General features: G+C 37.8%; 1 protein-coding gene across 1 annotated transcript; it reads right to left on the reverse strand.

Annotated features, from left to right (window-relative positions):
• Nucleotides 1-12,487: 12,487 nt before the first annotated feature.
• LOC113750570 (sucrose transport protein-like) lies at nt 12,488-15,693 on the reverse strand. Its single transcript, XM_027294531.1, has 4 exons — nt 14,446-15,693; nt 14,068-14,131; nt 13,893-13,936; nt 12,488-12,634 (listed from the first exon to the last, which is right to left on the reverse strand). The coding sequence occupies exons 1-4, from the start codon at nt 15,691-15,693 to the stop codon at nt 12,488-12,490; spliced, it is 1,503 nt and encodes a 500-aa protein (XP_027150332.1).
• Nucleotides 15,694-72,089: the final 56,396 nt, after the last annotated feature.

Here is a 72,089-nt window from a genome sequence, read left to right on the forward strand (position 1 = left end):
CTTATAACTTCCGGATCCCCACGGTTGACTGGCCATCACCTTATCCCTCCAGTGGTAATACTCGAGTATACCGACGGTTGTCCAGGGTTCCAACCTACCCGACCGAGCCCAGTCCTGGCTCGAGTAGGTCAGTAACCGAGGCGGGGCCCAAGTTCAGCTTAGAGCTTACAACATGCACAAGTAACCAAGTAATTCGGCAAAGGGTAAAATTCATCAATTGAATAGGTCGAGTGAGGTAAAGTACACACTTGCCTAACAATGATGGACAACTTCATATAGCATGTGATTCATGATAATTAAGTAATCAAGTGGACACTTAGCACGTAAGCAATACAGTTGATTTCATGGAGCATGTAATTCACGGATATCACGTAATCACATAAATTGGAAATCGAGTAAACAGATAGTCAAGTAATCAGGTAGTCACAGAAAACAACGGGTATATAGAACACTCACCTATTCACGCACAATAACGTGCAAAATATTCTTCCGGATATTATCTTTAGTCACTGAGAAAACCTAAAATTAAATGAAAAGAATATTACCACTCATTTATCACAAACAATTAGGTGCAATCAAAGAAGCTCGACAAATGATGAGTAGAACGTATAAAAAGACTTTAAAGTGGAACGAGGACATTTGGGCCCGTGGACAAAATAACTAGGGTTTCCTAGACCACACGTAAAACCAAACTCAAAAGGGTTATAAATTTTTCTAATGGAAACACTTGAACTAGAGACAAGTCAAAATCCAACTAGATATACTAAAAAATACCGTTTTTGGAATCGTTTATATGGTTGAAACTTATCTCATATTCAAGTAGATATTATAGACTAATTGTCTTAATGAAATTCATGAAAAAGAGAGGACAAAATACTCAAGAAAATCCGAAACCACTCCTCTTTATTTGGTAAGAGTAAGTAAACATTTGAAGTTTCCAATTGAAGAAGGATCATGTTTTTAAGATGGAAAAACGGTCATAGTATTATACAAGTTCAAATAGAACTTAGCTTTCGGGCGAAAATTTGGGCAGCATGCCCTTTGTATTTACCTAATTTCCAGCCATTTATGGCTTCATGATTTTTCTCAGCCAATCCCAAAGTCATGTACAGCACAAACTCATCATAATAGCCATTTCATAGGCTCAAGACAATATAAGAACAAAAATCAAAGTAATAACAAGTGCGGAAATGCAATTTGACAAAAGACAGTTTTGACGGGTTCATGGATAACGGTCACAACCGGAGTTACACTTATCAGATTGGGATTAAACTTAAACCGTTTCGAAGCTAAGACACAGGGTTACAATGTTGAAGAAGGCCACTCAGTCCAGTTTGCCCTGTATCTAGGTCAAATTTATCAAAATGGTCCCAGATTTTCTAGTTCGAGGTTTACTATGGTAGTCTTGATTCATCCACTCTGATCTCAGCACACATAACTCCAAATCCAGTAATTCCAAAGCCATATGAAAGCTAAGACAAATGTATACAATTCTCATGAAGATGACTTAGTCAGATTTATAGCGCAATCTAGTCAAATGCCCACTTTACAGATCCAAAATCCAACTAGTCGGTTAATTAACTGCACTGCATTCAAATGACCATATCCCAGTCTACTGAGGTCCGTTTAAGACGTTCTTGGCGGCGTTGAAAATCTAATACAGGGTACTAAAACTTTCATGTTTTGACAATTGGCTAAATCTGAACGGATTATAGTGAACAAACACAACCAAAGAGACTAAACTGTCCACGCGGAATTCTGGAAAGTAACCTAGATCAGCGAGGGTATTTTCGTCTTTTCACAAGCTACGTTGCTATGATTGAGCTGAAATTTTGTGGGCAACTATAAAATACTATTATCTACAACTTTTATTTTTTATTCCAAGCCAAATTCGGCCTCTAACTAGGTGATACAGAAACGGGCAGAACTGAATTTTCAAGTTCCTGAAATCTGGAAATTCTTGAAATCAAATGCTAATTTCTTTATTTTTTGCTTGCTTCACCATCTTAACTTCCCATATTAAACTTTAAACATCAAAGCCCCAAATTTTAAGCACTAGAAGAATCATAGGAAAACTGTAAAAATTCCAATAAAATGGAAAATCATGATCCAAGCCTCTATTTCACCACATACATCAATAATTCAACCATATGTGACATATTTAGCAACTAATCACGCATTTAATCGGAGAATCAAGGTTCTAGCATGTATACCTTTCCCAGGAACTAGAAACAAGTGTTCAAGGCCTTTGTTCCTCAAGAAAATTACACCGGTAGGTAGCCTTTGTGCTAGATAACAACTTAATCGGAGTAGATTTGCGCGAATAGAAGAAACTTTTCAAGATTTGGAGAAGAAATGAAGGAGAATGAGATGAACTCTCTTTGTCTCTCTCTCTCTCTCTCTTATTTCGGCCAAGGAGAAGAAAAAATGAAGAAGAATGAGCTAAGTTTGTAAGATAAGAAAGCAAGAAGATTAGGATTAATTTGGACCACAAGTTTAGGCAACACTTGGCTTGATTTCCACCACAAAATTTTCTCTTTCTTTCCTTGCATTTTAGCCACAAATTTCGGTCAAGAGGTCATCATGAGAGAGGAGATATTTTGCTCCATTAGTAATAAACTTGTATGGCAAGAAAGTGGTGGTCAAGTGGTGGTTCAAACGGTAGTGCACGGTACACGTCGGTGTGACGCGTTTTCTCTTAAATCGCACGTACTAGGGTTTTTTTTACTTCCAATTCACTAAATTTTTATCATTGCTTCTAATCACATATTATTTCTCACTTAAAAGTCACTCTTAAGCACCAAATTTGATCCTTACTCGGTACCGGATAATTATACTGCGGTTACACGAAAAATCCGATTTCACCTTGAATTGAAAACGAATAGGAAAACCCTAATTTCCTATGGTCATTGGCACTTTTCTAGGGTGATTGAACCATGGATAACACGAAATAATAATTACCAAATAATTTTCAAATAAAAGGAATTTTTTTGAGAAATATGTAAGGAATTTGCGAGTTCTCACAGAAAATAAGAAACAGTTGGTGCCAAAGGTTTAGACAACCCCCAAAGTCACTCATTTCCACTCAAAGCAAGCCAAAACCAAGAAATCACATAGACTTAAAATTTGGACAGCATTTCCCCTAAAATTTCAGATTTTCCATCCTACAAACAACCATTTAAATTCATCCAACACAACTACAAGTACAACTACAATTCATAAGCTATTCAACACACCTTATTAGGGTTACAATACCCTTCAATTTTAGCCAATCAAGAGTTCCACAACAACCCTACAAAAGCCCCAAATTTTGAAACCCAAAAACTGAAATTTTCCGCAACAACCACAATTAACACACAAAGGCTCCATTTTACACCATATCAAGCTATCATTCCATGGCCAACCAACAATTATTATATAAAATCAAAAAAATCACTAATAAATCAGAAATTTATCGAACTTTACTTAAAATCATGAAATCTTCCACAAAATAACATATTTAGCCAATAAAACCACTAATCTACCCTTATTAAGAACAAAGAGGAAATTTCTTAGCAACTCACCTTATAAACTCAAGAAAGATAGCAACTTAGAACCTCCTCTTCTAAAACCACTCCACCACCTTCTTTAATCCTACCTAGCAAAGGATTTTTTATGTAGTAATTTGAAGTTCTAGTGGTTGGATCACAAGATATGAGCAAGAATGGAAGAAACAAGTTGAAGGTTTTCTCTCTTTTTCTCTCTATGAAGCTCAGCCAAGAAGGAGCAAGAATGAAGATGATTTTGGGTCAAAATTAATGTTTTAGTAAAGTTGGGGAATAGTGGTCAAAGTCCGACATCCAACCATATCGCGACACCTAGCACCTTTTAATTTCAAACCTATCTTTTTGTCTCTCCAAGGTTAATCCATCTAGGTAACCTCTAATTATCTCCTAACACCTAGTAATTTAATCCCTTTATGTAAAACTTAACCTAATTGGCCGAATTTATCTCACTTAACGCATTAGCGGGTCCCACGTCAAATATATACTACTATTGTCTCATGAACTATCTTATACTAAGAAAATAATTTAAAAACTATTTTTACTCATGAAAATTATCTAGAAAATTTTCATAATAAAGAAAATTTAGAAAATGTGTGTAAATAAATAAAATAATGCCTAGAAACTAAGAAAATTTTTCGGTTCTCACAAGGGGGAGGTGGGGCCGTCACAAAGTGGCCGGCCAAAGAAGGGAAAAATGAAGGATTTTTGGGTCAATTTTTGTTTTTATTAAAGGCTAAGAAAGGTCTTAGTCAAAGTCAAAGCTCCATGGCTTTGATGACAAGTGTCTTCCAATGGTTAATCCTCATCTAATGGTTGTCCAAATGCTAAAATATCTAGCCAACCTACAATTATCCCATAACACTTTATAAAATAATATCCCTTTGCACAAAACTCCTCTTAATCTTCAAAAATTTATTGCACACACCTCAGTAGTGGGTCCTACTTCCGTAATGCACTACGAACTTAACATGTACTAACTTAAAAAGAAAAATACTTTAAAAACTTGAATCACTTGTAAAAATATCTAAGAAATTAAGGCAATAACGTAAAGTAAAGAAAATGTATTCAAAGAAATAAAATAAAATAAAGTAAAATAATTTTCGAGTCCTCACAAAAAGAATATGAATACTTTTCTGAAGACAAAGCACATATCGGAGAGCCTTTGGGATGAGGATTGTACTACAAAACCATGAAAATACTCCCAAGCAAGGGTTCCAAACCTATGGCAGAGATGGGGCCTTTTCGTTGATAATGACCACTTATGCTGGAAAGACTCCAGAAGCTGCATTAAATTATCTAAATTGGAAAATTACATTACTTAAGAGTTGCCGAATTAAATCAAGCCAAAAGGCAATAACGACTCTTTGCTGAATGAGATAGCACAAAGCCAACCCTAGTTGCAGCAAAAAAGAAAAGGACGCCTCATCCAGCAGTCAGAGCATGGAATAGATGTAAGCAGTTACGTCATGAAGCATCTCCGAAATCCAAAATAAAAATTCAAGTTCACCGAATTGAAAGAAGTCCATGAGTAAAACCACTTAAAGTCAAAGTTGAAGTCCAAAAGCTCTATAAATAGAAGGACCAAAAGTAGAAGGGGGCAATCGATACTTAGCTGACCTCATGTAATCCTTCACTCCACCTAGAATAGCCATAGTAATTTTTCTTAATGATTTTTGAATATCTCTCATGAATACTGAAAAGAAGAGAGAGTGTACCATCTATTTACCTTGTACCTATAGCCTTTATATTAATAAAACAAGTGCTTTCCTTCATAAACTCCCATTATTTTACTTCTGAGTACATCTAGAGGTAGGAAATGAAATTAAACTGCGCTGCAAGGCTTTGAAGCGGCCCCTAAAGGAAGTCACTCAGGTGGTTTGAGGCTGAAACACCCAATAAGAAGTCCTTGGGGAGGTAGCCGAAACTTTATTGGTCAAAAAATCAGGAGTAAGGTATGGAAGTATGATGGACCCTTCTTTTTAATGTAAAGCTTTGAGTATAGGATAGAAGATGGTCACTCTATTGCTCATTCATGGAAAATTCGTATAATAATATTTTATCATTAGTTATAATACATCCTGAATGTAGATTAGAAATATTGATGGAAATAGAAATTATAGCTTCAAATATAAATATTCAATTATATTTTTGGTTTAACCCAGAACCTTCTTCAAATTTACATCTGAATTTAAATTTTCTAGGCCACTATCCTGAAGACAATTCCTCATAATACAACAAAATTTAATGGAGAAAACTTTGTTTCTTTAACCAAGAAAATATAGCAAGTAATTAAGCTTTGGGGAGCCAATTTTTCTATTCTTTTCTCTTTTGATTTTTCTCAAAAATCTCACACTACTATGTGAAGAATTAATTTTCTTGCAAGCTAGAGTAATTAGGATATATATAGACAAATAAGTTTCTTAATTCTATTAGGAAAGTCTAATTCAATTGCATTATGATTTAGGAATCCAGTTTCCAATACAACTTTTGCTTTGGAAATGCTTTTTCTTATTTGCAATATAAGTCCCTCAATTTTAACTTATGTTACGAATTAAACTATAAGTTTCTTAAACTTATCAATTGAGTTCTTATTACTCGAATATCTTTAACTTTGTACAATTGACTCTTTTTTTGTGTGATCCATTAGACTCTCTAATACGTCGATAATAAGTACAAGTTAAAATTCTTAATAATAAGAACTAGATAAATGAAACTCCTTTAATTTATCATTAATTAAACTTAATCAACCAACTTATACTAATTTAATTTATCATTGATTAAACTTAATCAACCAACTTATAGATCAAGATTAGTTTCAAGAAAAGTATCATGACCAATAATGCTAATATGCAATATACTCCATCAACAAAGAGTTCAAAATCAATCAACTTCTATCTGTGTAGCAATACCATCATCAATAATTGTAAATTAAAAATATAAACTGTGACGCCCCCACCCCTCCCTAGGGCAAACCCTTAGGTATCAGCGGAACGTCTGCCCAACTCTCGTCAGGACTCACACACTCATTCAAGCTTAACAAAGGATTACAAATCAACCGTCGACTTAATTAAGAAGTACTTCAAAATACAAGCTCGAAACTCCCAAGTATACCATTTATAATTACAAACAACAAAACCCAAGTATACAAAATTTACACTTTAATGGTCTCCCATAACATACCAAAGTATACTAGCTTCAACTAAGTCGCTAGTCTAGGAACTCCAATTTTCACCTCCAAACCCTGTTAAGGAAGAACAAACTTAAAGGGATGAGCTAACACTCAGTGAGGCCAAGAAAACAAGCAAGCAAGCAAGCACGTAGAACCAATTAATCAAATAGCATGCTTAAAAGCAACTTAAAACATGACATTTCATTTAAGTGCACAAGTAGGAATTTAACACACAAGGAGGATACAGGAGCTCTCAGGAGCTATTCCCACGTCTCGATCAATTTGAGCCATCTGGGGTTGACTCTCTGTCAACCCAAGTAGTAACACGACCGTAGTGCTCCACTTACTTCCTCCATCCAACATAACAGCCACTCAGATCCGGAACCAAACACGCATGAGATGGCAATACTATTCGAGTATGCCAAGCGAGATCTCAAAAGATCAAGCTATAATATTTCCCAAGGTTCACCAAGCTTCTTGACCAAGCCCTTGCCGGTTCGATTTACAATGTTAGCCAATGGGTTGGGGCGTCCCAACAAGTATAAGGGTCGATGAGACAACGCTCCAATCGATTTAGAGTCGATCATAGTACTGAGTCGGGGTGAGCGGTACCTTCCACCCGATAGGGCGTGATACTTCTAGCCGCTCAGTGCTCACGACTTAAAACATGTTCATGTACAAGTGCAAGTCATATATATTCATGTAACAAGTATCATGTAATCAAGAGAGAGAGAGACAGAGGACGAGGGAGGTAAAGTACACTCTCGCCTCGGCAAATTCACGTATCATATAGCACTTATACAAATCTCAATTTAATCATATTAATATCGAACATGCACTTGACACTCACCAAAAGTCAAGGCAAAACAAGAGCAAAGCGAGAATCAGATGAGCTCTTCGGCGTCCTCGTGTCCACCTGAGACATGCACAATCATGATTACCTAGGTACTCGACCAAGATTATAAAGAAAAAATATTTTCTTGCTACCTACTCTCAAGGTCACAAGTGGAGTTGAGTTAAAAGAGTTTTTCTCGCTAGATCATTGAAATAATGCTTAAAGAGAGCTCAAAGGTTGTTTTCGATTCAAGTCGTGGTAAGTAATATCAATTCCCAAAAGAAAGTATCATATATACTTTTGACACGAAAATCGAGAAAAGGAAAAGTGGTTTTCATTTCTCAAAACTTCTAGTCCTACGCCCAAGTTTAAAGAATATAAGGAACGTTCAAATTTTCTAAACTAATGGAGTTAGAATTCCTCAAAACCCCACTCATTTCATAGTAAATATCAAAGCTAAAGATTCCAAGTTCGAGTATAAACTATTGAAATTCACCAAGAATTACTCTAGTTAAAATGCTCTCCTTTTGAAATTCAAACTCATGGGAATCGAGGGCATAAGAATAGAGGTGCCATTAACCAAGGAAGTTAACAACCAAGAAACACATTAAGGGAAGTTTAATCATTTGGAAACCAAGATTCGAAATGAAGGCCTAATGTTCAAAGAGACCTTGTATCCAACCATGAAATTAAACTTAAAATGGACTACAATCTCAAAGGGAGGTTGAAAGTGTTTAAAAGAGTACTTTGGTTGAAACCAGAAAATTTCCAGCTTGGTGCAACACTACTTGGAAAAATCGTATCTCGAGTTCTGTAAGTCCAAAATTTGGAAACTTTATACCGTTGGAAACTAGACTTAATGTACTAAACTTCTCTAGAAGACACTTTTCTCAGACTCCAATTTGAAATCATTCAAATTTTAGCTCAAAGTCACTGTTCCAGACAGGACAGAGCAAAACAGGCTTCCAATTTCAGCAAAGTTTGGAAATTCGAAAAAATTCGTAGAAATTGAATCAACCCTTGAAATTTATACCACAATTAGAATTCCTAATCTATTTTCAAATGCAATAAACAAAACTCAATTTGGACCTTTATACACCAAGATACAATAGTTTTAAGAAAATGGATCTTTGTGACCTGTTTCACGAAATTCGTGTTCTGACGTACTTGACAGAGTTTCAAAATCTGATCAAAACTAGAGCTACACGACTCAAAAATTTGGCATGGTTTATGGCATTGAAAACTATGTTCAAAATGCTAAAAATCATTAGAAGGAACTGTCTTAAAATTTGTTTTGCAAGATAGGTGAAATTGAGCTACAAACTGCAGCTAAGACTGTTCCTCGGATGAAAGCAGTGAGGGAAAGTCAGTCATCTTTGCCGGTTCACTACGGCTTATAGGAAATGAATTAGGAGGTACATTTTATACCGACGGAAATCCCTCGGAGTCTAGTTTCGGATGCCACAAACAGCACTCAATTTCAACTCCCAGACAGAAAGTTATGATCCAAAATGTGAGTACTGGTCAGGGCTCCTGATCATAAAAGTTTCCAGATGTCTTCCTCTCTTAAACCGTACTTTAACTCAACCAATTGTAACGCTTTTTGGGAGATATTAAACACACATAAACACCATCATATATCAAGCATTATTGAACCAAAATAACATCAAAAATTCAAAATTAACAATAGAGGAACAACCAGCAAATTTCGGCCAGCAAGCATCTCTCATTCCTCTAGCTTTCTTTTCAACTTTCCAACTAGAACTAAACCAAATCATCTCATAATAAGCATCAAACAAGCACATAAACACAAAATAATTCTCAAGGCCTCTACCTATAAAGCCACCTCAAGTCCACTACCTAATGTTAAGGTTCTTGTGAACCCATCAACAACCCAACAACTAAACTAACTAGACTAACTTACTACTAAGATTTGAGAAGAAAAAGTTGAGGTTTCTTTGGATGCTTACCTTGCTGCCAAGATGAAGACTAAACACTAGGGTTTGAGCTCTTAAATCACCAAAGTTTCTTCCTTGATTAAGCCACCTTCTGAGCTTGTATGAAGAACCAAGAAAAGAGCAAATTTGGAGAGCTTTCTTGGAGGAAAATGGAGGACAAGAGAGCTGAAATTTTGAGGGGAAATGGGGAAGGGGGAGTCGGCCAAGAGGAGTGGAGAGGAAGAAAGGTTTTGGTGGTAGTTGGGTGATTTGATGGTGTGACAAGAGGAATGACATAAAGGTGTTCTTGATACCCCAAAAGTCAACAACCGATTAGTGAGCAATTAGTGCTCCTAATTGAGCTTAATTTAACTCACTCACCTCTAGTCCCTCCATTAAATTTTTTTAGTCTACTATTAATCATCCTTAATTCTCCAAGATTAATGTACTTTGGGATCGAATTTGCCTCGAAAAATGTGCATTCGTTATTTCTCGCTAAACGAGCCACAGAAAAATTAAATTCGCTAACGAAACGTTTTAAAAATATAAATGACACATTGTTCCGTGCAAATGGATTTAAAATCGATGAAATAAATTATTCGGAGTAAACGGATAAATAAATAATTAAATAAGCCAGAAAAATAAAATAAAAGTAAGAAAAATAAAAATTCGGGTCCTCACATAAACACAATGTAGTTATAAATATACCAGGAACATTTTTTTTCTATAATAACCATAGTAGTATAATCTTTATTTAGTCCTTCTTCCATTTCCCACCTTAAGTAATTTGTTTTATCATCGCCACTATCTTTGTTTCTTTTTCTCCATCTTGTTTGACAACGAAATCATCACTCAACTTGCTAATACCTACCAAAATTGAAAATAAAAATGGGCACAAAGAAGCTCTTTATTAGTATTGAAAGAAAGAGAATTGGAAATAGGCACCATGATGAATAAGCATTGGTGGTTGGTATGTGTGGTGGTTTTTTTCATGGCGGCGGTACACATTTGGTAAATGAGAATAGATAAATGAGTTTGGAAGAAAAAAGGTGTCAGCGGGAGAGGATAGAGAGTTAAATATGCAAGGTTGTAGTTCAAGTCATTGGTTGACAATAGATGAGAAAAAATTAATTTTTGGCAGAGTTTTTCAATGAAAGGCTTTGTTGTTGTTTTTATTGCATCAAAGGAGGTCCCCGTAATTATGTAAATCTCAAGAGAGTTGAGTGAAATTGTCACAAGCCTCCCTTGAGGTTTCTGAAATTTTCCCTATGCCTACTAGTCAAAAGTTAGGTTGAATATTAAGTTCCTTAACTACAAGTATGCATTTGATAAAATTGAAATCTAAATTCTAAAATCTAAAATTTGAATCTATTAAGTAATTGACTTGATGAATACTGAATTTGATACAAGTCAATTTCTGAATCTAAACACTCCATTTTATATGCCTGTTGGATAATTATAAACACATGGATGCTAATTTTCATTTTTATTGTAATTTATACTTGTGCTGATTTATTCATTAATGATGCTATTAAAATTTTATATTTAATTAGTAATATATGACTTAATTTCATTGAAAATAAGATATTAAAAAAAATGAACCACAAATTAAGAGTAAAAATATATTAGAACAAATTTGTTTGAGAAAGTACAAATTTTAGCACAAAGTTCAATAGTTTCTTTTGCTCCTTTGTTAAAATCTAAGATACTGTAAAAAAAAATTATTTTGACACAATAAAAGTTATAAATCTTACATTTGCATTAAGTGATAAGTGAGCAACTTATTATTATTTTTTAAAGTATGTTTCTCCTAAACAATTTAGAACCACTTAATTGATTAAAATATTTTTTTTTTGGTTAACAAACACATATGAATATATTAAGGTTTGATTCAATTAAATTTAGCTAGAATGGGTCATCAAACAGATGTTTTCTTTTCGGTTTTTCTTTCCTTTGTATTATCTACTATGTGCGATAGGATATCACTTCTTCACCTATTATCATCATTTGGATACATAATATAATTGTTTCTCAACATATTCTCTTTCAATTATTTGCTTTAACTCACCCTACAGTATTTGTTACAATTTATTTTATTATTTTTACTTTTGGTAATCTTTTTATCATAAGCTCTAGTTTCTTCATATGTTACAGAGATGTGTGAGACTAGAAAAAATTGGAGTTCACTTTACAAGGGGACCTTTGTACAGTTACGCAGTAAAAGCATGTGAAAAGCCAAATGCGAGGCATCATATATTTTCTTCTAGTCTTGAGCATAAGAGCAACAATTACAGCAAAAGATAACAGATTGAAGAACCATATCAATACCCAAAAAAAAAAAAAAGGAAAATGAGCTAAAGGGGTGGCATGTGAAAGAAGAAAAGGGCAAAGTTAAAAAAAAAACAAAAAGAAATAGGAAAAAGGTAAGCGAATCAATTTATGAACTTTATCAAAGTGCATAGAAGTCATCACAGTATATTTTGAAATGGAAAATTTAACTGTAAATTTTGATCGTTAATCATAAGTACAAACTGCAGATAACTAATTTTCGTTGGACATATTGCAATTTAAGATTTATACACAGGGTTTTATTTTAACTAACTAAAAGCTTTTACAAATAGAGTATATGCTAGTATATACAACAGACAGATTAGAGTGTACATTATTTATTTACAAGAAACGTTTCAGAACAACCTCGACAATCCTTACACAACATCCCAGTCCTGCGGCCGACACTCAGTACATCAGTACATGCAGCTAGCTTGTTTACCCATTGCCCTAACATTCTAATAGCATGAGCTTTGGAGGCTACCAAGTCAAAAAATATGCTCTGACACCATCCTGTATTATGATCAAGAATTGCATGGATAGGTTGGTTATCATGTTCAAGTGAAGAGATTTGAAACGGAAGTATTTTGTTTGTATTGAATCCTCTATCTTCACTTGACGCATATGGGATTAGCGAAGTGACAACTGGCTAATAACAAGTGCATAATTGCTCTCAATTTGTTGATTGCTGATTAACACTTAGCAACGTAAAAGCCAAAGTGCCACTTAATCCGGCTGCAACGGCTCCCATTAAAAAGGCCGGCAAGTTGCTATCGTAATACATATCGTCCAATTGTCCACTTGAAACTGCCACAAACATCTGCACAGGTTGAAAAGGTTTATCAATTTTGGTGAATATAAGTTCGCTTAAACACTTCAAAAATGTAGTCTTCAAATATACCCAAAAGAAAAGGGTAAATTACTCATAACCATAGTAATTAAAACCAACCCGGGCATCAACTTGGTAGGAGGACCGGGTTGGCGAGTTAGTAGTTCAACCGGCGAGTCACTGATTAAACCATCGGATCACAATATATAATAAAAAATATATAATATAATTAAATAAACATATAAATTATAATATAAGTATAGAAATTCTTAAATGTTAACAAGCCATAATCTATTCATATTTCATAGTTCATACACACAAGTGATACTTATACGTGTTCCTTAGTTTATGAATTCATATTGATATTATACACCAACGTAAATGATAAATTTAAGTGTCAAAGAAAGAAAGAAACCCTAATTCCCAAATCCCTTTTCAATTTTTCTCATCTAATCGTAAAAAAGACGACAATGCCCATATTAGTGTGGTTGGTCAAATTAAAAAATTGGGCAAAAAGGTAATTTCAGAAAAATTTCCAAAACCCGCCAAGTTCATCAAAAACCGTCAGGTTTAGCGGGTAATTGGTTCGACTGTGCGGGTCAAACGGTTTAAAGCGAGTCATCTGCAATTTGCTAAACCGGCCCAATTCCATGGCCTGCCCATTGGTTTGACCGGTTCAATTGTTGGGTCGGGTTGGGTTTAATTACTATACTCATAACCCTCTGTGCTTTTGCATGATACCTTATGATCCCTAAGATTTCAAAATATCCACATAACATCTTCTGTTATTTTATATAAAGTGAAAATTTGATGAAAACTAGTCTCTATAATGTTGTTAGCTGAAATGTGAGTGTTTCCCTTACTTAAATATAAATATAACAATAGTCTAACCACTTTTCATAAAATCATAAAGAGATTGCATGGAAGATGCAATACTACAAGGGAAATAAGTGGATATTTGTGCAAAATCATAGGCAGGTTAACATAATATTAAAATTTTTTGACATGCACCTTTGGAGTACATTTCGGTTAATCAACATGAGCAAAGATGCTTTTCATCTATTTTATACTTTACATAAAATACATGGAAGTAATGTGGATATTTTGAAACATTAGGGGATCATGTAATATTAAGCACAAGCAAAGGGGTGTTATGAGTAATTTACCCAAAAAATTACTATTCAATTACAAGGAAATATTTTGAAAAAGGAAAATAAAAGATTGTCTACAATGAGTGAGATATAAATACCTGTGGGATAACAATGGCAAGATTTAGAACCCCAAGTCCGAGCCCTACAATATCCAATAGTCAAAGAAGACCAGAAGGGAATAGGATTTAGGAGTTTGTTTTGTTATGTTTGGCATAAATGAGGAATACTACAAAACAAATAATACATTTTTTTTTCAAAAGAAATATTCGCTACCTTGTCCTGTTCCACTTTCATTGGAATATATAGACGCAAGAGCAAATGGAATGCTGTAAGTCACCTACAAGCACATATATTATAGACACACAAGGTTTTAGTAATCGATTTGGTCATCTGGAATATATATATATTGGAAAATTAGGTGGGGAAGCTAGAGTTTTTAAACGAAAAATATGCATTAGTGTTACCTTGTGTTAAATTATGAATTCAAAAAGAAGAAGTATTACTTGAAATAGATATTCTAGAATCATTCAGTCTTTCGGTTGTTGAAAGAATGTTTTTAGATTCTATGATTGCTAAAATAAATTTCGAGTCATCAAAGCTAAGTAATTGATCAGTCTCTTATCAATATAAGATCTCTAGATGGAAACTAACCGCTTGTGGGATACCCAGGATGGCAAACAAAGACAGAGAAGATATCTTCACAGAAGGAGGAGGCGTTATGAGTCCTTTACTAGCAGTGCTGTCCACTAATTGTCTAGCATCGATTGCCATCTTTGTGATATAAGTTGTCATCACCATGCAAATTGCCAAAACAAAATTGCTGATGCCCCAAACCTTTGCTACATTGCCAATCATACGTACAAGTGGCTCCATGAAAAGTGACACAGTGCCAAGAACCACAACATATAACATTAGTCCCATTGTTCCAGTCCAGACCCCTAGTTGATATAGTTGAATATCTTGGGCGTTTCCATTAGCTTGACCACCGTAGACCTCTTTGCCCATCCAATCTGTACTAAACATAGTAAAGGGGAACCATCCAATCCAATTTAAGGCAGTTACAATGAGTAAATTTTTCATTGGCTTAGGCAAGTTTCCAAGTACTAATAGTAACTGCCCAAAAAATGACAGTTGTGCCTCTTCATCATGAAAAACACCCTTTTTCGGGAAAATGGATGGATCCAATGCTTCCTCCCTGACAAAGGTAACAACTAATGTTGTAGTAATTATGACAAAGAAAACGCCACATATAAAACAAGTTTTCAGGTTTGCACAATAAATATCACAAGCCTGAGTCTTTGTGAACGGAAAAAGATGATAAAAGCTCACATAAGATCCCAAAGCATAACCAATCATATTTCCAACGGCCATAAAAAATGCAAAGAGGGAATTTCCAATCGTCAATTTAGCTTCGTTCTGTCTGCAAAGGTCAGCCAAAAGAGCTCTACAAGGTCCTTGAATCAAATTGTTTGAAATGTCTAGTATCCAAAATCCAAGCACGAACAAAGCAACCGCTCTTGGTTTGGTCCTTGTTCCTAGGGAATCACCAAACATGTGGCCAATATCTGCAGCAAAGCCTATAAGGAATACTGCAATGCATAGGAGAATAGCACCCACAACAATAAATGGGCGTCTACGGCCAAACCTGGACGTGCAACAATCACTATAATGACCGATTGTTGGTTGAATGAGCAAACCTGAAATAGGGCCACAAAGCCAAACAAATGCTGCCCATTTATGGGGAACACCAAGAAGTTGAATATAGGGTGTCAAGAGTGAAAGTTGCAATGCCCATCCATAATGAACAGCTGCAGCTATTGATGCTACGAGGGCTAATTTCTTTATTGAGCTTGATGTATCATACTGCGGGTTTAGATCTCCAAATTCTTGAAACACCATAGCTATAGCTGGAGACTGTACTCTTGGTTCTTGCACTGCACTTCTATTTGCAATAATGTTGAGACAACTCGACCTCAATTAATCCTGTATTTTTGTGTTTTTGGTTGGGATTAATGAATGAAGCATAGGAAATGAAGGAGAAAATGAGGAGGAGAGAAATACTTGGGTATCCACTACTGTTGTTGTTAAAAAGCAACAATGCATGATATGCGTACGCGCAAGAATACTATTGACATACACTTTCAATAATTTAAACAAAGAGTTCTAAAGTTTGAACGGAAAACAATAAAATTTGATAGGCCTAGTTTTTTTTCACACAGATTAAGAAAATTATTTAATTTTAAGGTAATGTTATTTACACTCCCCTTATATTATTTGTACTCCCACTATCCCATTTTCATCTTTATGAGACCATGTTACCTCTACCCTAATTTCTTTTCATATTCTATCTTGTGTTCACATGTAAGGAAATTGGAGACATTGTCGTATGTGTTCAAAAGGTTAAAAAAAATTTAACTTTTGCTTCACCATTTCTAAATCTACATAACTGTTTTTTCAAATATTTTTCATATTTTTATTTCAATTTCAATTTTGTAGATTTTTTATGAGCACAATTGAGGTTCCATTGCATCATCTGAATACTAGATGCTGTTATGCTTTAGTTGAAATATACTAGAAAGTTTCACTCCCTCTATGGTGGCTATTTGAGATATTCTTAATAGACTTTTTGAAGTATTAGTGTCCTATTTATGAGATATTGTAGTTACACTCAATTTTTGGTCATCTTTGATGCTTGGATTTATTTATTTATTTATTTTTTGGGTTTGAAGTTTGGAATCTGTTCATATTATATTGCCAGATTGATTTTTGGCATCATATAGTGTGAGGACTTGCAAATTCCTTATATTTTCTCAAATTCCCTTTTATTTGAAAATTATTTGGTAATTATTATTCATACCATCCTATGGCTAAATCACCCTAGAAAAGTGCCAAAAGTCATAGGAAATTAGGGTTTTCCTATTCGTTTTCAATTCAAGGTGAAATAAGAATTTTCGTGTATCCGCAGTGTAATTATCCGGTACAGAGTACGGATCAAATTTGGTGCTTAAGAGTGACTTTTAAGTGAGAAATAATATGTGATTAGAAGCAATGATAAAAAGTTAGTGAAAAGAAAAAAAAAACCCTAGTACGTGTGATTTAAGGAAAAACGGCTCGAACCGACGCGTACCGTGTACTACCAATTTAACCACCACTTGATCACCACTTTCTTGCCATACAAGCTTATCACTAATTGAGCAAAATATCTTCCCTCTCATGGTTATCTCTTGACCAAAATATGTGGCCAAAATGCAAGGAGAAGAAAGAGAAATTTTTGTGGTTGTAATTAAGCCAAGTGTTGGCCAAACTTGTGGCTTAGATTAATCCTAATCTCTTATCTTCTTAACTCCCTAAGAACAGCCTTTCTTCTTCATTTTTTCTGCTCCATAGCCGAGACAAGAGAGAGAGAGAAAGACAAAGAGAGTTCATCTTGTTCTTCTCCAAATCTTGAAAAGTTTCTTCTATTCGCGCAAATCTACTCCGATTAAGTTGTTATCTAGCACAAGGGCTACCTACCGGTGTAATTTTCTTGAGGAACAAAGGCCTTAAACACTTGTTTCTAGTCTCCTTGGAAAGGTATACATGCTAGAACCTTGACTCTCCGATTAAATTCGCGATTAGTTGCTAAATATGTCACATACGGTTGAATTATTGATGTATGTGGTGAAATAGAGGCTTGGATCCTGATTTTCCATTTTTATTGGAATTTTTACAGCTTTCCTATAATTTTTCTAGTGCTTAAAAATTGGGGCTTTGATGTTTATTGTTGATCTTGATCCCTATCTTTTGATGTTTACAAAACAAATGGATGTTACTAATGTCTCTGAAAAGATCTATTCAGTTATGAAGCAAATTAGTTCCAAAGATCAAGTACAATTGAAAGATGACAAAGTATGCTGAAGCTGTCGGACGCTCAAGAAGTCAGGATCGGACGTCCGATAATCATTGCACAACTTCGGACGCATGCTTCGGACGTCCGATAGGATCCTTCGAAGTCGACGAAACTATCGGACGTTGAATATGTCTCTACCGGACGTCCGATACAAACAAGATAATTTCTCAAATCTGTTTGTTTGCTGTCGGACGCACAAAGAGCTTGCACCGGACGTTCGAAAGAATTGAAGAAAATCTCTGAAACTCACTGCCTGCTGTCGGACGCATAAAACAGGGCTATCGGACGTCCGACACTCCAACGGCTAGTTGACTCTTCAGCTACTTTCTATCCGTTGGAAGCTTTAATGAGGCTCTTTCTTGGTCCTATATAAATAGTGTTTGGTCAGATACTTCAAACAACTTTGGCACACTGAAGATACAAAAGATCTAGAGAGATTTTAGTGAGAAAATCCTCTTCAAAGAAGATTTGTAGTCTTAGTGGTGTGAGGTTCATTGTAAGCTTTTCATTTGTGAGTGAATCTTTCATGAGTGTAGCTCTGTGTGGGTTGTCCTGAGGGATAGTAAAACGTCCTGGCTTGACCGAGGGAGTTCGGGGCAAGGAGGAGGTGAACCTTCCTTTGTACACAAGAGTGATTGTAATTCATCAATTTGAAGTAGTTTGTTTGAAGCTCAAGAGGAGCTGGGTAGTTAATTGGTTTGCAATTCTTTCTTTTTACTTATTGTTATATTGCGATCTTTTAATTGCTTATTGATTGGCTTTTCGATTGGTTGTCTTCGATCCTTACAATTGGTATCAGAGCTTGGTCTCCTTGAGATTAAGCTCAATCGGCTTGGGAGTAAAAATGACAACCAATAATGCTATGTTTTTTGAAGGACATTCTGTCATTAGACCACCTATGTTTAATGGGTCAAATTATGTGAGTTGGAAAGAAAGAATGATTATCTTTTTGCAGTCTATTGATATTGAATTGTGGTTTATTATTAGTGAAGGTCCTTATGATACCTCTCTTATAGATGAAAATACTCACAGATCTAGACAAAAAATGAGAAGTGAACTGACTGCTACGGATAGAATTCATCTCACCTTAAATGTAAAAGCCATGAATGTGTTATATTGTGCCTTAGATTCAAATGAATCTGCTAGAGTCAAAGGCTGCAAATCAGCCAAGGATATTTGGGATAAATTGAGAGAATTTCATGAAGGTAGTGAGAATGTTAGAGAACAAAAGAAGTCCATTCTGGTTACCAAGTATGAATCGTTCAAGATGGAACCTCATGAAAACATAGATGAGATGTATTGTAGATTCAACGACCTCATTAAGGACTTAGAGGTGCTGGAAAAAGAATATTCTCTAGGTGAGAAAAATAGAAAAATCCTGAATGCCTTGTCCAATGATTGGGAAAATAAAGTGACTGCTATTGAGGAGGCTAAAGATTTGAATACTATGCCTATTGAATCTCTTATTAATTCTCTAACCTCTTATGAGCTGAAATTTAAATCCAAAGTGCAAGAGGAGGAGGATGCGAAAGTAAGAAGGAGCATTGCTCTAAAGGTATCACAAAATGAAGATGATTCTGCCTCCCTAGATGAAAAAGATATGGAAGTTGATGACAGTGATCTTGCTCTCATCACAAGAAGTTTCAAGAGGATTCTCAACAAAAAAAAATTTAGAAGAGGAGAACCTAGCAATTCAGATTCTAATCAATTCAACAATGCAAGAAACAAAGGAAGATATGAAACCAACAAAAAGCAAGGTGACAAGTGCTTTGAATGCGGCCAACCTGGACACTATGCAAGTGAGTGTCCAGTGAAGAAGAGAAAAGGTGAAAGAAAACCCAGATTCAATAACTTCCAGTTCACATGGAATGAATGCAACTCCGATGGTGAAATTGAAGAGGAAGAAGAATCTGCTCAATTGGCTTTCATGGCCATTGGAGATGATGAGGTAACATCTTCTAACTCTCAATCTGATTGTGATGATGAAACTGAAGATGATCTTGAACATTTCATTATAAAATTGCATGATAGTTTGAAAGAATCTTATGCTAGAAACAAGGAGTTAACACAGAAAATTGGTTTTTTGCTTCGAGATAATGCAAATCTTTTTCAACAAAACAAAAAGTTGATTGCTGAAAATGATTACTTCAAAAAGAGTGAGACTGCTTTACATTTTGAGCTTGATAGAAAAGCAAAACTTTGTGATTTGTTCAAAAAGGAACAAGGTGATTTGAAAAGAAGAATGGATGGTTTAAATGAGTTGCTTAAGCACAAGAAACAAGTCTATTTTCAAAAGAATAGGTTGAATTCTAATTCAAATGAGTTTGCTATCCATAGGAGAAGACAAGTAAGATTTATTAAACCTGTTCATGTAAATAACTCTTTGGTTATGTGTAATTTTTGTTGTCAAAAAGGTCACATGAATAGTGATTGTTATGTGAGAAAGAATATGAGAAGAGGCATGAAATTCATGTGGATAGTTAGACATGATGCTAATTTTAACAAGTAGGAGGTTTTGTCTAATCATTGCAGTGATTCTTGTTCATAATATTTTTTCTTTTGATACTTTGATCTGAGTTTTCGCTGATGTCTTTGAATACTACTGAATCTATATGATGTCAAAAAGAGAGATAAAAGAATAATGCTGATCTCATGATGATTTGCTGTGATTGCTGTCATTTCTCTATTTTTTCTTGGAATATTGAATTCTCTGTTATTGTTGCTGGATTATAGTAGTTGATTTTTACTCTAATGATGACAAAAAGGGGGAGAAATGGATGCAATGTGTAAGGGGGAGTTATTCTGCGATTATGAGTTTGGCTCTTAAAAGTTTTGGTTGCAATGATTGAGGGGGAGCTTATATTTATTTTTGTTTCTTTTCATCCATTGTTTTGTCATCATCAAAAAGGGGGAGATTGTTGATCTTGATCCCTATCTTTTGATGTTTACAAAACAAATGGATGTTACTAATGTCTCTTAAAAGATCTATTCAGTTATGAAGCAAATTAGTTCCAAAGATCAAGTACAATTGAAAGATGACAAAGTATGCTGAAGCTGTCGGACGCTCAAGAAGTCAGGATCGGACGTCTGATAATCATTGCACAACTTCGGACGCATGCTTCGGACGTCCGATAGGATCCTTCGAAGTCGACGAAACTATCGAACGTTGAATATGTCTCTACCGGACGTCCGATACAAACAAGATAATTTCTCAAATCTGTTTGTTTGCTGTCGGACGCACAAAGAGCTTGCACCGGACGTCCGAAAGAATTGAAGAAAATCTCTGAAACTCGCTGCCTGCTGTCGGACGCATAAAACAGGGCTATCGGACGTCCGACACTCCAACGGCTAGTTGACTCTTCAGCTACTTTCTATCCGTTGGAAGCTTTAATGAGGCTCTTTCTTGGTCCTATATAAATAGTGTTTGGTCAGATACTTCAAACAACTTTGGCACACTGAAGATACAAAAGATCTAGAGAGATTTTAGTGAGAAAATACTCTTCAAAGAAGATTTGTAGTCTTAGTGGTGTGAGGTTCATTGTAAGCTTTTCATTTGTGAGTGAATCTTTCATGAGTGTAGCTCTGTGTGGGTTGTCCTGAGGGATAGTAAAACGTCCTGGCTTGACCGAGGGAGTTCGGGGCAAGGAGGAGGTGAACCTTCCTTTGTACACAAGAGTGATTGTAATTCATCAATTTGAAGTAGCTTGTTTGAAGCTCAAGAGGAGCTGGGTAGTTAATTGGTTTGCAATTCTTTCCTTTTACTTATTGTTATATTGCGATCTTTTAATTGCTTATTGATTGACTTTTCGATTGGTTGTCTTCGATCCTTACATTTATAATCTGATATGGGAAGTTAAGGTAGTGAAGCAAGCCAAAAATAAGGAAATTAGCAATTGATTGCAAGAATCCCAGATTTCTGGAAATTTTCAGTTCAGTTCTGCCCGGTTTTAGTACTCATAGTTAGAGGCCGAATTAGGCTTGGCCTAAAACATGAAAGTTGTATAGAATGGTATTTTATAGGTGCCTACAAAATTTCAGCCTAATTGGAGTAACGTAGACTGAGAAAAGGGCAAAAGACTCTCGCTGCCCTAGGATGCATTCCAGTGACCCGTGTTCGACAATTCATCCAGTTAATCATGTTTGTTCACTATGATACGTACTGATTTAGCCAATGTCCAAAACATGAAAGTTTTAGTGTTCTGTCTTAGTTTTTAAACGCCTCCAAGAACACCTTAATCGGACCTTGGTAACCTGAGATATAGCCATTTAAAGGTAGTGCGGTTAATTAGCCGACTAGTTGGATTTTGGTTCTGTAAATTGGGAATTTGACTAGGTTGCATTGGAAACTGGACTAAGTGGTCTTCATGAAAATTGTAGCCTGTGTCTTAACTTCGAAACGACATAAGATTCATCCCAATCCGATAAGCGTAGCCTCAGATGTGTTCTTTCCGCAACCACACGTCAAATCTATCTTTTGCTAGATTGCATTTCGGCACTTGTTATCACTTTGATTTTTGTTCTTATGTTGTTATGAGCCTATGGAACGGCTATTTTGTGAGAACCCGTATTTTTCCCATTTTCTAGGTTTTATTATTTTCCATGGCTTGTTTTCTGCATTTTCGTGATTAGGAAAAATTTCTAGATACTTTTAAGGAGCAGATATAATTTTTAGATGATTTTTCTAGTATCGAATAGGTTTTGAGAAATTAAGAGCGTATACCGGACGTGGGACCCACTAGTGCAAAAAGTTCGGAAAAATTCGGTCAACTAGGTTAAGTTTTGGATACTGAAATTAATTTACCGGGTGTTAAGAGATAATTAGAGGAGGCTAAGTGGATTGGTATAAGAGAGACAAGATAGGTAAGCATTTAATAAAAGGTGACAAGTGTCATCATTTGAGTGGGTTTACCTTTAAGACCACTATTCATGGTCTTACCAATTGACTAACTAAATAAAAAAAACAACCAAAATTTCTCCATTTCTCTTCCCTTGTTGGCCGGCCCTCTCTCTCCAAAAGAAAGAAAGAAACTCTTCAAGGTTTGCTTCCATTTAGCTCAAATCCATCCAACCAACCATTGAAACTTGCAATTTCTCCATAAAACCTCTTCAATTAGTGTTAGTGAGTTGATTTGTGGAGTTATTTGGAAAGCTAAGAGGACCTATTGCTCTCTCTCTCTTGTTTCTAAGGTGAGTTGAGAAGAACCACTCTCCTTCCTTAATTGATGCTTAAATCATGATTAGTGGTAGTATGAGATGCAAGTTTATGGATTATTTCTTGATTTGTGGTTGAAGTGATGAAGTTTTATTATTTTTGGGGTTTTTTCTGTTTTAATATGAGCATGATTGTGTGGCTATCTATGATGATTGGAAATGGTATATAATGACTCTAAGAGGTGGAAAAAGTGGTTAATTGCAAACAATTGCTGAATTGGAAGAAATTTTGGAAAGTTAGGTTTTGGTTAGGGAACATTCTGCCCGAATTTATCGTTCCTAGTTAGAGGATGAATTGGCCTTGTCTTAAAACATGAAAGTTTTAGGGAATGACATTTTAGAGGTACCTACAAAATTTCAGGTCAATCGGAGTAGCGTAGAATGAGAAAAGTCGAAATTACCCTTGCTGTTCTGGTTTTACCCGAATGTAAGAATTGCGCCTGTAATTGGTTGTTTTGGCTGGAATTGCTTCCGAATTGGTTGTTGAGGTCTTCTGATGAAATGTATCCCTGTTTCTTAGTTTTCATCTGGTTTTGGAATTTCTGGATTTGGACTTGGATAGCCTGATTTATGATGTTTCCGCTAGAATGCGTTTTGTGAATCCGTTTTTACGGTTTTGATGTAGTATCTTGCATTTTTGACCTGTTTGCACTCAAAACTGGGTTGAGTGACCTTCTGTAATGTTGTAGCCCTGTCTTGTAGCTTCGAAACGGTGTATCATACACTTTCATCCGGTAATCGTAGTGCCTTTGGTGCCATTACCGCAAAAAGAGGTCAAAAACTGTTTTTTTCAGGGCCAAAGCTAATTGCATTTCCGCATTTTCTGGTTTCCTCTAATGTTTGTATATGCTTATGGAACCCTATTGGGGTTGTATTTGGCATTGGTTTATGACTCGTTATCGAGTCTCATTGTACTTGTTTGCATGTTTTAGGGCGTGACGTTGGTGCACAACGTTCTTTTGACGGAAGTGCATGAAACCATATTTGCGAGCTTGGTGAGTGTACTACTCACTTGTGTGTTACTATATGGCTTTGAATGTAAATTGCTTGAAGTGAATTGAATGTGACTTGATTGAAGTGAAAGTGTACTTTATCACTCTCACTTATATGCCTTATATCATTGTTGTCATGTTATTGGAATGTTACATGAAATGTTACATGAAATGAAAGTACTTGACTTGGTGTCGATTGGACGAGTATCCAACGACTACAAATGTTATCATTGAGCTCAACCCCATTGGTAGTTGATTGAATCGAGCCGACGAGGGCTTGGTCGTGCCAATTAATGAACCTTGGGTAAAGTTATATGGAATCTTGTAGTATACGAGACTCTCGATTCCGGTATACTCGAGTAATACCAAAGTGCAAGTGTTTGGATTTCGGGCCCGGTAGGGGGATGTTAGGTGGAAGGAACGGAAGTAAAGTGGAGTCTACGGTTGGTTACTTTTAAACATTGACGGAGAGTCAATGCGATCCGATCAAGAATGCCAACGAGGAAAAGGGCTCTTGAGAGCCGCCCGTATCCTTTTATCCTCATTATTGATGTGTGTTTTTATTAACTCTTGATGAATTGGACTGAGAAGCTTGATGCATCTATGAACTTGGTTGCTTGAGTAGTAATCTCACTGGGCAATTAGCTCACACCGTTCCTTTTGTTTTCCTTACAGGAATATGACTCTTTTGGAATGAATCTTGATAGATGGTTGCCGAATGAACTTGATGAATATCTCTTTTGTATTGTATTTGAAGTGAAACCCTAAATGTATCTTTAGGGCCGTTTTCACTTTTAATTTTGGCAACCCGTGTATATATGAACTTTTGAAAACTTTTGTATGCCACTTTGGGTTGTAATTGCTAAAGTTCAAGATGTGAATGTTTGCTTGCTATTTGGTTGGATTCTGACGGGTCGGTTACTATTCATGACCGACTCCGGATTTATTTTTTTATTTTGGGTTATTTTGCCATTTTGACTCGTTTACGCGCGTTATAAGTTCCGGAACGCAATAGATCGCTCTAAACTGCACCGTTAGTCCTGGCGAGAGCTGGGCAGGCAGTCCGCTAACCCCTCTGGTTCGCCTTAGGGGAAGGTGGGGCTGTCACAGGTGGTATCAGAGCGCCTAGGTTAAGAGGACTTGGGGCAAGTGGGACATACGTGATAGGCACTAGGCATACTTGATTCTTTTAAGATGACTGATATATTTTAAGCTGAAATGCCGGAGAACTGACGAATTAATGTTTTGAAGGTATGTACCCGGGCAGTTCGAGTGGTGCGGGACCCAGTGGCGTGGGACCGAGACCTCTGAGTGCGAGGGGCCCAGAGGATCGAGTGTTGCGTAAGCGGGCGATCCGCTATCGGCAGAGGCCTGGAGAGCCTTACACTTTGTACTCCCCTTTTGGTCAGGTGTCTCACCGACCTTGTAGGTGTTGGGATACGTACAGTTACCCTGACGAGGTCGTCCTGGCAGTGGACGATGAGCGACGCAGCCTGATTAGTCAGCTAGAGGAGGCCAGAGAGGTTGGCCACGGGCAGGCGATGCACATTAGGGACTTGGAGCGGGGTCTCCGAGATGAGATGCATAGGGCGGACGCTTTACGCCGTCAGCTTCAGGACACACACCAGCACCTCTTCGCTATGAAGAGGCAGCTGAAGGAGAGGGTTCGGAGTATTTCGATGGACTGCGAGGTCATACTAGATATGGCCGCGGAGGCACCTCCACGAGCCGCCGGTCCAGAGGTGATGGACGAGGTGGACACGTTAGGTTCCGTTGGGAACCTGGGCCCTAGGGGAGGCGTGTAGGGTCGCTTTTGTACTTTTGTTTAGCTGGTGGTACTTTTGTGGATTACTTTTGTTAGAACTGGCATGACTACTCCCTTTTGTTATTTGGTTGACTGGCTAGATTTTTGGAGCCAGTGCTTATGTGTATATTGGGTTTTGTACCGACTGGAGGTCGGGTAAATTGTAAATCTTTTGGGTGTGACTTTGTAAATACATGTATATATTTGAGTATAATTTTAGAACTTCTCTTTTGTGTGTCTTTTATGCATAAGTTTTGTGTCCCCTCTTTTGCCTATAGTTTGGACAATAAGTACATGTTATGTTCCGATCTATAGACTTGTATCCCTAGATGGATTCCGGTGGTCCAAGTAGGGATGGGGAGCCAGGACGAGGCTCTGAAGGAAATAATGAAAATGGGCCAGATCAAGTCGCCACAGCCATTCAACGGATATCCGAATGGGTATGAAGGATTAAGTGCTCGTTCGAGCATAAGCTATGAACCTTGAAGTGTTATAGGTCTTTAATCTTTCTCATGGTATCTAAGGACCATAGATAAGTATGTCGGGCAGGAATTTCGATTTGTAGATGGTTTACTCTTGGGACTGGCCAGCTCGAGATGTGAACTATCTTATTTCGGATTCTCGTGCCCGAGTACTCCAGAATTGAGGCGATGCAAGCTACTAGGTATTTGAGCCTTGTATTTTGGAAACGAGCCTTGTATTTTGGAAACATGAACAGGCTTTGTCTGACTAGAATGAGCACAAGAGATCAATGGACATCTAGTTTGGATAGTAAGTGACGTGAGAGACCAGACGGGCTGATACTGGGACGACTTCACCTTTTCCTTTTGGTTCGTCCGTATATTACTACTACCTGACGTTAGTATATGTGCTTGTATATGTGCTTGTATACATGGTTATCTGTCCAACTTGATATGTATTTGTGTACTTGCTTATCCGTCTTTTAATATGGCGTGTTATGTGCGATATGTTATTTGTGTAATTGGTATGATAGATTTTGTTATTTTAGTCAATTTATTGCATTCATGCATTAAAGTACCCTTTTGGAAAGAAAAGAGAGAGGGGAAAAAAAAAATGAAGAAAGACGTAGTCGCGGACATGGTCATAGCAGTGAAACAAAACGAGACCAAGAGTCAAGAGAAGAAAGGGAGGAAACAACAGCTGAACCAAACATGGACCAAGAGTGCCACTTGTATTCAAGACTTTATTATGACCCATTGTTTTGCCGACAGGCTACCATCTGAGGTCCAGCAATTCTGTGAGATGGCACGTTGGGTTGAGATGTATAAGGAAATCGCGGTTCTTCGAGACGAAATAGAAGTCCAAAAGAAACTAGTCGCATACTGGGAAGGGCGATGGAAGCACGAGTATTCAGAGAAAATTGAGCTCTTGCACAAGAACTTAGAGCTAAAAAGGAAATACGAAGGGATTTCCGAGGAGGCCTTAGCAATGGCACAAAGCACTACTTCCATGGGGGTTCTAGAGAAAACTCAAAGGACCGAAGTTGCAAGGCCACAAGTGAAGACCTTCCATGCAAAGAAAAGGAGCGCATCTCTTGAGAGTCAAAGGCCAGAACAGGGTAAGCGAGGTAGGTCATTTGCTAAGAAGGGTCGTGGAAAGGGTGGTGTGACAAGTTGTGGTTATTGTGGAAAATCCAATCATATTGAAGTGGATTGTTGGAGAAAGGGGAGGAGATGTCTGCGCTGTGGGAGCGCCGAGCATCGAATTGCTCATTGCCCGATTAAAGCGCGTGAAAAGAAAGGAACCCAACAACCAACCAAGACCGACCCTGGACCGTCAAGTGGAGAAGGGACTGGAATGAAGAACCTCGTTTCTTCTGACTCTGAAGACGGAGAAGGTACAAGCCATTGGTTACTTTAAATTTTGAAGGTAAAATTTCGAGGGCGAAATTCTTTTAAGGGGGAGAGAGTGTGAGAACCCGTATTTTTCCCATTTTCTAGGTTTTATTATTTTCCATGGCTTGTTTTCTGCATTTTCGTGATTAGGAAAAATTTCTAGATACTTTTAAGGAGCAGATATAATTTTTAGATGATTTTTCTAGTATCGAATAGGTTTTGAGAAATTAAGAGCGTATACCGGACGTGGGACCCACTAGTGCAAAAAGTTCGGAAAAATTCGGTCAACTAGGTTAAGTTTTGGATACTGGAATTAATTTACCGGGTGTTAAGAGATAATTAGAGGAGGCTAAGTGGATTGGTATAAGAGAGACAAGATAGGTAAGCATTTAATAAAAGGTGACAAGTGTCACCATTTGAGTGGGTTTACCTTTAAGACCACTATTCATGGTCTTACCAATTGACTAACTAAATCAAAAAACAACCAAAATTTCTCCATTTCTCTTCCCTTGTTGGCCGGCCCTCTCTCTCCAAAAGAAAGAAAGAAACTCTTCAAGGTTTGCTTCCATTTAGCTCAAATCCATCCAACCAACCATTGAAACTTGCAATTTCTCCATAAAACCTCTTCAATTAGTGTTAGTGAGTTGATTTGTGGAGTTATTTGGAAAGCTAAGAGGACCTATTGCTCTCTCTCTCTTGTTTCTAAGGTGAGTTGAGAAGAACCACTCTCCTTCCTTAATTGATGCTTAAATCATGATTAGTGGTAGTATGAGATGCAAGTTTATGGATTATTTCTTGATTTGTGGTTGAAGTGATGAAGTTTTATTATTTTTGGGGTTTTTTCTGTTTTAATATGAGCATGATTGTGTGGCTATCTATGATGATTGGAAATGGTATATAATGACTCTAAGAGATGGAAAAAGTGGTTAATTGCAAACAATTGCTGAATTGGAAGAAATTTTGGAAAGTTAGGTTTTGGTTAGGGAACATTCTGCCCGAATTTATCGTTCCTAGTTAGAGGCCGAATTGGCCTTGAATTAAAACATGAAAGTTTTAGGGAATGACATTTTAGAGGTACCTACAAAATTTCAGGTCAATCGGAGTAGCGTAGAATGAGAAAAGTCGAAATTACCCTTGCTGTTCTGGTTTTACCCGAATGTAAGAATTGCGCCTGTAATTGGTTGTTTTGGCTGGAATTGCTTCCGAATTGGTTGTTGAGGTCTTCTGATGAAATGTATCCCTGTTTCTTATTTTTCATCTGGTTTTGGAATTTCTGGATTTGGACTTGGATATCCTGATTTATGATGTTTGCGCTAGAATGCGTTTTGTGAATCCGTTTTTACGGTTTTGATGTAGTATCTTGCATTTTTGACCCGTTTGCACTCAAAAATGGGTTGAGTGACCTTCTGTAATGTTGTAGACCTGTCTTGTAGCTTCGAAACAGTGTATCATACACTTTCATCCGGTAATCGTAGTGCCTTTGGTGCCATTACCGCAAAAGAGGTCAAAAACTGTTTTTTTCAGGGCCAAAGCTAATTGCATTTCCGCATTTTCTGGTTTCCTCTAATGTTTGTATATGCTTATGGAACCCTATTGGGGTTGTATTTGGCATTGGTTTATGACTCGTTATCGAGTCTCATTGTACTTGTTTGCATGTTTTAGGGTGTGACGTTGGTGCACAACGTTCTTTTGACGGAAGTGCATGAAACCACATTTGCGAGCTTCGTGAGTGTACTACTCACTTGTGTGTTACTATATGGCTTTGAATGTAAATTTCTTGCGAGACTCTCGATTCCGGTATACTCGAGTAATACCAAAGTGCAAGTGTTTGGATTTCGGGCCCGGTAGGGGGATGTTAGGTGGAAGGAACGGAAGTAAAGTGGAGTCTACGGTTGGTTACTTTTAAACATTGACGGAGAGTCAATGCGATCCGATCAAGAATGCCAACGAGGAAAAGGGCTCTTGAGAGCCGCCCGTATCCTTTTATCCTCATTATTGATGTGTGTTTTTATTAACTCTTGATGAATTGGACTGAGAAGCTTGATGCATCTATGAACTTGGTTGCTTGAGTAGTAATCTCACTGGGCAATTAGCTCACACCGTTCCTTTTGTTTTCCTTACAGGAATATGACTCTTTTGGAATGAATCTTGATAGATGGTTGCCGAATGAACTTGATGAATATCTCTTTTGTATTGTATTTGAAGTGAAACCCTAAATGTATCTTTAGGGCCGTTTTCAATTTTAATTTGGCAACCCGTGTATATATGAACTTTTGGAAACTTTGGTATGCCACTTTGGGTTGTAATTGCTAAAGTTCAAGATGTGAATGTTTGCTTGCTATTTGGTTGGATTCTGACGGGTCGGTTACTATTCGTGACCGACTCCAGATTTATTTTTTTTATTTTGGGTTATTTTGCCATTTTGACTCGTTTACGCGCGTTATAAGTTCCGGAACGCAATAGATCGCTCTAAACTGCACCGTTAGTCCTGGCGAGAGTTGGCCAGGCAATCCGCTAACCCCTCTGGTTCGCCTTAGGGGAAGGTAGGGCTGTCACATATTTACTTGAATCTATGATATGTATGACTTTGGGATTGGCTGAGGAAAAATAATGAAGCCATAAATGGCTGGAAAATAGGTAAACACAAAGGGCGTGCTGCCCAAATTTTCGCTTAAGAGCTAAGTTTCTATTTGAACTTATATATTTTCGATTAGCAAATCCTATGACTATTTTTCCATCTTAAAACATGATCCTTCTTTAATTGGAAACTCCAAATATTTACTTACTCTTACCCAAATAAAGAGGAGTGGTTTAGGGTTTTTTTTGGGTATTTTGTCCTCCCTTTTTCATGAATTTCATTAAGGCATTTAGTCTATAATATCTACTTGAATATGAGATGATTTTGAACCATATAAACGATTCCGAAAACAGTATTTCTTAGCCTATGTAGTTGGATTCCGACTTGTCGTTAGTTCAAGGATTTCCATTGGAAAATTTTATAGCTCTTTTGAATTTGGTTTCTCGCTTGGATTACGAAACCCTAATTATTTCCGACCACAGATTCAAATACCCTCTTTCTCAGACTTCCTTTACTTTTACCTAGTTGATTTACTAGATAACTTGTAATATGTTCTCTTGCTTAATTTTACGTTTCATTGGTGATTGAGGAATTGGACGTTATTTTGCTTGTATAGGTGAGTGTTCCTTGTTTTTTATGTTTCTTGATTATATGGCTTGTATATATGACTGATAACATGTTAAACGCTTTCAATGATTAGCCAAAACGAGTTTTCTAGGCGAGTGTGTACTTTATCGCACTCAGCCTAAATGATTGTGAACTTTACAATGATTGAACGATTGAAATGCTACTTGTGCATGAATGTAAGCCTTTTGGCTGAACTGGCCACTGCCCCTTATTACCGATCGACTCGAGCCAGAAGCGGACTCGGTCGGGCGATATGGTGACCTGGGTGAACGTTTGGTGTACTCGAGTATTACCTTGGAGGTTGGTGGAGCCTGGCCAATGTCCGGGAAGGGGGTGAATGAAATGAATGAACGAATGAATGAACGAGGGGTTTTATTGACAAAAATGCATTTTTAAATGATTGAAGGTATAAGGGAATGAAAGGAGAATGAATGAATGAACGAATGAATGAATGGCTCCTTGAGAGCACGTATCCTTTTAATGAATGTGTTTATCGCTTTATAGTGTAAATGTTTTCTTGAATTATGGGTTAATGTATTGGGTTTATTACTTGTATATGTGTTCGGAACCTCACTGAGCTTTCAAGCTCATCCCTTTAGTTTTGTTTTCCTTAACAGGGGACGGCGAGCAGGATGAGAGCATAGACTAGCCAGTTTAGTTCTGTTGTAATGGTTCTCGCCCTAGTGCTTGGCACGGGCTGGACGTATGAAGGATTGAGAACCTTTGTATATTCGATGTTTATACTCTCTTTTGGGATGACAATGTATATAAGTTCCGCTTTAAGTTTTGGATAGTTGCCTATTTATTCTTGTGGTTTTATTCCGATTTTAATTGAGAACTGAAGTGATCGACTGAGTCCTGGCGAGAGCTGGGCAGGCGACCCGCCGAACCTTGGGGTACGCCCTAGGGGGAGATGGGGCCGTCACATATAGTTTCGTTAAGTTTTGTAGAAAAATACATAATACATATTAGTGACAATTTTAAATTAGTCATTTTAATGTGTAATGAAATAATTAATTCGTTTTAGAATGTAAGAGAAAATCTAGTAAAGTTAACTCATAGACAAGGAGATGAAATTACAGAGGGTACAATATGGTCTTATCAAAATAAAGATGAGATAGTGGGAGTGCAAATAACATTACCCTAATTTTATTGGAAGAATAAATTTGGAATACTACTTTCCTAACATACCCTTACATTAATTGGAAGTTAGTCAGAGCCTTACATTAATAATTCATAGAAAGTTGATTACATTAAATTCATAGAAAGTTGAAATGAACACTACAAGAAAAAAGTCCTATTATGACATACCTATAAGGACACTTTTTTGTAAGTGTCATTTTACATCTTTTATGAAGACATAAAAAAGTACGTGTCATAATAAAATAATATGAATAGCTATTAGGGCATTTCCTGTGAATGTCAGTAGAAGTAATAGGAAATTGAGATAGAAACGACGTAGTTTTGTCACTGGTATAAAAGAAATGGTGAAAAAGAGTGGGGAAAAGAAAAAATGAATGCAACAAGGAAAATTTTGCCGCTTCACTAAAATTTTGCCCAATACACTTCTCTTTGAAAGCTCTACCTCTCACAATTCACACCAAAAAAGTTCAACCAGTTTCTTCTCCAAAACTAAACCCTTGGACCCTATTCACAAAATCCATCATCATCAAAATCAATCTTCCAGACCTACATTATTTTTTCATTCTTTAATCCCTACCCTATCTCTTTCTATCTTGAGTTTTTAGATGCACTCCAATTTGACCAGAGGAAGAGAAGGATAGTGTAGCGATTAAAAGGTAAGTGTATTATGGGTTTTTGAAAATCATATGCTTTGCCTGCCCTATGTGAATAATTGCAATTTGTTTGTCGATATTGTCTTGCAAAATTGAGATTATTCATGCCCTTGATAGATCCTATACAACAAAAATTGCAATTCTTCCTTACTAATGGTAGGGATGTTTTCTTAATTTGATGGTTTAGGTTTAGGGAAGAAAGTTAACTGTTAATAGTTGTTTGAGTTCTAGTTGAGTTTCCAAACTTGATTCATAATATGGTAATATGGCAATTAAGTTTACCTGAAAAATAATTGGCACCAATACAGGGGTTTCTGAATTTTAACTTTGGAAGCTAAGTTAATCCCTCAAACATGAACATACAATCTTTTTATTTCTTGAGTTTAGATAAAATTCCTGCTATCTCGATGCTTTTAATGAAAGTATTATTCAATGAGAATAATTTGCATTTGTGGTTTTCTGTTCAAATGGGGAAAATGTGCATGCCTTGGATCATTTTCATGCATATGTTGGTGCTTTTATATATGTACACAAAGAAAGTATATTCCTTGGATAGCCACTGATATAGTTGGAAAATTAAAATCGATGCTCAATTAGGCAAAAAAAAATTTAAGACAACTAATCATAGATATAAACAATTAATCAACATCTCAAAAATATAAGTTTAAAACTCTTATATATTTGTTTGTTTTGTTTGCTTGAGAATAATTAGGAAAAGTCATTCAGCACTTTTGGTTCTTTCTCATTTTTAAAAATATTTTTCAAGAAATTTGCAAGCTGATGTTATTTTTCTTCTTGAATAATTAGAGAAAGACGAATACCACCTATTCAAAATATACAATTATTAAAATTTTACTTAAGTTCATTAATGTTTCACAACATGTTTGAATTGACGATAGTTATCTGTGAAAAGAAATCATGTTGAAGACGCTGCACATTGATTTCACCAAATGTACAAGCCAACTTATATTCTTGTGTTCTTTGTTTAGTAGAAATCAGATTAAGTTACATATATGATATTAAATTTGTTCATTTGTTTGAACCTGTAATGTACATTCCTTTTCATCTTTTGGTCATTGGGATTCTTAATTTCTTTTTTAAACTGGAGTGTCATTGCAGTGGATATATCATATGATATGCAAATTTTATTCTTAACGTTGATTCGTGTAAAAAACTGTTTACTTCGTGACACGTGATAAATGGCTAGTGGTGGAAAATCTTTGGGGTTCAATCTATTTGCTCATGTCTTGTGCTTTTATCTCAAACAGTGACCTTCTTGTTGACTTCCAAATAGCTTCTTGGTATCCTAATAATCTTTTTGTTGTATGAGTGATGCTCTTTGTTAATATTATTCTTAATTGCTTTCTTTTGCTTATATATATATGTATATGTATGTATGTGTATACTTTAAGGTTAAATTTGTCATGGTTATAGAATATGGATAAAACTTGGATGCAAAAGAATGGACTAAGCAAAGAATATTGGGATGGTTTGCAAAAATTCTTAAATTATGCATTCCAGAATTCAAGTATAAATGGGATGATATTACGTCCATGTAAAGAATGTAAGTGTGGTGCATGTATTACCAGGGAGAATGCAGAACTTCATTTGAAAGTTTATGATTTTGTTAAAGGATACACCCATTGGGCAGCTCATGGAGAATTTGTTTACTCTGGTGCACCAAAACCTACTTCCCATAATATCTCACATGGGGTACGGGATGAACTTGATGACATGCATGGTTTGGTTCATGATGCATTGGGAATTCCTGAACAAGATCATACAAAGATAGATGGAACTGGAACAAAAACCAATTGCCCAATGTATAAGCTAAAATATTTTACAATCTAATTGATAATTCTAACAAAGAGCTTTACTCTGGATGTAAAAGATTCTCAAAACTTCCCTTATGATTCGGTTGCTTCACCTCAAATGCCTTGGTAAACTTAGCAACAAAATTTTTGATATGTTACTTGATTTGTTGAAAGAAGACTTTCCAGATGCAATGGATGGTTTGCCTAAATCTTATTATGAAGCTGAAAAGTTAATGAAGGAATTAGGACTTGGGTATGATAAATATGATGCATGTCCGAATGAATGCACTTTGCATTGGGGGGTAGATGAAAGAAGAAAGCATTGTGAAACATGTAAAGAATCCAGATGGGTTAAATCTAAAAATGATCCGATTGGTGAGGGAAGAAAAATACAGTATAAGGTTTTATGGCATTTTCCCCTAAAACATAGGTTACAACGCCTGTTTATGTCCTCCAAAATTGCAGGCCATATGAGATGGCATGCAGAAGGTCGTACTAATGATGGTAACATAAGGCACCCTGCAAATTCTCCATCTTTGCAAACCTTTGACTTTCAACATCCAGAATTTTCTCAAGATTCTCGTAATGTGAGGTTGGGCCTAGCATCAGATGGATTTAATCCATTCAAAAATATGAGTTCAACTCATAGCGCTTGGCCGGTAATATTGATGCCATATAATTTGCCGCCATGGATATGTATGAAACAACCAAACTTTATGTTGTCATTGTTGATACCCGGTCCATTTGCACCAAGAAATAGTATTGATATATATTTAAAACCTCTCATAACAGAATTAAAGGAATTGTGGGATGTTGGAGTGAATACATATGATGCATTAAGAAAGAAAACTTTCAACTTCGCGCAGCACTTTTATGGACCATTAGTGACTTTCTAGGTTATGCAATCCTCTCCGAATGGAGCATTAAAGGAAAACTTGCATGTCTTGTATGTCATAAATACACATGTTCACAAAATCTACAAAATTGGGGAAAATATTGCTATATGGGCCATCGGAGGTACTTGGAAATGAATTATCCATTTCGCAAAGATGCTAAATCTTTCAATGGAACTGTAGAGTATGGAAATCCACCAGGAAGGTTAATGGGGTCTGTAAATTTAGATAAGTTAGCTGGTTATAGTATTAAACTTGGGAAGAAAGTTAGTGACAATTCGGAATTGGCATTTAATTGGAAAAAATTAAGTATTTTCTTTGATTTGCCCTATTGGAAAGACAATATGATACGTCATAATCTTGATGTTATGCACATTGAGAAGTACATTTGTGAGAGCATTGTGGCTACATTATTGAATCTGGAAAAAACCAAAGATAATAAAAAATCACGTCTTGACCTTTGTGATATGGGTATAAGATCAGAATTGCATCCCATTGAAAAGGGAAATGGTAGGAGTCTTCTGCCTCCAGCTTGCTTTACAATGAAAAAGAAGGAAAAGGAGATATTTTACAAAGTTTTGAAAGGGATAAAAGTTCCAGAGGGATACGCAGAAAATATATCTAGATGTGTTAAAGTAAAGCCACTAAAAATTTCTCCCACCAAAAAGTCATGATTACCATATTTTGATGCAACAGCTTCTCCCAATAGCTTTGAGAAGAACCTTATCAAAAACAGTTCGCTCTTCTTTGATCAAATTGAGCAGGTATTTTTGCAAGTTGTGCTCCAAAGTTTTGTATCCAGTAGATTTAGTTCATTTGGAAAAAGAAATTGGTATCATACTTTGTCAATTGGAAAGGATTTTTCCGCCATCCTTTTTTAATGTGATGGTACATCTAGCTATTCATTTGGTTAGTGAAGCAAATATAGGAGGTGTGAGAACCCTAAACCTTTCATACTTTCTAAGTGTTTTGGTTTATTCTCGTTTCCCGTTTAATTGAAGTTTTGTCCACTAATCGTTTTAAAAACGGGAAGGTCTTTTTGTTATGTGCAATTATGTATGAGATATGTATGTATGTGTATGTGTTAGAACTACGTTTGAGCATGGCATTCAAACTTGGAAAAGAGGAAAAATTTTACGAAAATGCTGAAGGACCGAATCTGGCCGGAAATCCGGCCATTTCTTGGCCTGATTGTTGGCCGGATTGTGGTGCAGTTTTGAAAAAAAATTTGATTCGTCTCTGCCTCATATCCGGCCAGGAATCCGGCCAGAAATCGGCCGGATTGTGACAGGACAGCTGGTTTGACCAGCGTTTTTTCTTCCTTCTTATCATCTTTTTGGTCCAAAATATCTCATTTCTTCCCTGTCCAACCGTGAGCTTTGAGAGCAAGGAGAGAAAAACTCTTCAATCTTCATCTTTGATTTTTGCTTCAATCTTGGAATTTCACCGATAGATTTTGAAACCACTCCGTACAAGTGAGCTTCTTGGAAGGTTAAAGCTTTTGGGTGGAGTGATTTTGAAAGGGAAGCTTTGAATTGCTAGTCTTCTTGAGTTGTGAGGTAAGTTGATTAAGAAAGTTCTCTCTTGCATTGATAATGGTTAAATTGTGAGTTGTAAGGGTTGGATATGTCACTTAGTGAGTTATATCTTGATTTGGGTTGATTTATGGTGAAGTTTTATATTTAATTATGATTTTTCTGGTTTAATGTGATCATGATGTTGTGGCTATCTATGATGGTTGGAAATGTAGGGTAATGACTCTAGTAGGTGTATATGATAGATAATTGCAACCAATTTTGGATTTGGAAGGAAATGTGAAAAGTTAGGGTTTTATATCCCCAATTCTGGCCGGTTTTGTATCTCATGGTTATAGGCCGAATTGGCCTTGGCTTAAAACATGAAAGTTGTAGGTATTGATGTGTTTGAAGTTCCTGTAAAATTTCAGGTCATTTGGAGTAGTGTAGAGTGAGAAATGTCGATTTTACTGTTGCTGTTCTGGGTTCTTCAGGATGGCCGAACTGCGTTTGTAATTGGCTGTTTTGACTGGAATTGCTTTGGATTTGGTGGTTGAGGTCTTCTGGTGAAATGTAGCTTGATGTCCTAGCTACCATATGCCTTTGGAATTTCTGCATTTGGACCTGTTTAGACTGAGTTGTACTGATTACAGCATAGTGTAATTTGTAAACCTGCAATTACGGTTCTGGTTTGTTATTTGGCATATTTGACTTAGTTGTGCTAGGATTTGGACTGAGTGGCCTTCTACATTGTTGTAGCCCTGTATTTTAGCTTCGAGATGGTGGGTCTTACACCCTAATACGATAATCGTAGCGCCAATGGTGCCAAAACCGCAAAATGATGTCAAAACTGTTTTTGTCCGAAAATGTTTCTAGCTTGCTTTTCGTATTTATTTTGTATTTATATGATTTTAATGAGCTGTTGGGACTGATTTGAGAATTAATGAAGCCATTAATTGCTGGAAAATAGGTAAACACAAGGGACATGCCATCCGTTTATTTTCTTGTAAATTGAATAAGTTAAAGTGGGTTTTGGAAATGTATTTTGTATCAAATTGACCGTATTTCCTTGGAAGTGTCTTCGGGTCTTTGAATAAAGGTTCGAAGGCTAAGTTTCTATTCGAACTCGTACATTGTCCTTTGGCAAATAATGTAACCATTTTATCTTTTGGAAAACATGATACCTCTTCCGTTTCAAACTTCAAATGTTCCTTAAGCCTTTTCAACCTATAGAGGTATGAGTTCGGGTTTTTTCGGCCATAAGTGCATTGTTTCTAAGCAAGGTTTTAAGTGTGGAAGTTAAAGTATTTTGTCCTCCTTTTCACATGATTTTTATTGGTTTCGGTCATTTATTGACCACTTGAATATATATGCTATTGAGTCATACAAACAATTCCTAAAGAATATTGCCTTAGCTTATTTCCTGGAAATGTGAATTGTTTTGAGTTAAGTGTTTCCGTTACAACTTCTATAACCCTTTTTGGTTTGGGTCGCATTAGGGTTATTATTGTCCACGGATCCAAATGCCTCTTTATACTTTGAAAGTCTTTTATACGTTTACTCGCAAGTAGTCGGGTATTTCTTGATTTCATCTAAATCATGCTCGATGAATTGTAATGTGATCTTATCTAATTTTAGGTTTCATTGGTGATTGAGAAGTGCACAATAACTAGGTGAGTGTTCCTTGTTTGTTACGTTTCATGATTATATGGCTTGTTTGAATGATTGATAACATGTTAAATGCTTTCAATGATTGCTAAATGAGTTTTCGAGGCGAGTGTGTACTTTATCGCACTTAGCCTCAATGATTGTGAAATTTTAATGATTGAGCGATTGAAATGTTAATTGTGCATGAATGTAAGCCTTCTGGGCTGAACTGGCCATTGCCCCTTGTTACCGGTCGTCTCGAGCCAGAAGCGGACTCGGTCGGGCGATTAGGGACTTGGGTGAACGTTTCGGTATACTCGAGTATTACCTTGTAGGTTGGTGGAGCCTGGCCAAAAGCCAGGGACGGGGTGAATGAATGAATGAATGAATGGGGTTTTACTTATACAAAATGCATTTTAAATGATTGAAGGTAGGGGAACGAAAGGAGAATGAATGAACGAACGAATGAACGAATGGCTCCTTGTGAGTCCGTATCCTTTTCATGAATGTGTTTATCGCTTTATTGTACTTGTATCTTGAATTGTTGTTTATATGTATTGAATGCATTGATTCTCTTGTTACCTATGTGTACGGAACCTCACTGAGCTTTCCAGCTCATTCCTTTAGTTTTTTTTGTTTTCCTTAGCAGGGGAAGACGTGCAAGGACGGAAGCTACGTATAGACTAGCCGATCTAGTACTTTTGATTCTTTTGTTATGGTTCTCGCCCCAATGTTTGGTGGGCTGGTTGTATGGAGAATGGAGAACCTTTGTACATAAGTTGTATTGCTTTTGGGATGGCTATGTATATAAGTTTACGTTTAAGTTTGGGATTATTGTTATTTCGATTGTTTTGTGGGTTTTATGGTCTTTTCTTATAGTGACTGACTAAGTCCCGACGAGAGTTGGGCAGGCGGTCCGCCGAACCTTTTGGTTCGCCTTAGGGGAAAGTGGGGCCGTTACAGGAGGGCTTGTTCATTATCGGTGGATGTATCCTATAGAAAGGTACTCATGAAATATTTAAGTGAAGTATTTTGAAAATTTTAGACATTTTTCATAATCAACTTCATCTCAATATTCTAAACTTGAATTAAAACTTGTCTTGTCAAGGTATTTAGGAACTTTGAAATCCTACATCCGAAATAGAAGTGGACCAGAAAGTTGAATTGCTGAAGGGTATTTAGTCGAGGAATGTTTGAATTTTTGTTCCTTATACCTAGCTAATTATGTTGGAACAAAGTTTAATCGGACAAGTAGAAATGATGATGTGGGCGAGACCTCAAGTGAAGGTACATGTATTTTCCTGTTCATGTCATCCATTAGGAAAAGGAACTCCAACAAATTTCAGCAATGAAATTTTGAGAAAAACACATCAATATGTGCTATTTAACTACGACCACATGAAACCATATGTTGAGTACGTAAGTTCCTTTCAATTCAAAAAATTATATATGTTGAATACTTAGTGAGTTTCTACATGCAGCCAACACCATAAAATGGTGGAGGAGCAAAATCCACATGCTGGAAAACATGTCATTTAACGCATTCATTGTGAGAACTTTGCAGATTGGTTTTTGGACCATGTAAGCTCAACAATCTTACAGGTTTTGTTATCTTTTTTTATGCATAAAAGAAGAAATTTTTCATTGAAACATTTTGTATATAATAGGTTAAGCAGATTCAAGTGGTTGATGATGTTGACATCTCCAAAGATTTGAAACTTCTGGCTAGGGGTCCAAATAATGTGGGGAGAACATATCAAAAGATTCTTGTTAATGGCTTTCGCTTCCATACAAGACAATTAGAATCTTAGAGGAAAACTCAAAATAATGGTGAAGAGAACCCCACGGCTCAAGGGAGTACCATTCAAGCCGTTTCAAGAGGTCTGATCACTCGAGCACGTGCTAGGAAGCTTAGAGAGTCATTTCAAGCCTTAGTTCGTGATATACAAGCTCAAGTTGGTGATACACGTAGTATTCAAGGACTTGATCATGAAGATACAACACTTTATACACTTATTCAAGTCATGGATGCAAGTGAGAATGGAGATCAAGGCATTGGAGCCGAGGATTAAAGAAGTTCGAGTTACTTGGTCGAATAAAGCACGATGTCTTGTTTAGTTAATATTTTCCAGATTGTTATTCGGATTTTAGTTATTAGTTTAAGGGTTAAAACAGTCATTGAGTTAGGAAATAATGTCCAGGTCATGTTGACCAAGACCATAGTCAATTAGGTTTAGGGAAGTAGCATCCAGTTAGGATTTTTGAGTCTTGTAAAAGGCTATAAATATAGCCTTTAGCCACCTTATTTTTTCAGTTTTTGAATACACGAAATTTCTAGCCAAAACTTGTGAGTTTTGCACTCTCTTTTCCTAGAGATCTTTGCTTGAATATTGAGAATTGCTCTTAGGTGTTCTCGGACTTATCAACCAATAAACCACCATTGGTTGTGGCGTCTTCTACCTAAAACCTTGGTTCACTCTTTTGTTTAGTTGTGGGTTGAGATTAAGTTCAATAGGTTCGCAACTACGCGGGTATGAAGGGTCAAGGACACCACATCCAACTTGAGTGTTCGTCTAGATCCAGGGCTACGTGGGATACGAGTTCATGCCAATCGTGGTGGGTATCAGCTTGGCATCAGAGCTAGTTAACGGTATCAAGTATATCTTTCCTTTGTGTTTTGTCATACGTTTTTCCTTGTGTTTCTGTCATACGTTCCTGTTCTTTCCTTTTTGTGTCAAAACAAAAACAAATATGTCCGTATATATCCTAGTTGTGCCGCTAGGGTTTTGTGTTGCGTCTTGGCTGTTCGAGTCTTATTTCCTTGCTGTCCGTGTCTTGTGCCTTGTTTGAGTTGTGTGTTCTCTTGTTCGTGAGGTTTTGTGTCAATCACGTCAAAAAAAAACAAAAACAAAAACAATCTGATTGTCACCTTTTCTTTAAATGCCTTGGCTGGTTTTGTGATGCCCCCACTTCTTCCTAAGGCGAACCAAAGGGTATCGGTGGGATGCCTGCCCAGCTCTCACCAAGACTCAGTACAATTCCAGTTCAAACTTAAAGTACAATACTAACGATGAAATCAGAATAAAGGCATGAAGTCATTTCCATACATAAATATTCAATCTTACATCACACGTTTAAAAGTACATCCCCTTTCCAAAATATACAACTTCCCAAAAGGATGTCTAGACAAAATACATTCCAAAATTCAAGTCCAAAGAGCCATCAAGTAGGCTTTTCCATAACTCCTTCCATTTCGGTTCCTGTTAAGGAAAACAAATCTAACGGGGTGAGCGGATGCTCGTGAGGCCAAGAAACACACACGCAGACGCGTAGTTCAAGTAACAATCACGATTACACAGTATGTATACAGTACAATCCAATTAATTGACATTTCAAGTAGGGAAAGTAAAACAGAAACAATTCAAGGATATTGAAGCTCTCAGGATCTAAGTTCCACTTGCTTCGCCAAACCTCGATCGAATACCTTCCCGCGATGACACTCCATTAACCGGGTCGGCATTTAATTCCGTAGAACTCCACTTACTTCACAGTTCCATCCACCATACACCTCATCGGGCCCGCACTTCAATAAAAGGCACTACTACGCGAGTAGGCCAAGTAAGATCTCTCAATAGATCAATCTTACAGTTGTCTCATGGTTCACCAAACTCCTCGACCAAGCCCTTGCTGGCTCGAGTTGCAAGGTCGGCCAATTGAGATTTGGGCGTCCCCGCAGTTCAGTTATGGGTCGAGAAGATTCACTCCAACGACATTCAGTCATTCAATTTTAGTTTAGTCAATCAATTACAATTCAGTCATGAACAATTCAGTATTTCAATCAGTTAAAGGAGTACGAGTGTGATAAAGTACACACTCGACTCAACAATTATCAATCATTCAATACATAAGATGTAATTCACATAATTTCAACAAGTCATGCACTTGACACTCACCAATAAAAAATAAGGGAGTAGTGCTCAATCAAATGTTTTAGGCGTCCATCGTGAGGTCCTCCTGAAGGTCCCCTTGAGTGCCTGAGCAAATAATAATTGGCTATCACACACTATCACTTATAAATCCATTGTTAACAAGGAAGATTGTACACTTGTACAATCTAAGAAAATATCATGAAAGAGAGCCTTAATTACTCGTAAATCGAGACTCAAAAATGGGGTTTAATAACACAAGGAAAACTAATTTTTCCTCTTTGAAATCAAGTGTAAAATAGTCAATCAATATCGAAGGGTAGTGAAGAGTTTTAAAACCCATTTCCCAACAAGTTGGAAAATTTCAGTTTTAAGTGTCAATTTTGAAAAATCATATCTTGCACTCAGTAGGTCCAAAATTGGAAAACTTTGACCATTGGAAACTAGTTTCAAAGTACTAAAAGTTCCTAGAAGACACCTTTCCAAGATTCTAAACAGAAGATATTCAAATTTCAGCTCAAAGTGGCTGATTTGAACCTATAAGACGGTTTCAATCTTAGTTTTCGGCAACTTTGGAAATTCGGCAAAATTCACAGAAAGTGAACTAGCCTCCAAAATTCATAACACAATAAGAAGTCCTATCAAGCTTTCAAACACAACAAACGGAACTAAATTCAAAATTTTGAGCGTCAAGATATAGTAGCTCAAAGTTGGTAAATTTTCACTACTAAACCGTGAATTTTCCAGATTTGAAAGTAAACTTTGGGACATCATTTGGGTATCAAAATGGTCTTAGATCAACACCAAATTTGGTACAATTCAACTTCCATATAAGGACTACTCTATAAAATTTCATTTGAAAACTCGTATGGGAACGTAGTTAACAAAACTACCAAAGTTCAAGGAATTTCCAAGACAAATCTGTCTTCTTGTTTCCTTTTCCTTTTTCAAATATTTTGCCCAATGAAATCAACTCCAATTTGGTTTATTGGTGACACTAAGGTATAGGAAACATCTAATATACATTTGATAGGTGTTTGACACCAAAATTTTCGAAACAACATGTCCCAAGTCAAACTAGACCAATCGGCTAGCAAAAATCAGGGTTTTCCAGCTTTGGTACAGTTCGGGAATTGGACTATATCTCACTCAATACAACTCAAAATTGAGAATGGTCACTGGCGTTTGAAACTAGATTCAAAAGTCTAAATTTCATCAGAACAAATCATTCTGAAATTCAGTTTGCAAATGAGATAAAATAGAGGCACAAGTTGCAGCTTCTACTCTGCTCTCGGTTGAACAGTCATACAGGACAGCCGACTTTGATCAATTACTACAGATGACTCAGTTCGAATTAGAAGGTACATTATACACCATTAGAAAACTACAGATGTCTAGTTTTGAATGCCACTAACGGTACTCAATTCCGATATTCAGACAGAGAGATACGTTCGTTCAAAGAACACTGCCAGTGGACCACTGCTACACGAATTTTCTAGATTTGTTCTTGCCAAAATTCAATTTTTATCCAACCAATTCAAATGATTTTTGGTAGAAACTTTCTACACACCATCTACAACATATATACATCAGTTTCAAATTCATTTGAGCATCAGAAATTCAAACTAAAGCCACGGTAAAAAAGGACAGATTTCGGTCAGCAACCATGCGAAATTTTCCTTCAACTTTCCTTCGATTCTCTATCCATAATCATCTTAAACAACACTTAAACAAATCAAATCAAGAAGTATATCATCATATCAGCCCATACAACCAAGGTGAGAATTCATAGAGCCCGCATCAGCCATTCCAATCCAAGTAACAACAACACTAATGAAGCTACAATTTCAAAGCTAAGAATAAAACCCATTAAAGCCAAGAATGAAAGATTGGATGGTGATGGATGGTTACCTCCTAGCTTTGAGAGAAATCAGAAATTTTTGTCCCAAAACTCCTAAGAAAACCGGCAAGATGAGGACCTCCGCCAAGAGTAAGTAAGTCTCCAAGTAGATGTGAGGTTGTGTGAAAGATTTGAAGTGAGATGGAAGCACAAAGTGAAATGGATTGAAGAGAGCTTTTCTTCTTCTTCCTTGGAGTATTTCGGCCGAGCAAGGTAGTGAGGAGAGAGAGAGTGAGCTAATGAATGAAGCTTCTTGGAGAAACTTGAGTGTTTGTGGTTAATTTTTGAGCAAAAGTCAACTATGAATAGTGCGCGCACGCGCGAGTTTCGTCTCCGTTTTCTCTCGGGTTTGTTTCACTTGTGCACTAAACCTCTAATACACTTCCTTTAACATTATAATTATTCACTCTTAGTAGTCTAGTATTAATTTCTTAAATTTCCATTTAACCGTTCCGGCTCGGTTTACGCGAACTTCCAATTCGCGCGCGATAAAGCGAAACTTAAAAGAAATTCTTGTAACGATAATATAAGTACCTAATACTAGGGTAAATAATCATAAAAATAACTATTTGAAGACTAAGGCATGAATCCTCAAATCTCCAAGATCATTGCACTCTCAGATCGAATATTGCCTCAAAAGCGTGTATTCGCTATTTCTTACTAAACGAGCTTCCAAAAATTAAATCTGCTAACGGAACGTTTTTAAAATACAAGTAAGGCATAGTTCCATGTAAATGGATTTAAAATGGTTGAAATAAATTATTCGGAGAAAACGGGTCAATAAATATTTAAATAAACTAGTAATATAAGATAAAATAAGAAAATTTTCGGGTCCTCACATCCTCTCCCCCTTAAGAGAATTTCGTCCTCGAAATTATACCTTGATTTGAGAACAGGTCTGGATATTTTCCTCGAATTTCTTCTTCAACTTCCCAAGTTGCTTCCTCGAGTCCATGGTTCCTCCAAAGAACTTTCACCAACGGAATCCGCTTGTTTCTCAATTCTTTCACCTTTCGATCTAGAAGCTTTATCGGTTTCTCCTCATAGGTCAGTGCCTCGTCAATTTCAATATTCTCCGGTTGCAGAACGTGAGACGGATCTGGATGGTATTTCTTAAGCATCGATAAGTGGAAAACATTGTGGATCCGAGATAGACTTGGTGGCAATTCCAACTTATAAGCCACACTTCCTACACGTTGGATTATCTCGTATGGTCCTACAAATCTCGGTTGCAACTTCTTCCCTCTTCCTGTCATCAAACTCGCTTTCAGAGGGGTAATCTTAAGAAAAACTTGATCTCCAACCGCAAATTCTAAGTCCTTCCTTCGGTTATCAGCATAACTCTTTTGACGACTTTGTGCGGTTTGAATCCTCTGGCGTATCAACTTCACCTTTTCGTTTGCCTCCTCAATTCAAGGCACTGTAGTCGGGTCTAAAATATTTCTTTCACCAACTTCATCCCAGCAGATCAAAGATCTACACTTCCGACCATATAGTGTTTCGTACGGAGCCATTAAAATGGAAAAACGAAAACTATTATTATAGGCAAATTCCACCAAAGTCAAATACTTACTCCAACTCTCCCCAAAATCCAAAGTACAAGTTCTTAACATGTCCTCGAGCGTCTGAATCGTCCTCTCAGATTGTCCATCTGTCTGGGGGTGGTAAGTAGTACTAAAGTTCAATTTAGTCCCCAACACCTCTTGCATCTTTTGCCAGAATCGTGAGACGAATCTAGGGTCTCGATCGAACAAAATACTTACAGGTATCCTGTGTAGCCTTATAATCTCATCTAGGTATAACTTAGCTAACTTCTCCAATGGGTATTTTATATTAATTGGCAAAAAGTGAGTCGATTTGGTCAACCTATCCACTGTTACCCAAATGGCATCATGACCCCTTTGTGTCCTAGGTAATCCCGATACAAAATCCATTGTGATATTTTCTCATTTCCACTCGGGTATTTCTAAAGGTTACAAAAGACCTGATGGTTTCTGATGTTCGGCTTTAACATGTTGACAAATCAAACAGGTTTGGACAAACTAAGCAATTTCTTTCTTCATGCTCTCTCACCAGTACAAACTTTTCAAGCCTTGGTACATTTTATTCCCTCCAGGATGTGCCATGTACTTAGATCGGTGTGCTTCTTCCAAAATTTCCTTCTTAAGCCCTTCGTCCTTTGGCACTACTATCCGATTCCGAAACCTTAATACACCATTCACTCCCAAGTTAAAATCCGACTGTTCTCCTTTTTTGACTTTTTCCAACCACTTTTGCACTTCAAGGTCCCTTCCCTGAGTCTCTTTAATACGTTCCAACAAAGTGGATTTCACGACGATATTCCCCAGAATTACTTTTCTCGATTCAAGTTGGGGATTCCATGTACTAACCTCCTCCAACAAGTGCATCTCTTTAATCATCAATCCTGCCACTTGCACTTGATGACTTAAAGCATCAACCACTACATTGGCTTTCCCTGGATGGTACTTTATCGAGCAATAATAATCTTCCAAGAATTCCATCCAACGGCGTTGTCTCAAGTTCAGCTCCTTTTGAGAAAACAAATACTTAAGGCTCTTATGGTCGGTAAAAACCTCAAACGTCACTCCATAAAGGTAATGCCTCCACTTCTTTAATGCAAACACTACAGCTGCTAACTCCAAATCATGAGTCGGGTAATATTTCTCGTGCGGCTTTAATTTCCTAGAGGCATACGCTATCACTTTCTCATTTTGCATTAATACACATCTCAAACCTTCCTTTGAAGCATCTGTATAGACCACAAAACTATCCTTCCCATTCGGTAGAGCTAACACGGGTGCTCCCTACGGTAAATCACTCTCCTTTATAAAACCCCGCTCTAGTAAATCCTGTAACTGCAATTTCAACTCTTTCAATTTAACTAGGGCCATCCTATACGGCGTCTTAGAGATAGATGCTACTCCCGGAGCCACATCAATCTTAAAAGTTATTTCCCTTTCCGGGGGTAAAGACTCTAACTCTTCAGGAAAGGCATCCGGATACTCCTTCACTACAGGCATGTCCTCTAAACTCACTTTATCACTAGGAGTATTAATAAGAAAAGTCAAATATCCCTGAACTCCTTACTTAACATTTTCCTAACTCGAATCCCTGAGATAAGTGCAGATAAGGTTAATCTACCCCTTACATCCAATTTCAGGGTTGCCTCTCCTGGAATGCACAATTCTACTGTTTTTGTCTTACAATTCAACTGGACATTGTAACGGGCTAACCAGTCCATTCCTAGGATCACATCATACCCCTTAATCACTAAACCTATCAAATCGGCCAATAATTTCTGTTCACCAACCCAAATCTCACAATCCTTATACACCAAGTTAGTGATTAAACTTTGATCTCCAGTAGATGTTCTAACCTCCAAATCATAAGGTAACTTAATTGGTTTCAGATCTATACCACTCATAAAGTTAGGGTTTACAAAAAAATGTATTACACCCGGATCAATTAAAACCTTAGCTAAATGGTGAAAGATTGGGATCGTACCTTCAACCACCTCAGTAGCATCGGGGATCTGTTGGTAGTCCAATGCGTAAACCCTAGCAGGTACTTTTGGTCGACTCTCTCCAGCACTAGTCTACTTAGAGGTTGACTTTTCAGCCCTTTGAGTGCTACCTCCTACCTTCAACTTACTTGGACAATTCGCGAGATGGTGCTAGGCATTACCACAACCAAGCACTTTCCCGACTTCCTCCAACAATCATTATCCGAGTGATTTGACTTGCCACAGTAACCACAATTAATTTGAATGGTTATGACCAAACCACTAGAAGGCACTCCTCTCGATTGAACCGGCCCACTACGACCTCCTCTGGATAGAGCTGCCCTTGAAGCTTCTGCGGTCCTTACTCTTCCCATTCCTCTTCCCATCTTGGAATGTGGGGTACTCTTACTAACCTGTCCAGAAGTATAGCTAGAAGCATTCCTTTTCTTAGAGTGGAAGTCCCTAACTTGCATCCTTGCGCTCTCCACTCTCTGCGCTTTCTCCAAAGCTTCAGTAAATGTAGAGACTTGGGCTGCAGCCAAGCTCTCCTGAATCTCCACATTAAGCCCTTGTACAAAATGTCTTATCCTTTTTCGCTCATTAATCACCAATTCGGGAGCGTATTTTGAGAGCTTAGTGAACTTCCCTTCGTACTCGGCCACACTAAAAGTTCCTTGTCTCAACTTTATAAACTCGTCCTCTCGTTTCTCTTGGATCAGAGGCGGAAGGAACTTCTCATTAAACTCCCTCGTAAAATTCTCCCAAGTCCAAGAGGTTTGGGCTCTCTCCCACTTTCCCCTTATCACGTCCCACCAGGCACGTGCTACTCCTCAAATTGGAAAGTAGCAAAGTTCACTTGCCTATCTTTAGTATAGTCTAAAGCGGCGAATATGTTGGTCATCCTCTCCAACCAGTTCTCCGCTACCTCGGGATTAGGTTCACCAGTGAATTTAGACGGGTTAAACATCAGAAACCTTTCCAAACCTCTATCTTCCCCTCTATCCTGGGCCCCAGGTTGGTTAAGTGGCCCTGGACCCTGTCTCTCAACTAATCGTTCAAGGATATCAGTCATCCTATTAATGGCAGTAGATACTTGGTTACCCTCTACATTCTCTTGTCCCTGGGTCGGCCCAGTTGCCGATCCCTGGTCCTTGAGGTTGGATTTGCCTATTCCCTCACCCATGACCTCTACCACTCCTTCGTCCGTCCATAATTCTAGGTATGCCTAATGCAAGAAATAAAAGTAATTACGCGAGGAATTACTTAAAATAAGAACCAATCATGAAAATATTGGAAATAACCATAATTTATATATATTAGCATGTTAAAAGTCCATACAATTAGCAAGTCATGGGGGATTACAAAAATATAACACACAGGTGCCACAAAAGTACTTTTAGTCATGTACGCCTAAAGTAAAGCCAAGTGCCTCAAAAGTAGGCCATACAGTCAAGTAAAATACAATGGCCTTAGCACTAGCATCACCCTAGCTTTTTCTAGCTACAAAAATCAAAAGTCTATCACTCTAGGTATAATCCACAGTAGGGCTATCAGGGGGAATCTCCTCCTCAGGGTCTTCCTCCGGATCCTCCTCCCGAGCCGAACTCTGAACAACGTCCATCACCTTGTCAATCAGCATAGTAGTATCTGCTAGGATCCCTGCGGCCCGATCCCGGACCTCCTCACCAATCCTAGTAAGTCAAGCTCTAACTCTCTGAAGCTCATCACGGGCGGCTTCAGCCCTAACCACCTCGTCCACTACAGTCCCCTCTAACTCAGCAATCCTAGCACTCTGAGCATTCACCATAATGCTCAGCTCCTCCACCTCCTGAAGTAGAGCTCTGTTGGTATCCACCAACTGGCGACGCTCATCATCAAGAGTAAACACGAGGTTATTTGGATAGGCATAGGTTGCCCTACAAAGACATTTGGGATACCTAGTAGAAGGTGAGTAACGCACACAAGCTCCTCCACCTTGTGCTCTATAGTAAATAGACCTAAGGGGCTCCATATGGCCATTAGTCTGACCAATACCATTAGCAACAGGTTCCCCATTTCCATTCTCCATTCCTGTAAAACAACCACAATTTCCGGGTTAGAAACTTAAAGTCACTAACTCGCTCAAATATCACTTAAGGCATAACTAAGGTATCTTATTCCTATTTCCCATAATAAAGTTTTTAATATATATCCCAAATAGATCTCTAACCTAGTGCTTTGATACCAACTGTGATGCCCCTACTTCTCCCTAAGGCTAACCAAAGGGTATCCGCGGGACGCCTGTCCACCTCTCGCCAAGACTCAGTACAATTCCAGTTCAAACTTAAAGTACAATACTAACGATGAAATCGGAATAAAGGCATGAAGTCATTTCCATACATAAATATTCAATCTTACATCACAAGTTCAAAATATATCCCCTTTCCAAAATATACAACTTCCCAAAAGGATTTCTAGACAAAATACATTCCAAAATTCAAGTCCAAAGAGCCATCAAGTAGGCTTTTCCATAACTCCTTCCATTTCGGTTCCTGTTAAGGAAAACAAATCTAACGGGGTGAGCGGATGCCCGTAAGGCCAAGAAACACACATGCAGACACGTAGTTCAAGTAACAATCACGATTACATAGTAGGTATACAGTACAATCCAATTAATTGACATTTCAAGTAGGGAAAGTAAACAGAAACAATTCAAGGATATTGAAGCTCTCAGGAGCTAAGTTCCACTTGCTTCGCCAAACCTCAATCGAATACCTTCCTGTGATGACACTTCATCAACCGGGTCAGCATTTAAGTCCGTAGAACTCCACTTACTTCACAGTTCCGTCCACCATACACCGCACCGAGCCCGCACTTCAATAAAAGGTACTACTACGCGAGTAGGCCAAATAAGATCTCTCAATAGATCAAACTTACAGTGGTCTCATGGTTCACCAAGCTCCTCAACCAAGCTCTTATTGGCTCGAGTCACAAGGTCGGCTAATTGAGATTTGGGCGTCCCCACAGTTCAATTCAGTTCAGTTATGGGTCGAGAAGATTCACTCTAATGACATTCAGTCAATCAATTACAGTTCAGTCATGAACAATTCAGTATTTCAATCAGTTAAAGGAGTACGAGTGTGATAAAGTACACACTTGACTCAACAATTATCAATCATTCAATCTATCAGATGTAATTCACATAATTTCAACATGTTATACACTTGATACTCACAAATCAAAAATAATGGAGTTGTGACGACCCCACTGTACCCAGAGGGGTACCAAAGGGCTTAGCGGATCGCCTACCTAACTCGCGCCAGGACTCGATTCTCTAAAATGAGAAAATAGAGTTCACGTCAAAAGAAAAGTCTATTTAAACTATTACATCTTCAAAAGTTGTACAAACTATCACATCAAACCATACATACCACGAGTACCAGAAAGTAAACCCTACAAAAGCTGATAACTATAACCACCACGACAAATATATACATCTTACTAGTCAACTTATAACAAGTACAAATTCAACTATTCTATAGCCAAAAGTCTATACACCTTCTCGAGCGATCCCCGTGTAGGCCCTCTGCTAAGGAAAACAAATGGAATGGGTAAGCTATATGCTTAGTGAGTAATCAGGGGTAAAAATGTAAACTCACATTCAAACAAACAAGTAAATCAGGATATTTCACATCAATAACAGAAAGGTAACATCACAATGGTAGGATACGGGTGGCTCCAAAGCCAGTTCAATTCCCCGAGCTTGAACGCCTGTTGACACTCCGTCAACCAAAGTACTCATGGTCCGTAGACTCCACTTACTTTCCCCGTTCACCTTATCAACCCCCGCTGGCCAGTCAACAGCATACAGCAACTCGAGCGAAATAAAATCACTTAGCTTTAATCAAAGCTTTAACAAAGAACGAAATCCCAAGGTTAGCACGGAACAAATTTCGACCAAGCCCTGGCTGGCTCGAATAGTCCGTCTACCCTTGGAACCGGACTGGAACCAAGCCCTGAGATATCCAATCCCTCAATAGATGATATCTCTCAACAAAGTACTTACCCCAACAGCACACAGCAAAAAGGGGTTCATCTCAAGTCATGTAATCACCCCCATCAGCACACAGCAAAAGGGTGATACTCAACATAAGGCATGTATTCTAACATGTAAAATCAAAACAAAGGATGGGCTTAGGTCAAGTGTGATAAAGTACACCCTCGCCTAAGTACCCTTTTAACATATACAAAGCACTTTTACAATTTCACATCAATAAACAACCCAATTACTCACTCAAAAGAGTTAGCTTGTAAATCAAGGCACTTTATATGGGTCTACCGACTCCGTCCGGTTCGTCACTGCCTGTGATAGAAGATTATACTCAACTATTAGTGAATCGACTATCACAAATGGAAATAAGGATTAAAACGATCAAAGCGGCAAAATGGCAAAGGAATGCATGCGCGCGTGCACGGAAATGAAAATGGTACAAAACGGGTTACACGATTTTGACCATAACTGGAGCTGTGGTTATCGGATCAAAATGTACTAGGTAGTGTCTCGAATTTTAGAAAAAGGGTTACATCTTTCATGAAGACACCTCAACCCAGTTTTCAATGTAACCAAGTCAAATTTGCAGATTACCGAACCAGAAATCCAAAGACTAGTTTATACCTCTAGTGAAAATTTGGCGGCATGCCCCTTGTATTTACCTATTTTCCAGCCATTTATGGCTTCAATATTTTCCTCAAATCAGTCCCAAAGTCACGCACAAAATAACCTCATTTCAATAGCCGTTCAATAGGCTCAATGTCGTACAAGTACAAAATCAAGCTAGGAAAATGTCCAGAAATGAAGTTTAAGTCATAAAACAAAAGACAGATTTGACGTCGCTTAGCGTATCGGACACAACCGAAGCTACACTTATCAGATTGGGGTGCAATTTATACCGTTTCGAAACTAAGATAAAGGGCTACAACTTTGAAGAAGACCACTCAGTCCAGTTCGTAGTGTATCCAGGTCAAAATTTCAAATTACAGAACCCGAATCTGACAATCAGGCTAGTTAACCGCACTATGCGTAAACGACAATAACTCAGGCTACCGAAGTCCGTTGAGGCATTTTCAGGGCCTTTGGAAAGCTAAGACATAGCACTACAACTTCTGTGTTTTGGCCAAATGCTAATTCAATATGGATCAGGGTGAACAGACGCGGTCAGATTGGCGAAATGTCAAAACTGGCCACAGAGCTCTTCCTATGGCAGTCAGGGGTATTTTTATTTTTTCACATGATACAGTGCTCGGATTGAGTTGAAATTTTACAGGCAGCTACAAAAAATATCATTCCCTACAACTTTCATTTTTTGTTGCAAGCCTAATTCGGCCCCCATCATGGTCAAACAGAACCGGGCAGAACAGGGGAATTACAATACCGAAAACTGGAATTCATGAATACAAGTGCTAATCTTCAAAATTCTAACTTGAAACACCACTTCACTCCTCGTCTACACTTATTCACAGCATATTCCATCTAAACAAGAAGAAATATGGTTGAACAATACAAAACCCTAACTTACCAATTCTCCAAAAATCATCACAACTACTTGCATAGCTATCAATCAACCAAAAATATGAATTGTATAGCTCTCAATTTGCAAGTGAATCGGTTTAGTTTTCTTGTTTTCTCACTCAAGCAAGCAAAACCCAAGATGGATTTAGAGCTTTCTTTCTCTTGTTTTCCTCTCAAGGCTCACGGCTAGGAGGCTGGAAAAATGGAGAAGAATGAAGGCCAAGAAAGGTGTGAGAACCCTAAACCTTTCATACTTTCTAAGTGTTTTGGTTTATTCCCGTTTCCCGTTTAATTGAAGTTTTGTCCACTAATCGTTTCAAAAACGGGAAGGCCTTTTTGTTAGGTGCAATTATGTATGAGATATGTATGTATGTGTATGTGTTAGAACTACGATTGAGCGTGGCATTCAAACTTGGAAAAGAGGAAAAATTTTGCAAATGGTTTGAAGGGTCAAATGCGGCCGCAAATCCGGCCAGTTATTGGCCGGATTGTTGGCCGGATTATGGAGCCATTTTGAAAAAATTTTACGTCCTCTCTGGCCAGATTCCGGCCGGATTCTGACATGTCACAGCCGGTCAGCAGCTTTGACCAGCTGTTCCCTTCATAAATATCTTGTTTTTGGCTGCTTTTGTCCTCATTTTGTTTCTGCTCAACCGAGGCCTTGAGAGAGAGGAAAGAAAACTTCATTTTCTAGCTTCAAATTTCTACTTCCATCTTGAGATTTAACCGTTTGTTTTGCAAATCACTCCGATTAATTTCTTATCTAAGTTGGTTCCAAGCTTTTGGTGGAGTTGTTTTGGTTGGAAAGGTGTTAAGGTGCTATCTTCTTGAACTCAAGAGGTGAGTTGCTAAGAAAGTTACTATTTTGGTTTAATAATGGTATAGTAGTGATTTGTGGTGGTTATATATGTTGTATTGTGAATGATTTCATGGGTTTAATGGATTATGGTGAAGTTTTCTAATTAATTATGATTTTTCTGTTTTCATATGGTTATTTCTTTGTGGCCATGTATGATGTTACGAAATGATATAGAATGAGGCTAGTTGGTGCAAATGATGGTTAATTGCAACCAATTTTGGATTTGGAAGGAAATGTGAAAAGTTAGGGTTTCATATCCCCTTTTCTGTCCAGTTTTGTATCATATGGTTAGAGGCCGAATTGGCCTTGGCTTAAAACATGAAAGTTGTAGGTATTGATGTGTTTGAAGTGCCTGTAAAATTTCAGGTCATTTGGAGTAGTGTAGAGTGAGAAATGTCGGTTTTTCTGTTGCTGTTCTGGGTTCTTCAGGATGGCCAAACTGCGTTTGTAATTGGCTGTTTTGACTGAATTTCTTTGGATTTGGTGGTTGAGGTCTTCTGATGAAATGTAGCTTGATGTCCTAGCTACCATATGCCTTTGGAATTTCCGCATTTGGACCTGTTTAGACTGAGTTGTACTGATTACAGCATAGTGTAAATTGTAAACCTGCAATTACGGTTCTGGTTTGTTGTTTGGCATATTTGACTTAGTTGTGTTGGGATTTGGACTGAGTGACGTTCTACATTGTTGTAGCCCTGGTTCCTAGCTTCGAAATGGTGGGTCTTACACCCTAATCCGATAATCGTAGCGCCAATGGTGCCAAAACCGCAAAATGATGTCAAAACTGTTTTTGTCCGAAAATGTTTCTAGCTTGATTTTCGTATTTATTTTGTATTTATATGATTTTAAGCCTAGTGAACGGCTTTTGGAAATGAGATTATTCTATATGAACTGTTGGGACTGATTTGAGAAATAATGAAGCCATTAATGGCTGGAAAATAGGTAAACACAAGGGACATGCCGTCCGTTTATTTTCTTGTAAATTGAATAAGTTAAAGTGGGTTTTGGAAATGTATTTTGTATCAAATTGACCGTATTTCCTTGGAAGTGTCTTCGGGTCTTTGAATAAAGGTTCGAAGGCTAAGTTTCTATTCGAACTCGTACATTGTCCTTTGGCAAATAATGTAACCATTTTATCTTTTGGAAAACATGATACCTCTTCCGTTTCAACCTTCAAATGTTCCTTAAGCCTTTCCAACCTATAGAGGTATGAGTTTGGGTTTTATCGGCCATAAGTGCATTGTTTCTAAGCAAGGTTTTAAGTGTGGAAGTTAAAGTATTTTGTCCTCCTTTTCACATGATTTTTATTGGCTTCGGTCATTTATTGACCACTTGAATATATATGCTATTGAGTCATACAAACAATTCCGAAAGAATATTGCCTTAGCTTATTTCCTGGAAATGTGAATTGTTTTGAGTTAAGTGTTTCCGTTACAACTTCTATAACCCTTTTTGGTTTGGGTCGCATTAGGGTTATTCTTGTCCATGGATCCAAATGCCTCTTTATACTTTGAAAGTCTTTTATACGTTTACTCGCAAGTAGTCGGGTATTTCTTGATTTCATCTAAATCATGCTCGATGAATTGTAATGTGATCTTATTTAATTTTAGGTTTCATTGGTGATTGAGAAGTGCACAATAACTAGGTGAGTGTTCCTTGTTTGTTACGTTTCATGATTATATGGCTTGTTTGAATGATTGATAACATGTTAAATGCTTTCAATGATTGCTAAATGAGTTTTCGAGGCGAGTGTGTACTTTATCGCACTTAGCCTCAATGATTGTGAAATTTTAATGATTGAGCGATTGAAATGTTAATTGTGCATGAATGTAAGCCTTTTGGGCTGAACTGGCCATTGCCCCTTGTTACCGGTCGTCTCGAGCCAGAAGCGGACTCGGTCGGGCGATTAGGGACTTGGGTGAACGTTTCGGTATACTCGAGTATTACCTTGTAGGTTGGTGGAGCCTGGCCAAAAGCTAGGGATGGGGTGAATGAAAGGAATGAATGAATGAATGAATGAGGGGTTTTAGTTATACAAAATGCATTTTAAATGATTGAAGGTAGGGGAACGAAAGGAGAATGAATGAACGAACGAATGAACGAATGGCTCCGTGTGAGTCCGTATCCTTTTCATGAATGTGTTTATCGCTTTATTTGTACTTTTACCTTGAATTGTTGTTTATATGTATTAAATGCATTGATTCTCTTGTTACCTATGTGTACGGAACCTCACTGAGCTTTCCAGCTCATTCCGTTAGTTTTTTTTTTGTTTTCCTTAGCAGGGGAAGCCGTGCAAGGACGGAAGCTACGTATAGACTAGCCGATCTAGTACTTTTGATTCTTTTGTTATGGTTCTCGCCCCAATGTTTGGTGGGCTGGTTGTATGGAGCATGGAGAACCTTTGTACATAAGTTGTATTGCTTTTGGGATGGCTATGTATATAAGTTTACATTTAAGTTTGGAATTATTGTTTTTTTTCGATCGTTTTGAGGGTTTTATTGTCTTTTCTTATAGTGACTGACTGAGTCCCGGCGAGAGCTGGGCAGGCAGCCCGCTGAACCCTCTGGTTCGCCTTAGGGGGAGGTGGGGCCGTTACAAAATGTTATAAGGCTTGGTCTTGGTTTGGGTCAAAGATGCATGGATTGATGCCACTTGTCACCACCAATTTCCATCTCAATTTTGTTTCTTTTCCTTTGGTTTAAATGGTCAAAAATTTTGGCCACCTTGATCAGCTTTAGAGCTGATATTTAGGCTCTAATAACAATGAGATTAACTTGATAAATGTTGGTCAAATGGTGTGTTCAATCAATAGTGAACGGTACCCGTCGGTTCGAGTCGATTTTCCTTAAATCGCGTATACTAAGGTTTTATCTTATAATTCACTAACTTATTATTATCACTTCTAATCACACACTTAATATCATCTAAAACTCACTCTTAATCACCAAATTTGATACACACTCCGTACCGAATGGTCACACTACGAAAAGGTAGAAAAAACCCTAATTTACGATAACTCGAAAACGAAAGGGAAAACCCTTAATTCTATGGTTGATTGCAATTACTGAGGGTGTGAATGAGTAGTAAAGCTATTAGAAAGGAATAAATGCCGAATAAAAGGAATTTTAAGCAAAATGTGAGGGATTTTACAATTCCATTGATTACAATTAGGGTTTCGATTAAAAATGTGAGATTTAAGAAAATCGATTAGTCACAAGTAAACTAGGGTTTTTTATTAGACTTAAGGGTTTCTAGTCCTTTTAAAACAAATTTAAGGGTTTAAATCAAAGCCAAAGAAATAAACTTCAGTATCTTCTTTAAAAACAATCTCCGAACATTCGGTGTATCACAATCTCCCCTCCTTAAGAGAATTTCGTCCTCAAAATTGCAACTTTTAAGTCAAATCTTCTTAATCCTTTCACAACCTAAGGGTTGGAATACTCTAATATCTCATTAACGAGTTCATCATTGCCAATAAAATTTACCTCAAAAGTTTGTCTGTCACGGCCCCACCTCCCCCTGAGGCGAACCAGAGGGTTCGGCGGGCCGCCTGCCCAGCTCTCGCCGGGACTCAGTCGTTCACTAAAGTCCTCAAATGAATTACAAGAATAAACCTCAAAGATACAGCACATGGTCCACAAATATACATCCAAGTCTCCAATAATTACATGTCACAAATGCAGCGGAAACTAATTCCCCAAGCGGAAATAATTCCCCAAACTATACATAAAATGATTTCCAAATCCAAATTGTACCAAACATAGGCCATCCAGACATGTGAATAAGCACAACAAGTCCTTCCTTCGCCTTGAGCCCTGTGGAGGGGAATAAAATATTTTTGGGGTGAGCTAAAAGCTCAGCGAGTAACCAGTAAAATCCGAAATCAAATATATTTCACAATACTGCATTTCGATCATTTCGATGATGTCATGATTCAGAGATCAAATGTTCGTTTAGTGCTCTCGTGAGCCAGGGAAATCATAGCACTTGAACACCCAATGCTCAAATAGATCATTTAACATTAACATTAACATTAAGAGGGAGCCCCTTTCTTGAGCTCCAGATAAACATGAACATGAACCATAAACAGAGTGGAGACGTTGGTGTCCAGCACAAGACTTTCCCAGAAACTCATTGAAGCCAAATCATGTCATGAACTCACATGGCAAGCACGTGCATGATATGCAATCGAGTACATAATGCAAGAAACATTTCACAAGTACTTTGGAAATAGTTAGGGTCACTCACCCCAATGGCTCAGAAACCATCCATCATATATACATTGCCTTGCTCAAATCCAAGTCTTAAATCACAACACTTCAATGGCAAACAAATCCCCGTTTCAAGTTCGGACAGCACTTCCCCTGAATTTTGCTAACTTTTCCAGCCATCAATGGCTTCAGTTATTTCCTCAGCCAAGTTCCCAAAGGTACACCACCACAACAACAAGTTCATCCAATTAGCCATTCAGGCAACGCTCCCAAGTAGTACTAGTACAAAGTCAAGGCTAGGGAAAAGTCCGAAAATGAAGTTAAAACGCAAAACCAGAAAAGTTTTGACGTCATTTTACGGTAATGGCACCAAAGGTACTACGAGTATCGGATGGAGGTCCAAGACCAACTGTTTCGAAGCTAAGAACCAGGGCTACAACAATGTAGAAGGTCACTCAGTCCAAATCCCAGCACAACTAAGTCAAATATGCCAAATAACAAACCAGAACCGTACTTGCAGGTTTACAAATTACACTATGCTGTAATCAGTCCAACTCAGTCTAAACAGGTCCAAATGCAGAAATTCCAAAGACATATGGCAGCTAGGACATCAAGATACATTTCATCAGAAGACCTCAACAAACAAATCCAAAACAATTCCAGTCAAAACAACCCATTTCAGACACAGTTCTAACATCCTGATGAACCCAGAACAGCAATAGTAATTTCGGCTTATCTCATTCTACACTACTCCAATTGACCTGAAATTTTACAGGAACCCTTAAAACATCAATACCTACAACTTTCATGTTTTGAGCCAAGGCCAATTCGGCCTCTATATAGGACCAAAAATTTCGGACAGAATGAAGAACCAAGAACCCTAATTTTCCAGATTTCTTCCAAAACAGAATTTTCTTGCAATTAATCACTTTTTCCACCTCCTAGCTTCCTCAACTATCATTTCCAATCATCATACATAACCACATAATAACAATCATATGAGAAAAGAAAAATCCTAATTAAATATAAAACTTCACTAATTTCAACCAAAATCATGAAATCATCCATAAAATCACTTATTCAACCACCACCAATCACTAATTGAACATTATCAAGATCAAAGGAAAGGTTCCTTAGTCACTTACCATGCAAACCCAAGGAAAGACCCAACTTAGCACCTTTGCTTCTCAAACCACTTCACCACACACCTTAATACCACCAAGAGAAAGGTTTTTATGGAGCAAATCACGGTTTTAACGGTTGGTTTGTGAGATTGGGCAAGAAATAGAAGGAAGAAATTGGAAGCTTTTCTCTCTTTTTGTCTCCAAGAGGTTCGGCCAAGGAGCTTATGAAGAAGATGAATTTTGGTCAAGTTTTTAATCAATTAGTAAAGGTTAGTAAAAATGTCAAAGTCCACCCTTGAGTAAGAAAGTGACACTTGTCACTTTAGGTTTAAAACTTATCTTTTTGTCTCTCCAATACAATATATTAACACATTGTAAAATAATATCACTTAATACAAAATTCCAACAAGTTGTCAAAAATATAATGCATTTACCGCACTTGCGGGTCCCACGTCCAAAATACGCTTTTAATTTCTCAAAAACTAACCGATACTAGAAAAATCATTTTAAAACTATTTTTGCTCATAAACTTTATCTGGGGAATTTTTCTAATAAATAAAATGTAGAAAAGGCGGGCGATTCAATAAAATAAACCCTAGAAAATTAGAAAATTTTCGGGTTCTCAAACTCAATTTTTTTTCGAGGCGTCACATTGTCCCTCTAGGTATTCCAATCCAAGACCCAACCATGTAATCCTTAGCTTAAAGTCTCAATGGTCTTTAGTCTTAATAAATTTCAAATGTCTCATAGATCGGCCTTAATGGTAGTAATCTTTTAAACGAATAGAAGGAACCTCAATACGATGGAAGATGGGGGGTACCTTCGATGATTGCCAATGGGTCTGTCACCTCTTGATGTCCCATTGCATAGGTCCTTGCCGGCACTTTCGGTCGATTACTCGATGCATTGGTCGGCTTAGACGTGTTCCCTTTTGCCCTTAGCAAATTTCCTTCTTTTGGAAGGTGAGGGTACTGTGCAATCAGGTGCTCAGCACTACCACATCGGTAGCATTTCCGAACTTGTCCTTTCTTCCAACAATTATCTTCCATGTGGTTAGCAGCCCCACAAAATTCACATGCCATTCTAGGTCTTGATATTGGACCTCCTCGTGAGATACCCTTTTGGGTCTCTTTTTCTGCCTGACCCTTCTCAAAATATCCTTGATTCGGGGTCCCTATTGATCGTGGTCCACCTATTCCTCGACCCCTCTTAGATGGTGGTTCGCTCCCCGAGCTCTGTCCCTCAATATAACTACTGGTGTCAGGTTGTCTTCGTTTTCTATCATGAAAAGCCTTTACTTGAATCTTGGTATTTCAATTCTTTGTGCTTTTTCAATAGCTTGACTATAGGTCTCCAATTGAGCAGCTGCTAATGCCTCTTGAATCTCCATATTCAAACCCTGGACAAACCGACGAATTCTCCTTTGGTCTGTCAGCACTAAATCTGGAACAAAACGAGAGAGTTTGGTATATTGCGTCTCGTACTCCGCCACACTCATAGTCCCTTGACGTAGGCGTATGAACTCATCCTCTCGCCTTTCTTGAACAAGTGGCGGTAAGTACTTCTCATTAAACTCACGAGTGAAATTAACCCATGTCCATGGGGTCTGCTCTCTATCCCATTTGGCTCGAATTACATTCCACCAGGCACGAGCCACTCCCTCGAATTGAAAAATGGCGAAAGCTATTTGCCGTTCCTCCGGGTATCCTAACGCAGCGAAAATATCTAACATTCGATCCAACCAACTCTCCACCATATCAGGGTTAGGTCCACCCAAAAATTTTGGCGTTCGAAACTTCTGGAACCGTTCTAAGGCACGGTCCTCTCCCTTATGATTTTCGGGGTGCTATACCTGGCCTTGACCCTGTTGGTTAACCATTTGTTCTAACAAATCAACTGTAGCTACTTGGGCCTCGGCTTGTATATTTGCATTTTCATTTGTTACCCCTTCGGTTCCTTGTCCTCGTCCTGTACCCCCACCACGAGTCTCCATTTGATTGTTTTATAGCTTCTATAATTGGGACAAAATATGGTACGAGTTCAAAGCGTTGAAAAATTATAAATGCATGAATTAGCCAAGATATCCAAATATCATACACAAAACTATTTACATATATCGACAATTCACGCCAAAATATACACATATCAGTTCACAGCTAGCCATCATTCAACAAATACAAAACATGTTAGTTCACAAAGTCAACAAAACAACTCTGAGTAACGACCCTAGCGGAAATCCCCTACAGAGCCTATAGAGTTTATCGCATCCATCGGCCCTGTTCCGCCAGCCCTAGGTGGCACCTCGACAGCCATATATAAGAGAACCTCACAGTCTAGCATAATACCCCGGGCTCTCTCTCTCACCTGCCCCTTCAAAGCGAAGAGGTGGCGGTGGGTATCCTCAAGCTGACGACCAAGGGTATGCGTCCGCTCCTCCTCAACTCGGAACCCCATCTCGAGATCACGAAGGTGCATGGCCTGTGCATGGCTCACCCCTCTGGCCTCATCCAACTGTGCCCTCAGAGTGTCGGCTGTCCTGCCTAGGTGACGACGCTCGTCATCTACAGCCATAACAACCTCGTCAGGGTATCCATATGTATGTCGACACTCACACGATCGACTCATCTGACCGAAGGGAGAATATAGCCTATAGGGTTCCCAGACCCTCCTCTGATATCGAAGGACTCGTCAGCGCACCACCTGGTTCACCGGCTCGCCTACACTCGTAGCACGTACTCCGGCACCACTAGGTCCACCGGTATTGCTAGGTCCACCAGTCTCCATACCTACACAACAAAATATCACCGAATCAGTTCTCTGGCATTTCAACTCAAGAGATACGATTCATCTTATATACAATCGAATACTTATATGTTCTATAACACATTTCTCAACTGCCCAAGTCCACTAACCTATGCGTTCTGATACCACCTGTGACGACCCCACCGTACCCAGAGGTGTATCAAAGGGTTTAGCGGATCGCCTGCCTAACTCGCGCCAGGACTCGATACTCTAAAACGAGAAAATAGAGTTCACACCAAAAGAAAGGTCTATTTAAACTATTACATCTTCAAAAGTTGTACAAACTATCACATCAAGCCATACATACCACGAGTACCAGAAAGTAAACTCTAGAAAAGCTGATAACTATAACCACCACGACAAATATATACATCTTACTAGTCAACTTATAACAAGTACAAATTCAACTATTCTATAGCCAAAAGTCTATACACCTTCTCGAGCGATCCCCGTGTAGGCCCTCTGCTAAGGAAAACAAATGGAATGGGTAAGCTATATGCTTAGTGAGTAATCAGGGGTAAAAATGTAAACTCACATCCAAACAAACAAGTAAATCAGGATATTTCACATCAATAACAGAAAGGTAACATCACAATGGTAGGATACGGGTGGCTCCAAAGCCAGTTCAATTCCCCGAGCTTGAACGCCTGTTGACACTCCGTCAACCAAAGTACTCATGGTCCGTAGACTCCACTTACTTTCCCCGTTCACCTTATCAACCCCCGCTGGCCAGTCAACAGCATACAGCAACTCGAGCGAAATAAAATCACTTAGCTTTAATCAAAGCTTTAACAAAGAACGAAATCCCAAGGTTAGCACGGAACTAATTTCGACCAAGCCCTGGCTGGCTCGAATAGTCCGTCTACCCTTGGAACCGGACTGGAACCAAGCCCTGAGATATCCAATCCCTCAATAGATGATATCTCTCAACAAAGTACACAACAAAATACTTATCCCAAGAGCACACAGCAAAAAAGGGTTCAACTCAAGTCATGTAATCACCCCCATCAGCACACAACAAATGGGTGATACTCAACATAAGGCATGTATTCTAACATATGAAATCAAAACAAAAGATGGGTTTAGGTCGAGTGAGATAAAGTACACCCTCGCCTAAGTACCCATTTAACATATACAAAGCACTTTTACAATTTCACATCAATAAACAACCCAATTACTCACTCAAAAGAGTTAGCTTGTAAATCAAGGCACTTTATACGGGTCCACCGACTCCGTCCGGTTCGTCACTGCCTGTGATAGAAGATTATACTCAACTATCAGTGAATCGACTATCACAAATGGAAATAAGTACTAAAACGATCAAAGCGGCAAAACGGCAAAGGAATGCATGCGCGCGTGCACGGAAATGAAAATGGTACAAAACGGGTTACACGATTTTGGCCATAACTGGAGCTGTGGTTATCGGATCAAAATGTACTAGGTAGTGTCTCAAATTTTAGACAAAGGGTTACAACTTTCATGAAGACACCTCAACCCAATTTTCAATGTATCCAAGTCAAATTTGCAGATTACCGAACCAGAACTCCAAAGACCGGTTTATACCTCTAGTGAAAATTTGGCGGCATGCCCCTTGTATTTACCTATTTTCCAGCCATTTATGGCTTCAATATTTTCCTCAAATCAGTCCCAAAGTCACACACAAAATAATCTCATTTCAATAGCCGTTCAATAGGCTCAATGTCGTACAAGTACAAAATCAAGCTAGGAAAATGTCCGAAAATGAAGTTTAAGTCATAAAACAAAAGACAATTTTGACGTCGCTTAGCATATCGGACACAACCGAAGCTACACTTATCAGATTGGGGTGCAATTTATACCGTTTCGAAACTAAGATAAAGGGCTACAACTTTGAAGAAGACCACTCAGTCTAGTTCGTAGTGTATCCAGGTCAAAATTTCAAATTACAGAACCCGAATCTGACAATCAGGCTAGTTAACCGCACTATGCGTAAACGACAATAACTCAGGCTACCGAAGTCCGTTGAGGCATTTTCAGGGCCTTTGGAAAGCTAAGACATAGCACTACAACTTCTGTGTTTTGGCCAAATGCTAATTCAATATGGATCAGGGTGAACAGACGCGGTCAGATTGGCGAAATGTCAAAACTGGCCACAGAGCTCTTCCTATGGCAGTCAGGGGTATTTTTATTTTTTCACATGATACAGTGCTCGGATTGAGTTGAAATTTTACAGGCAGCTACAAAAAATATCATTCCCTACAACTTTCATTTTTTGTTGCAAGCCTAATTCGGCCCCCATCATGGTCAAACAGAACCGGGCAGAACAGGGGAATTACAATACCGAAAACTGGAATTCATGAATACAAGTGCTAATCTTCAAAATTCTAACTTGAAACACCACTTCACTCCTCGTCTACACTTATTCACAGCATATTCCATCTAAACAAGAAGAAATATGGTTGAACAATACAAAACCCTAACTTACCAATTCTCCAAAAATCATCACAACTACTTGCATAGCTATCAATCAACCAAAAATATGAATTGTATAGCAACTTCAGCACGAATAAAGGAACTAAAAATGATGGACAGCCAATATACCTCAATAAAAGGACTTGAAGAGTTATCCTTCACCTCTCCTTGTGAAATTTAGCTCCCTAAGCTTCCCAAGCTCTCAATTTGCAAGTGAATCGGTTTAGTTTTCTTGTTTTCTCACTCAAGCAAGCAAAACCCAAGATGGATTTAGAGCTTTCTTTCTCTTGTTTTCCTCTCAAGGCTCACGGCTAGGAGGCTGGAAAAATGGAGAAGAATGAAGGCCAAGAAAGGCGTGAGAACCCTAAACCTTTCATACTTTCTAAGTGTTTTGGTTTATTCCCGTTTCCCGTTTAATTGAAGTTTTGTCCACTAATCGTTTCAAAAACGGGAAGGCCTTTTTGTTAGGTGCAATTATGTATGAGATATGTATGTATGTGTATGTGTTAGAACTACGATTGAGCGTGGCATTCAAACTTGGAAAAGAGGAAAAATTTTGCAAATGGTTTGAAGGGTCAAATGCGGCCGCAAATCCGGCCAGTTATTGGCCGGATTGTTGGCCGGATTATGGAGCCATTTTGAAAAAATTTTACGTCCTCTCTGGCCAGATTCCGGCCGGATTCTGACATGTCACAGCCGGTCAGCAGCTTTGACCAGCTGTTCCCTTCATAAATATCTTGTTTTTGGCTGCTTTTGTCCTCATTTTGTTTCTGCTCAACCGAGGCCTTGAGAGAGAGGAAAGAAAACTTCATTTTCTAGCTTCAAATTTCTACTTCCATCTTGAGATTTAACCGTTTGTTTTGCAAATCACTCCGATTAATTTCTTATCTAAGTTGGTTCCAAGCTTTTGGTGGAGTTGTTTTGGTTGGAAAGGTGTTAAGGTGCTATCTTCTTGAACTCAAGAGGTGAGTTGCTAAGAAAGTTACTATTTTGGTTTAATAATGGTATAGTAGTGATTTGTGGTGGTTATATATGTTGTATTGTGAATGATTTCATGGGTTTAATGGATTATGGTGAAGTTTTCTAATTAATTATGATTTTTCTGTTTTCATATGGTTATTTCTTTGTGGCCATGTATGATGTTACGAAATGATATAGAATGAGGCTAGTTGGTGCAAATGATGGTTAATTGCAACCAATTTTGGATTTGGAAGGAAATGTGAAAAGTTAGGGTTTCATATCCCCTTTTCTGTCCAGTTTTGTATCATATGGTTAGAGGCCGAATTGGCCTTGGCTTAAAACATGAAAGTTGTAGGTATTGATGTGTTTGAAGTGCCTGTAAAATTTCAGGTCATTTGGAGTAGTGTAGAGTGAGAAATGTCGGTTTTTCTGTTGCTGTTCTGGGTTCTTCAGGATGGCCAAACTGCGTTTGTAATTGGCTGTTTTGACTGAATTTCTTTGGATTTGGTGGTTGAGGTCTTCTGATGAAATGTAGCTTGATGTCCTAGCTACCATATGCCTTTGGAATTTCCGCATTTGGACCTGTTTAGACTGAGTTGTACTGATTACAGCATAGTGTAAATTGTAAACCTGCAATTACGGTTCTGGTTTGTTGTTTGGCATATTTGACTTAGTTGTGTTGGGATTTGGACTGAGTGACGTTCTACATTGTTGTAGCCCTGGTTCCTAGCTTCGAAATGGTGGGTCTTACACCCTAATCCGATAATCGTAGCGCCAATGGTGCCAAAACCGCAAAATGATGTCAAAACTGTTTTTGTCCGAAAATGTTTCTAGCTTGATTTTCGTATTTATTTTGTATTTATATGATTTTAAGCCTAGTGAACGGCTTTTGGAAATGAGATTATTCTATATGAACTGTTGGGACTGATTTGAGAAATAATGAAGCCATTAATGGCTGGAAAATAGGTAAACACAAGGGACATGCCGTCCGTTTATTTTCTTGTAAATTGAATAAGTTAAAGTGGGTTTTGGAAATGTATTTTGTATCAAATTGACCGTATTTCCTTGGAAGTGTCTTCGGGTCTTTGAATAAAGGTTCGAAGGCTAAGTTTCTATTCGAACTCGTACATTGTCCTTTGGCAAATAATGTAACCATTTTATCTTTTGGAAAACATGATACCTCTTCCGTTTCAACCTTCAAATGTTCCTTAAGCCTTTCCAACCTATAGAGGTATGAGTTTGGGTTTTATCGGCCATAAGTGCATTGTTTCTAAGCAAGGTTTTAAGTGTGGAAGTTAAAGTATTTTGTCCTCCTTTTCACATGATTTTTATTGGCTTCGGTCATTTATTGACCACTTGAATATATATGCTATTGAGTCATACAAACAATTCCGAAAGAATATTGCCTTAGCTTATTTCCTGGAAATGTGAATTGTTTTGAGTTAAGTGTTTCCGTTACAACTTCTATAACCCTTTTTGGTTTGGGTCGCATTAGGGTTATTCTTGTCCATGGATCCAAATGCCTCTTTATACTTTGAAAGTCTTTTATACGTTTACTCGCAAGTAGTCGGGTATTTCTTGATTTCATCTAAATCATGCTCGATGAATTGTAATGTGATCTTATTTAATTTTAGGTTTCATTGGTGATTGAGAAGTGCACAATAACTAGGTGAGTGTTCCTTGTTTGTTACGTTTCATGATTATATGGCTTGTTTGAATGATTGATAACATGTTAAATGCTTTCAATGATTGCTAAATGAGTTTTCGAGGCGAGTGTGTACTTTATCGCACTTAGCCTCAATGATTGTGAAATTTTAATGATTGAGCGATTGAAATGTTAATTGTGCATGAATGTAAGCCTTTTGGGCTGAACTGGCCATTGCCCCTTGTTACCGGTCGTCTCGAGCCAGAAGCGGACTCGGTCGGGCGATTAGGGACTTGGGTGAACGTTTCGGTATACTCGAGTATTACCTTGTAGGTTGGTGGAGCCTGGCCAAAAGCCAGGGACGGGGTGAATGAAATGAATGAACGAATGAATGAATGAGGGGTTTTACTTATACAAAATGCATTTTAAATGATTGAAGGTAGGGGAACGAAAGGAGAATGAATGAACGAACGAATGAACGAATGGCTCCTTGTGAGCCCGTATCCTTTTCATGAATGTGTTTATCGCTTTATTTGTACTTTTACTTGAATTGTTGTTTATATGTATTAAATGCATTGATTCTCTTGTTACCTATGTGTACGGAACCTCACTGAGCTTTCCAGCTCATTCCGTTAGTTTTTTTGTTTTCCTTAGCAGGGGAAGCCGTGCAAGGACGGAAGCTACGTATAGACTAGCCGATCTAGTACTTTTGATTCTTTTGTTATGGTTCTCGCCCCAATGTTTGGTGGGCTGGTTGTATGGAGCATGGAGAACCTTTGTACATAAGTTGTATTGCTTTTGGGATGGCTATGTATATAAGTTTACATTTAAGTTTGGAATTATTGTTTTTTTTCGATCGTTTTGAGGGTTTTATTGTCTTTTCTTATAGTGACTGACTGAGTCCCGGCGAGAGCTGGGCAGGCAGCCCGCTGAACCCTCTGGTTCGCCTTAGGGGGAGGTGGGGCCGTTACAAAATGTTATAAGGCTTGGTCTTGGTTTGGGTCAAAGATGCATGGATTGATGCCACTTGTCACCACCAATTTCCATCTCAATTTTGTTTCTTTTCCTTTGGTTTAAATGGTCAAAAATTTTGGCCACCTTGATCAGCTTTAGAGCTGATATTTAGGCTCTAATAACAATGAGATTAACTTGATAAATGTTGGTCAAATGGTGTGTTCAATCAATAGTGAACGGTACCCGTCGGTTCGAGTCGATTTTCCTTAAATCGCGTATACTAAGGTTTTATCTTATAATTCACTAACTTATTATTATCACTTCTAATCACACACTTAATATCATCTAAAACTCACTCTTAATCACCAAATTTGATACACACTCCGTACCGAATGGTCACACTACGAAAAGGTAGAAAAAACCCTAATTTACGATAACTCGAAAACGAAAGGGAAAACCCTTAATTCTATGGTTGATTGCAATTACTGAGGGTGTGAATGAGTAGTAAAGCTATTAGAAAGGAATAAATGCCGAATAAAAGGAATTTTAAGCAAAATGTGAGGGATTTTACAATTCCATTGATTACAATTAGGGTTTCGATTAAAAATGTGAGATTTAAGAAAATCGATTAGTCACAAGTAAACTAGGGTTTTTTATTAGACTTAAGGGTTTCTAGTCCTTTTAAAACAAATTTAAGGGTTTAAATCAAAGCCAAAGAAATAAACTTCAGTATCTTCTTTAAAAACAATCTCCGAACATTCGGTGTATCACAATCTCCCCTCCTTAAGAGAATTTCGTCCTCAAAATTGCAACTTTTAAGTCAAATCTTCTTAATCCTTTCACAACCTAAGGATTGGAATACTCTAATATCTCATTAACGAGTTCATCATTGCCAATAAAATTTACCTCAAAAGTTTGTCTGTCACGGCCCCACCTCCCCCTGAGGCGAACCAGAGGGTTCGGCGGGCCGCCTGCCCAGCTCTCGCCGGGACTCAGTCGTTCACTAAAGTCCTCAAATGAATTACAAGAATAAACCTCAAAGATACAGCACATGGTCCACAAATATACATCCAAGTCTCCAATAATTACATGTCACAAATGCAGCGGAAACTAATTCCCCAAGCGGAAATAATTCCCCAAACTATACATAAAATGATTTCCAAATCCAAATTGTACCAAACATAGGCCATCCAGACATGTGAATAAGCACAACAAGTCCTTCCTTCGCCTTGAGCCCTGTGGAGGGGAATAAAATATTTTTGGGGTGAGCTAAAAGCTCAGCGAGTAACCAGTAAAATCCGAAATCAAATATATTTCACAATATTGCATTTCGATCATTTCGATGATGTCATGATTCAGAGATCAAATGTTCGTTTAGTGCTCTCGTGAGCCAGGGAAATCATAGCACTTGAACACCCAATGCTCAAATAGATCATTTAACATTAACATTAACATTAAGAGGGAGCCCCTTCTTGAGCTCCAGATAAACATGAACATGAACCATAAACAGAGTGGAGACGTTGGTGTCCAGCACAAGACTTTCCCAGAACTCATTGAAGCCAAATCATGTCATGAACTCACATGCAAACACGCATGATATGCAATCGAGTACATAATGCAAGAAACATTTCACAAGTACTTTGGGAATAGTTTAGGGTCACTCACTTCCATGGCTCAGAAATAATCCATCAAATATCATTGCCTTGCTCAAATCCAAGTTCTTAGATCACAAATCATGAACAATCCCTTCAAAGTTCGGACAGATTCCCTGAATTTGTAACTTTTCCAGCATCATGGCTTCATTATTTCTAGCAAGTCCAGGTACAACACACAACAAGTTCATGCATAGCATTTTCAGCGCTCCAAGTAGTATAGTACAAGTAAGCTAGGGAAAAGTCCGAATGAAAGTTTAAACGCAAACAGAAAAAAGTTTTGACGTCATTTTACGGTAATGGACCAAAGGTACTACGGTGATCGGATGGAGGTCAAGAACAATGTTTCGAAGCTAAGATCAGGGCTACAACAATGTAGAAGGTCACTCAGTCCAAATCCAGCACAATAAGTCAACATTATGCCAAATAACAAACCGAAACGGTAACTTGCGGTTTAAAATTGACACTATGCTGTAATCAGTCAACTCAGTCTAAAAAGGTCAAAGCAGAAATTCCAAAGCATATGGTAGCTAGGACATCAAGATACATTTCATCAGAAGACCTCAACACCCAAATCCAAAACAATTCCAGTCAAAACAACCCATTTCAGACACAGTTCTAACATCCTGATGAACCCAGAACAGCAATAGTAATTTCGGCTTATCTCATTCTACACTACTCCAATTGACCTGAAATTTTACAGGAACCCTTAAAACATCAATACCTACAACTTTCATTTTTTGAGCCAAGGCCAATTCGGCCTCTATATAGGACCAAAAATTTCGGACAGAATGAAGAACCAAGAACCCTAATTTTCCAGATTTCTTCCAAAACAGAATTTTCTTGCAATTAATCACTTTTTCCACCTCCTAGCTTCCTCAACTATCATTTCCAATCATCATACATAACCACATAATAACAATCATATGAGAACAGAAAAATCCTAATTAAATATAAAACTTCACTAATTTCAACCAAAATCATGAAATTATCCATAAAATCACTTATTCAACCACCACCAATCACTAATTGAACATTATCAAGATCAAGGAAAGGTTCTTAGTCACTTACAATGCAAACCCAGGAAGAACCACATTAGCACCTTTGCTTCTCAAACCAACTTACACCACCTTAATTAACCAAGGAAAGGTTTATGGGCAAAATACGGTTTTAACGGTGTTGTGAGATTGGGGCAAGAAAGTAGAAGGAAGAAATTGGAAGCTTTTCTCTCTTTTTTTTGTCTCCCAAGAGGTCGCAAGGAGCTTATGAAGAAGAAATGAATTTTGGTCAAGTTTTTCATCAATTAGTAAAGTAGTAAATGGTCAAAGTCACCTTGATAAGAAATGACACTTGTCACCTTTGGTTTAAAAACTTATCTTTTTGTCTCTCAATACAAATATATTAACACATTGTAAAATAATATCACTTAATACAAAATTCCAACAAGTTGTCAAAAATATAATGCATTTACCGCACTTGCGGGTCCCACGTCCAAAATACGCTTTTAATTTCTCAAAAACTAACCGATACTAGAAAAATCATTTTAAAACTATTTTTGCTCATAAACTTTATCTGGGGAATTTTTCTAATAAATAAAATGTAGAAAAGGCGGGCGATTCAATAAAATAAACCCTAGAAAATTAGAAAATTTTCGGGTTCTCAAACTCAATTTTTTTTCGAGGCGTCACATTGTCCCTCTAGGTATTCCAATCCAAGACCCAACCATGTAATCCTTAGCTTAAAGTCTCAATGGTCTTTAGTCTTAATAAATTTCAAATGTCTCATAGATCGGCCTTAATGGTAGTAATCTTTTAAACGAATAGAAGGAACCTCAATACGATGGAAGATGGGGGGTACCTTCGATGATTGCCAATGGGTCTGTCACCTCTTGATGTCCCATTGCATAGGTCCTTGCCGGCACTTTCGGTCGATTACTCGATGCATTGGTCGGCTTAGACGTGTTCCCTTTTGCCCTTAGCAAATTTCCTTCTTTTGGAAGGTGAGGGTACTGTGCAATCAGGTGCTCAGCACTACCACATCGGTAGCATTTCCGAACTTGTCCTTTCTTCCAACAATTATCTTCCATGTGGTTAGCAGCCCCACAAAATTCACATGCCAT

This window comes from Coffea eugenioides, chromosome 10 (genome assembly GCF_003713205.1).
Source record: "Coffea eugenioides isolate CCC68of chromosome 10, Ceug_1.0, whole genome shotgun sequence".
Lineage (NCBI taxonomy): Eukaryota > Viridiplantae > Streptophyta > Magnoliopsida > Gentianales > Rubiaceae > Coffea > Coffea eugenioides.

Coding starts and splice junctions, on each gene's coding strand:
- LOC113750570 (XM_027294531.1), bottom strand. CDS start 15,693: ATGGTGTTTCAAGAATTTGGAGATCTAAACCCGCAGTATGATACATCA. Junction 14,132..14,445: donor TCCTGGGTATCCCACAAGCG/GTTAGTTTCCAT, acceptor ATGTGCTTGTAG/GTGACTTACAGCATTCCATT. Junction 12,635..13,892: donor TTGCCATTGTTATCCCACAG/GTATTTATATCT, acceptor CAACCTGTGCAG/ATGTTTGTGGCAGTTTCAAG.